At 52.1% G+C, this 57,954-nt stretch overlaps 2 protein-coding genes across 3 annotated transcripts in view; one reads left to right on the top strand and one right to left on the bottom strand.

Annotated features, from left to right (window-relative positions):
• XPOT (exportin for tRNA) overlaps window positions 1–9,685 on the bottom strand; it is a gene marked incomplete at both ends in the record, with an annotated part of 25,780 nt that extends 16,095 nt beyond the window's left edge. The window contains 8 exons of one of the 2 annotated variants that reach the window (XM_084254620.1): window positions 500–736; window positions 1,905–2,073; window positions 2,172–2,356; window positions 3,212–3,430; window positions 4,107–4,176; window positions 5,004–5,060; window positions 6,926–7,008; window positions 9,611–9,685. In XM_084254620.1, the coding sequence (XP_084110746.1) occupies window positions 500–736; window positions 1,905–2,073; window positions 2,172–2,356; window positions 3,212–3,430; window positions 4,107–4,176; window positions 5,004–5,060; window positions 6,926–7,008; window positions 9,611–9,670 (1,080 nt within the window). The remainder of the gene's footprint in view (window positions 1–499; window positions 737–1,904; window positions 2,074–2,171; window positions 2,357–3,211; window positions 3,431–4,106; window positions 4,177–5,003; window positions 5,061–6,925; window positions 7,009–9,610) is intronic. The other variant, XM_084254621.1, reaches the window with a different exon arrangement.
• An 8,638-nt stretch (window positions 9,686–18,323) lies between these two features.
• Window positions 18,324–57,516, top strand: LOC311185569 (uncharacterized protein C12orf56; the record flags this gene model as incomplete). Its single annotated transcript, XM_084256192.1, has 13 exons — window positions 18,324–18,557; window positions 27,257–27,416; window positions 37,743–37,803; window positions 40,705–40,873; window positions 42,261–42,334; window positions 43,760–43,904; window positions 46,919–47,025; window positions 47,895–47,984; window positions 50,535–50,658; window positions 53,025–53,099; window positions 53,360–53,431; window positions 55,317–55,495; window positions 57,390–57,516. 13 exons carry the CDS (start codon window positions 18,324–18,326, stop codon window positions 57,514–57,516), a joined length of 1,617 nt encoding a protein of 538 aa, XP_084112318.1.
• Between the last annotated feature and the right edge of the window lie 438 nt (window positions 57,517–57,954).

Here is a 57,954-nt window from a genome sequence, read left to right as displayed (position 1 = left end):
AACTAATTCAATGTATATAATTAGAAACAGTTCTCTCATCTCACATCAGAAGAAGTCACTAATTCTTTAAAAGCCTGTATGTTATAATATTGGAGACCAATGTCACATATTTTAAGCTTTTACTGGAAGCAACTCTCTGGGGGAAATTTTTAATTGTAAAAATTTGCTTATAAGAAATGATGTATGTGCAATTAAAATAATGAATCATATTTAACAAATTAGTACCATATTTAGAAATAAACACAAATTCAAAATGAAATAATAACCTAATCTTGTAATTAATTTTGAAGCTTGTTAGTCTAGTGAATTTTAGAGCCATTCCTATTTTATGGCTAAGAAATTTAAAGAAAAAAAAAAGATGTCACTACATTAACATTTACTGTAAATATCATTAGGTAGAATTATGGGTTTTCACTTATTTTCATTTTCTGGGTATTTTCTAATTCTTTATGACTTGTCTATGTATATGCCAGACAAAAAGATTACAACAAGGACTTGCCTGTTTCAAAATATGAAGATAATCATAACAAAATCCAATAATGTTTGAAGAGATGTCATCATCCTCATGAATCAGCAGTTGCAACATCAGTGCCACTTTTGTCTCAATTGCTTGTAGTGCGTCGTGCGCATTCTTGAGATCTGCATTCTTAATTAACTTAGTCCAGCTAACTATCAGTGACTGCCCCATTCCATTCACCAGTTTAGAAAACCTGGCCAGGAAGTCAACATCTTCTTCCTGTAAACAGTCAAAGTCAAGGTAAAGTCACCCACCCAAGAAGAAAGCTACACTCTAGCATGAATCCTGAGATTCAATAGTAAAACCTAACATTAGACATTCAACAATTCTATCATTTTACCTGGGGAATTTTCATGATTTGAATTCTACTACTATTACCTACTATACCTCTTTAAAGAAACTATTTTTAATGAATACAGTCCTACAGACAGTGCCACTTTTTGAAAGTGTAAAAAAAGATCTGTGGTTTCTAAACCTTCTCCCTAAACTGTTGAATTTAATAAATATGCTCTAATAAATAATGTCACAATTCCATTACATATGTGTTTATGTATAAGAATTTACAATATTCCTTTCTTATACTATTTATTTTCACCTTAACTATGTGCAAAGAGAACTGCTATTACCATTACCTGCCTAAGAGCACATTAGCATTAGTCAAAACACATACCTAGATTATTTGCATTAATTATTCTCATGATGCTCTCCTACAGAAAGGCTCGAATTGGAAACTAAGACAATTACTAGCAATGTAAGATGATGTTACTATTCACCCATGAGCAAGGAAACACTAGAGCTATATTATTGACATAAAATACAGACTTCTCAGTAACTATCACTGCCATAAGTAATTTTGAAATAAAAGCTTTCAAATTCTGTTTCTAAATTACTAATTTACCAAGTCCTTACTTTTCAGGGCTAAATTCTAATAGCTCAAAGAATTAACAATTCAAAAGTATGACTATATAATATTTATAACCATGATATTTATAACTACTAAGTCTAATTTTGGTCAAAATGTGCTGTCATGGTAATAGCATATACTGTGCTACTTAAAAGTATGGTCCACGGACTAGAGTAGCAGCTGCATTACTAGAGTCTGCAAGACTTCCTGTTCCTTTTATTACATGCCCATGATCTCCTAAAAAATCTACATTAAAAACTAATGAAGATCCCAGGTCTCCAAATTCTAAGAAATGGTTTAAGTTATTGTCCAAGGCAAATGTTACAGATAGGTAACACTATGGCTTTCTGACTACAGAGTTTTAATATTATAATCTCAAGGAGAGTTTCCAATGTAAAAAAGAAAGAAAAAAAAATGCTTAAATTACTACATGCCCTTATTTGTTCTAAAAGTTTTCAAAACTTTATACATAAGTTTACTGACCTGGTCAATGCTGAAAAACCCAGCAGACTGTAATACTTGACACAAAGACTCTACTAGTTTCATTTTATCAACAGGATCCATTCCTTTATTTACAATTTCAAATAAACAGTCACATGCTTCTTCTCGTAGAACTTCTACTGACATATGACCTAGCAGCATATTTATAAACCTGGCAATGAGGGAATAAAATTGTTGTAACATTTTCAAATTTGTGAGTTTTACATACTGTAATTCTGCATGTTTTTATTTCAAAGCAGAGGTACTTGCCTCTCATTGGCTATAAGGGATAAGTCTATCCAGGAGACATAAGCCCCAACTACTTCAAGGCACTGACACGTCACTTCTGAGTTAGTATACTGGTAATTCTGCAGGATTTGATACCACGATTCTACCAGGTTCGGAATGCACTGCTCCCGCATGGTATCTTTTATTAGCGTATTCCTACGAGCTTCCTAAAAAAAAAATAACACAACAAAAAACCCTAAGAAAACAAAACTTCTTATATCAAAGTGTATTACCTGGAAAAATTATGTTTGCCATCTCAAGAGGTGTACACAGCAACTCCCACCCTAGAAACTGCCAACTTGCTAAGTTTGTTGGCGCTCAAGGCATATCCCGGATCCCTGCTGTTTCCTGTCTGTTCTGCTCCTCAGTGCCAGACTTAATTTCTTTTTTTTTTTTAAAAGATTTATTTATTTATTTATACAAGCACTGGGTACAGTCAGAAGCGCGGGAGGGTGAGAGAATTCACCAGAGCCAGAGCGGGGAGCAGAGCAGGCAGAAGGACCGAAGTACACTGCTGAGGGGAGCAGCGGGCGGCAGGAGAGGTCTGCGTGCCATGTGGGACCCTCCTCCGGTGGCCGGGGAGCAGCTGGGGATCGAACCGGCGCTGCACAGGCTGCACGGAGCTTCGCAACCCAGCGCTCAACCGCTGCGCCACCGGGGAGGCCCCAGACTTAATTTCTTAAGCACAAACTATAACTAAGCAATTTTTCCTCACTCAGTCACTAGATAGCAACAGCAAACAGACTACATTTCTCTACAAATTTCCAACGGATTCATTGGAAAAAGTGCTTTCCTACTTAAAAAAGAAATCTAAATTAATACTCTAATTACAACCTACAATGTGGTGAAAAACACCAAGTTTAAAAGTTCCTTTGTAAAACAAAATTCAAAACATTGCGAACATTTATAATTATTCTTAGGAGAGTCTGTCTCTGAGAAAGACTTCCTGCCCCTTTTATTAGGTGCCTATTATCCCCTAAGAAACCCACATTAACAACCGAGTGTCCATGGAAGTTACTTGCCTCTGAGGTATGCACCACATCACGATCTACCAACTCCGAATCAACAGCCATGAGGATTCGGAGGTACAGATCCACTCCCCTTGGATTTAGATCCACCACTGACAGAATGTCAAAAAAAAACTTGGGCCATTTAGTGAGATACTCTGTAACAAAAAGCAAGGCGAAGACTTGGGCAGCTTTATTTCGTATAAAGGTCTTCTCCGGTTGGGGATTCAGCATCTGACAGACAAAGAAATCCATGAATTTAAACAAACCAAAAAGACCAAAAACACCCCCGTCATTTTAGCATTAACAGGCAGACCCCACTAAATTTCAGTATGATTTAGATAACTGTGCAACAAATATGTTTCCAAATCACCAAAGCAGTTAAGTGACTGGTCCGATGAAGGACTACCAAGTGAACAAACATGCTCATTCTCACATTTTTAGAGAGAAGTTTCATGTGCAGAGTTTTACTAATCCTGATTTTTTTTTTTTTTAAGAAGAAAAAAGTGTTGCTCTTTAAGGAAAAGGCCTAGCAACACAAGTGCTCTATAAGTTAGTTAGTGAAAATGAACAAAAAAGAACATCCTGGGAAGAATTCTAGTGATCCATACAGAAGGGCTCACCTTCAGAAATGCACAGAAAAGCCCCTTTTTTCAACAGTAAAAAAAAATCAGTTGAAAACCAAAGTTTCTAAAACATGTTAGGAAAGACAGCTTCATTTACTGCTGTAATCTTAAGTTATCACTTTGTTTTCTCTACTCATGATCATGAAAACCAGTGCTTTTTAAAAAAGCGACAGGATCAAATGTAGAATAAACAGTCAACATTTGAGGTAAAGTTGCAAACTTTTGCAAAAATAGAAATTTAAATCTCTGGTAATTTGAAGTACTGAGTGACATTACTATGTTACCTGCGCTTGAAGCCAAGATATGAGTGTCTCCCTAATTAGCTGTTGTTGAACAGCAGTTAGTTCGGAATATCTGTTCAAAATAAAGAAGAAAAATAATAGTGGGTATATTTGGTGTCTGTGGTTTTAAAAACTAATAGTCTCTTACATGCCTGAAAGGCAAAATGTACTCATAATTCTCTAAGGTTACTCTAATGATGCTTAATCACTGATTTAAAGGAAAGATGCTGGGGTATGCTGAAAAATTAAATAAAGAAAGATGGGGGTATTGGGAGAGCCATGGTAACCACACCTGAGGGGAGAAATACTATATTGTCCAATCCTAGATCCTTACAACAAGGATGTAAAACAAGAAAATAAAAAATAAATAACTTGAAAAGCTATGGGTGGGAGTGGCAGGTGTATCAATCTTGATCTAAGTTTGATTGGCAGTTCAGTTCATTTTGAATCAAAACGGAAGCTACAGTTTTCCAAATGGAAATATGTCTGTCTGGTTTACAGAATCAATCAATAGGCAAACTAAGGGTTCTCTGAGCAGTGATTTATTGTTTTTGGTCTATTAAAGCAGGGTCCCGCATATAAGTGCCCATTATGCCACTCAATAAGATGTCAAGTACAAAAACTGGGTTGGCATTGCTAGATCTTCTGATTTTTCCAGAGGAGCTGGAAACCTATTATCATTTGTGAAATGGCTAGATTTTTATATGTAACTAATGAGCTCAATTTAAAAACACTTTGGGATAAAAAAAAAAAAACACCTCATCAATAAACTATAAGTGACATTTACTATCAATTTACAACTTGTTATAGTTTCCCCAAAGAGGGAAAAATTGTTAATTTAATTAAAATTTAGAGAGGCCTCTTTCCACAAATTGTAGTCAAAACAGTATAAAGTCTTACTTGTATTTAACTTGATGTTCTAGTACTTGAAAGCAGAAAAATTTTATGTGATCATCACTAAAAAAGAAAAAAAAGGAAAATTGGGTAAGCAGAATATAAATTTGGGAAAACAAATCATAGGCAAATTATTAATAAATAACAAAACTGAAAAGTTTCTCAAAGTAGACCATACCTTGCTTTCTACTTATTGATCTCATTTACTACATTCACATCCACATGTTAAAAAAGTGAGAACTTTTAAATATTACACAATATTATATATTTTCCCACTGAATCTGACAAGCAGTATAACCAAATTAAGGTCTACCTTGAGCACAGTGTTTTGCAAACACATGGCATCATCCCTAAATTCTAAATGTTAGGATTCCTGAACAACCACTACACTTGACGACAGACAGGTTAGGTATAAAACGACCAGCGGCAGAATAGCAGAGATTGAGTCAAATCAGAGATAGTCCTTAAAGTCGTATTTCAGATTCAACCCTAAATAGTTCCATTGCAGCCAAATCCAAAAGAGGCAGCAGGCTTAGCAGTCTAGCCGCAATTAGAAAATTAATTTACAAATACATTATATTGTCCTTATAAAACAAGGACAAATAACCAATTATCTACTTTCAATTGTTCCTACAAAATCTGACAAAGCTCCTCTGGGAACTATCTGTTCATCCAAGATGGTGTGGGTCAGGCTTAGTAATGGAACAATTTATATAAACATACATAAAATCAACTCTTCAATCCAGGATGGAGAAGCTTTTTTATTTTAGATTACACGAATTAACCAAACAAAATAATTTCACACATAAGACAGAACTTCATCTTTTTAAAGTACTTTTTTAAAGTATTTTTTAAAATTAGGTTTAACTAGCATTCTTTCTAAGACCTTAGGGTTTCTATTGTTATCATGGATGACACTGAATTCTTAATTATGCAAGACAGATTTTGCACTCAAAAAGCGAACAGGAAGACTTTAATTAAAAGCCAGTGCTAGGGTTTTTACTCGTAAGGTATATAATCAAAGATTAAGTTTGTAAGACTAAGATACTGAGAAACTGTCACTGCACTGGAGCTATGAAGGACAGCGGCTGAGCTGCAGCAGGGAACGCCTACAGCCACCACTGACCTCCACCTACTTCTATTCTCGACCGGCTAGTTGTCTGCTGCCACCTTGTCAAATTGGCATCCCCAAGCCTCACTATGCCCATTGTACTTTTTCATAATTTAGTAACTTAAGTACTATATAAACTAGTGAAATGAGTATCACGAAAGGCCCTAGTTTTGTAAATATTAAGTTGAATGCTTCAGAGATACTTCATAGAAAGTCACACTGCAGGGAGAAATAACCTGTACATAAGTGATATGGGTTAGATGACCAAAAGACATGGACAGGCAAGACAAATAACTAGAAAGTTTAGGAATCTGCACCTGCTCCTGAAACTCTGGGCCAGAGCGTCAAAGTAGTATCACAGAAGGTAGGGTCATAGTTGTGAGCACAGAATGAAGTGGATGCTAGTGGCATATACATAAATAAAAGACCTTGTTCCAGTAGCAAAAAACTAGTAATGAAATGTTTACATACTTTAAAAGTGAAAATTAAGATAAATAATTTATAATTATCTCCTTCACCAACTTTTAAGAATATCAACTACCAATTCCCATTATAACAACCTAAGGAAGTTTTTACTGTGTGACATTCCATTCCGTGTGGCACAAAGCATAAGGCCAAAAGCAGTTTTACTGAAAAGTCAGTCCTGGAATGGTCAAATTAGTCACTATTTTCTCACTTCTAACTGAGTGGTTTTCTAAAATACAAATCATAAAATGTTTTTATGAAAACATTTTCCAAATACAGGTAAATTTAACAGTCTTGTCAAATTCACAGAAGTTTAAAATCGGTTAAGAGGCACAGATTCCACTTTAGTTACCTGTACGTCCTCTGGGCTAGGGCTTCAGCACACACCTGCCAGGCGTCTGGGGAAATCTTCAGCTGCTCAAAATAGGCCACGGCCTGTTAAGATTGCAAAGCAGAAAGTACATTTGGAATAGTCAACCTTGATGTCTTGCCAAACCTAAATATTCTGGGAGTAGCAAACCAATAACAAATCAGTGAAGCAGGAGAAAAATAGCTAAAACACTCTACTCGGTGTCTTTTGATTATTCATAGAAAAAAGGTTAAGTTGGAGACAAATTCCCTTTGTTAGATACTAAAAACCTGTTTCCTAATAGCAAAGGAGACAACAAAAAATGCCCCCTCCCCACACCTCATTAGCAGAATTGAGAGAAAACACACACAAGCACTGGGCTAAGTGTCATGTGCTATGTGGGACAGCTAGAAAGTGACATATTAAGGGCGTTTTTCCGAGTTGGCAGCAAATACACTACGTAGAGGTGGGTGTACAAGACGAGACCTACTCTGCACATCACCTGATCCATTGTCACACAGAAAATAAGAGCATTTCAGTTCTTCAGCTCTATCATGTGCGTCTCCTAAGAGAATGAGGAAAAAACTAGAGCACAACCCATGGTCTGAATTTTGGGTGATATTAATACGATATGAATATTCAAATATGAATATTGAAAAGGTCAACGCTCTAGAAAAGGTTTCTCATCCCTCTGCTCACGAGCTCAAGGCCATGCAGTGTGAGGGCGCACTCGCAGGGGCGCAGCACCACGTGAACACGCGCTACCCAACGGACGTCAGCGACGGGCGCAGATCTCACACCGCGGTGGCAAAGAGTAAGTAATCCCACAACTTGGGAAAGACTCTCGAGCAGCCAAGAAAACTACACAGAAACAAGAAACACTGCTAGATGATGTTAAAGCAACTATGTACTGATACAAACTTTGAAATAAGAAATAACAAGGATTAAAGGAATAAATTTTAAGACTGTGGTTTGTGCCCCCCAGTCTTGATTAGCTATTTGAAAAAATGAAATAGAACATCTCAGTGCCTTTCACTTAGCAAGGATGACTTATTTTATGTACCTGGCTTTAGCTGTGTACGTACATATGCATCTATACATTGGATCCAGATGTAAAGTTCTTTTTCCTTAGGGTGAGAGCTTAAAAAAGCAGCAGCAAAAAGACCACCATTATGTAGGTGATAGTTTCTTGTCTCCACGCAACCGCACAAAGGAATGGGTTTGCATGTGGTCTCAAGAGCTGCCCCCACCCACAGAGGAGCAAGTACACGAAAGTGAGCAGATGAACATAACCGAACACTATCTTAAGTATAAATGACAGCAGCTATCTTTAGAAATTAGGAATACAGGAATCCAAGCAGCTGAAAAATAACCCAGTGGAGGTGTTGTCTAGCAATGTCCCAAGGAACCCAGGGCGTCCTTCAGGAGTGCTCGGGGGCGAGGGCAGGCCGGGGTAGACAAGGGAACCTGCAGTCATCTGTTTCACCACCAAACGGAATTAAACTCCCAGTACTTGTGCGCCAACATCAGGACGATTAGAATTCCTTAAGGTTCCTTCCTTTTCATCCTTATTAATCATTAATCATTTTAGTTTAATGGGCTATCAAACTAAGCCTGAACCCCAGTGCTTAACTTATGCGTATCACTGAGAGAACCCATTCTTACTGATGGAAAACAACTTCTGTGCTAAAACCACTCAGATCGCATAGGTTTAACTTTTCTGAAAAGGAAAATCATGCACATTAAAAAAAAATCTGTCAGATGATGAAAGTTAATAGAAAAATAAGACTTCAAAAAATAAAACATAAAAGTAACCCAGACGGCTATCTGATTACAGATCAATCAACTTTCAATGTCGTTTGTATCCTAACTGCTTTGATAGGAATCTCGTAATTAGACATTTAAATCACAATTTTCATTAATTCCTTCTTCCTGGAGGGCTGGCAGCGGCAAGCGCATGATACTACTATCTGAAGAATTACTGGATTTTTTCCCCCTACTACTACCTAAAAGCAGAACAAAAACTGCTGTAGTATTTAGTAAGATTGTTAACCTCATTTATTAAAAAGAGCCCATGCTATAAGATGCAAAAAGAAAACGCCTTTCCTTCCACTTAACTCTTTACTTCAAGATGTCCATGTCTTTAAAAATTTAATTATAGGCTTGTTCTTTAGATTCTTCTTTTATTATTCTGCCATGACATGATGAGAGGTGTATACATTATGTTTAACTTTTTATATTTATCCCAAATATCCTGGTACCTCATAATGGATTCCTCGTCATGTAATCATTTTACATAATCTAAGACATGGCCTATCATAAATGCTTATTTAAATGTCTCTTGGGACTAAATAGCCAGGATTTTGAATGGCACTGTCATGAGGGCTAAACAACTTGTTTAGACCAAGTCAAGCCATGGGAAAAGAAAATATGCTGATCTGCTACTATTAAAAGACCCTGGAACAATTGTCAGCCTTACAGCTTTCAAATAATTAGAAATAAACAGAACAGAAAGTATATCACAGCACTCACTTTCTGTATTCAGAACATATGCAAACACCTCATTTGTTTGTCTCGACTCATTTCTTCCCAAACTCAACAGGTATCACTAGGTATTTCTACTCCAGCTCTCTAAGGCCAATCTGTGGTACATACTTTAAAAAAAATGATTAAGCCGCTTTGACTTACCCTTTGCCTGAAGTCTGAATCAGCATTTGGATTTAGCCCTAAAAGAGCCTGCTCATCCATCCCTGCTGCTATTCTTGGGGTCTCCTGGTGACAGTCCACGTGCCCTCTGATCCCACCGAGGAATCCACAGACATCTGCACACACACAAAACTGACTGAAAACAGTACTTGATAAACAAAACAGATGCTTATCCAGAATGTTTTAACAGGTGGAAAACATGACATAAGTGTCAAAGGCTCCTTTTAACCACCCAGGGTACAGCTAAAGGAGCGAGTCTCAGAAGAACGGTCCACTAACTGCTCCACTCGTGTAATTTCTGAAAACCCAAAGAATGCCATTAAGGGTCTCAAATTTTCTAATTCTTCAGTATCAGCAATTTATACAGAAATTCTTTCCTACTTAAGTAGTAGATGTACTCATCATCTCTAGTATTTAAAAGTGCAATTGTACAACTTTTTAAGTAAAAAAAGGACAGATCCAGAAAATCTTATTAAATATAATGATTATCAATCTCACAAACCTTTTGAAAAAACTGGAAGGGCTAACTAGTTACCTCAGAGTTAATACTCTTACTGGCATGTCTACCCAGTCTTTCAAAAGAAGTCAAGTGAAAAAGGAAACAGTAAAAAGTATCATTTGGCTTTTGAACAGTGGATTAGCTCTTACAGATTTCTGCTCTTGCCTGCAAATTCTAGATATATATTCCAAAAAAAGTCTTTAACAGTCCGTAGCTACAAAAATCGACGAATAATTCTGACTGCTCTTATTTAAGAATTTTTTCTCTGCAAAGCAGTGCACTCTTTCACAGCATAGGATCTAATGTTCTCAAATCAACTTCATAAGCTGCAAAATGCAAATTAATTTCGGAAAGAACGTGCATGTATTTGTGGAAACAAGGACCAAACTTCCAATGACCGTCACTGTCACTCCCCACCGGCCGGGGTGGGCAGCGCACCCTGGACCTGCCCCCGGAGGAGGCGGCGGGCGCGGCTCCCTGAAGGAAGGTCGGAGCCTGAGGACTGTGGGTGCCCCCCCCCCCCCCCCCCCGATCATAGGCTCCGGAGTGGGGCTCGGCCCGCCGCGAGGGCCCCGCCACCAAGGGCTGCTCCGTCTCCCAGGCGGCCTGGATGCGCGGGGCGGGCAGCGCCGCGGCGGGGAGGCCCAGCCCCGGCAAGTCCTGCCAGGGGTCCCTCCCGGGGAGCTCAGACCAGCACCCCCGGGCTCGGGCACCCCCTCCCCGGGCCGCTCCCCTCTATGGGCCGGAACCCCGTCCTCCAGCTCCGCCGCGAGGGCGCCCCCCCGAGCAGGCGTCCCGGCCCCCAGTGGGCGCTGGGGGGCCGGGGGCCCCTGGGCTGGGGGGGCTGGGCGCGCGGTCAAGCCGGACGCACGGCCACGCGGGGGGCGAGGGCCCGTGGGGCGGGGAGGGGCCCGCGGGCGTGCAGGGCGCAAGGGGCGCCGGACTCCCGGCTGGGGAGCCGCGGGGGGGTCCCCGCCTTCCGGACTCCTCTCGCGGGCGGGCGGGCGCTCCCCACGGAGGGGGGCGCAGGGCGGGGTGCGCGCGGACACGCGGCCCCCGAGCGCCCCGAAGCTCGGGCCCGGCGCCCCCCGGCCTCGGGGCCCGCTCCCGGGCCCGCCCCGCCGGGCCGCAGCCGCCCGCACGCGGACTCGGGCACCGCCGCCCGCAGCCTCGTGGCGGCGCGGGTCACGGACGACCCCCGCGACGCGCCCCGGCCCCGGCCCCGGCCCGGCCAGTCACCTTCCGTCACTCCATGGCGCGCCCGCCGCACCCCGGGCCCTCGGCCGGCAGCGCCGCGCGGGCAGGCGGCCTCGACCCGTGGCGGGCGCCGCGCTGACGCCGGGACGGAGCTGCGGCCGCGCGCCTCACGCCGCGTCCCCGGCCTGCTCTGCGCGGCGGGCGGGGGCGGGGGCGGGGGCGGGCGCGGGCGCGGGCGGGGCCCGGGACGCGGCGCGAGGCCGGCGGCCGCCCGCGGAGTCAGGCCGGGCGCGCTCCCCGAGTCGGCGCCGCGCGGGCCGCGCCGGAGCCTGCGTGGAGCGCCGCACAGCCGCCCCGCGCCCGCGGACTCCAAGTCCCGGCGTGCAGCGCGCGGGCGGCGTCCGGGTCGGCGCGCACGCGCCGCGGGGAGGGGGCCGCCGGCGTCGCGGGGCATGCTGGGATCGGGGTCCGGCCCGAAAGCGTCCCGGCGGCGAGGCCCGGGCGGCGTCTGCGCGTTCCGTGGGGCTGCCCGACGGCCCCCGGGGCCCCGCGGCGCTCACCGCCGCGCTGGGCTGCGCCTTCACGCGCTCCCGTTCCGCGCTCGTGGAAGGAGGCCCGCGCGAGGCGGCCCGGCCCGGCCCGGCCCGGCCCGGCAGGGCGGCGTGGTCCGTGCTGCCGCCCGTCCGTCTGAACGGTCGGGCTGCGCTCCCGGGGCGGCCGTCGCCGCGGTCCCCGCGTGGGCGCCGGGCTCGCCCCGGGCACAGCCGCACCCCGGGCCCGGAGGCCGCGTGGGGCACGAGCAGCCCGAGGCCGCGGCTCGGCCTCCCGCCGCGTGCGGGGCCGCCTGCCAGCGTGACGTGTCTCGAGTCACTTTTGCTCTCGTTTGTAACCGGCCCGCTTAGCAAACCGGGGGCCTCCCTGGGCGCGCGGGGCTCAGCGCCGCGCCGTGACGCTGTGGCGGCCTCCGCAGCGCGAGGCGGTCCCCGGCCAGGGAGCTGCCCACGGGGCGCGGCGGACCCTCCCGTCTCCTGCTCCCCTCAGCGTGTGTGTCGGCGGCTCCGCCTGCTCTGCTCCCCCTCTGTCTTGGGACGCCCTCGCCCCCCCCGCGCCTCCGGCCTGCACCCCAGTTCCTGTGTGCTTAAATAAATCTTAAAAAAAAAAAAAAAAATCGAACCAGGCTTCCTGTTCCAATCCAGTGTCTGCTCGGAGTCCGGCCTGGAGCTCGAGCTCAGGAATCAACTCCGCCAATCCAGTCAGACCCCGAAGCCTGACTCCCGTTCAGAGCGGTGTGTGTCACCGGGGACAGTCCAGAGCCAGGACTAATCTGGCCCGAGTGCCTTCGAAGTCTAATGTTTTCATATACTCCAGTGCCTCTTCCTAAGGGAATGTGAAAATTCAATTATTGTAACTTTCCATTTGACCCTTTCACTTGCAAATTCATTTTGTGACTCTTCATGTGCTAAATGCCACAGGAAGCTTACCTGCAGCTCATCTCATCCTGCAGCACTGGCCCTTTATGCTAGTTCAGATACTGAGGATTGTAAAAATCTCTTGATTTTGTAAATTCATTATTTCAGAACAAATGAGAAAAGACTTGGTGGAGTCCAGCTGAAGAGGACCTCACAGGGAGATTAAATTGAACCAATTGATATTCTGGCTCCCCTGTCCATGAGGGGCGGGGCAGTTCCTTACCTCAGACTAATACAAAATGCCAGTCATCAAAATGGCGAGAAATAACAGTCATTGTTTTTTTTTTTTTTTAAATGGTTCTTTCATTTTTTTTTTTTTCCAAAGAGGCATGTATTTTTATTTATGTATTTATTTATTTATTTGTTCACACAAGCACTGGGTACAGTCAGAAGCGCGGGAGGGTGAGAGAATTCACCAGAGCCAGAGCGGGGAGCAGAGCAGGCAGAAGGACCGAAGGACACTGCTGAGGGGAGCAGCGGGCGGCAGGGGAGGTCTGCGCGCCATGTGGGACCCTCCTCCTGTGGCCGGGGAGCAGCCGGGGATCGAACCGGCGCCGCAGAGGCCGCGGGCAGCTTCGCAACCCAGCGCTCAACCGCTGCGCCACCGGGGAGGCCCAACAGTCATTGTTTTAAATTAAAGCATGTGTGCTTGCACATGGCAGTGCTTTTACTCATAATTGCCAACATTTTTAAGCATTTATATGTGCCAGGAATAGTTCGTTTTCATTTTCATACATTAATCTTCACAACAACTCTGAGGGGGGTTCTCTCATCCCCCGATTTTACAGATGAGGCTGAGGTGCATAAAAGGTAGCAGAGCTGGGCTTCCACCCCTATGGTCTGACTTCAGAGTCTGTTCTTAACCAGTTTCTCGGATCAAGGTCCACTGAGGATGATGACTCTGTGGGACTATAGTACTAAGTTAGTACTTACTAATATGGCAGGTCCTTTTGTTTCCCTCCCATACCTCCCTTCTCTTTCAGATGCCAGAGTATTCGAAAAAATTATGATAGATAACATTTGTATATTTCACTGTTTACAAAATGCCTTCATATACCTTTTCTAGTTCTTATCCTTACAGGCATGGAAGAGGTATCATTTTAAATTCGTAGACAAGGAAACCAAGTGGACCTATTTTAAGCAACTAATCCTAAGTTACGCGGTTAGTAAATGTCAGGGTAGAACCCTAGACTTGAGTCTAATTTCCCATCTCAGTATACCATGTTTTCTGCCTATAATTTTTTGCTTTCTTCACATGTCTTCCCTGAGTTGCATTCTTTTTTGGTTTAAAGATTTATTTATTTATTTATGCATATAAGACTGGGGTATAGAGGATTCACTGGGGGTGAGAGGATTCACCAGAGACAGAGGGGGAACAGAACAGGCAGACTGATGAAATCCTGCTGAGGGGAGCAGCGGGGAGACCAGAGAGGTCTGCTGCGCCCTGTGGGTAGCTCTCTGGTGGTGATTGAACTGGTGCTGCAGTGGCTGGCGATAGCTTGATAGTGTTGTCTTTAACCCCTGCGCCACCAGGGAGGCCCTATTTTAAATGTTTCTGTTTTGTATTTATTTGTGTGGTTGCCTTATCTATTTAGATGGTCAGTTCTAGCCGAGTGATTGTCTTAACCTGACTCTCTTTATAGATGATAATTTCTCAGTAAATATTTGTGAAATGTATTGGATTGATTGGATAATTGTGAACTGGCAACCACTAAGTTCTGTGTCATATTTTCTTCCTGGGCTTCACCTGCGTGCTCTTAGACCTAATCATTGTCACTTTTTGACAGAGAAAGAAATTGGAAAACAGGTCAGATGAGTTGTCTTCTTTTGATCCGAGTCCAATCCCTGGTTCCTCTGCAAGGAAGTGGGAAGGAAGCAGGAAGCCTGGGGTGGAGCAGAGCCCTGGGCTCTGTTCAGTAAAAGAAGACATTTTTTTTAAACCCAGAGCATTTACTCGTTGCTTAGGCTTCTTTATGACTTTCCTTCAGACATGAACTGCGCCCCACTTGTGGTAGATATGTAATTGGTGGGTATCCATTGCTAACCAAGTAGAAACACTAAGATTCCTAAGTCAGAAACCTTTAAAGATTTGGGTTCTCTTTACCTACTACAGAAATAAAGTTAAAACGACTAAGATGGCACCCGACGGAGAGCAGCGTTCTCTGTGGTGTTACTGGTCTGTGTTCTCAGAGGAATCCTACTCGCCAGGCAGGAAGGATGAACTCACACCCTTGGCGGCAACAGGGATGGAGCTGGGAGATTTGATACTAAGGGAAATAAGTCAGAAGGTAAACGCTAAATATCGGGTGGTTTCACTTCCGTGTGGAAAACAGAAAAACCAAACACGGTCAGACAAAGACAAACCTTGAAAGCTGACGACAGACATGAGCGGCGTCCCTGGGAGGGGGTGGGAATGGGAGATGGGGCGGGCACAGCGAGGTGCTCTGGTGGCTGGAGGGCGACGGCGACCCCACCTGAAGGAAGAAATCATCTAGTGTTCAAAAATTAAATAAAAGTAGGGCCTCCCTGGGGGCGCAGGGGTTAAGCACCGCACTCTGAAGCAATCCACGGCCTCTGCAGCACGAGTTCGATCCCCACCAGGGAGCTACCCACAGGGCGCCGCAGACCCCTCCTGTCTCCCCCTGCTCCCCTCAGCAGTGGATTTCAGTCAGTCTGCCTGTTCTGCTCCCTGCTCTGTCCCTGGGGAATCCTCTCATCCCCCCCCCCATCTCTTGGCCTGCACCCCAGCTCTTGTATGCATACATAAATGAATCTTTAAAAAATTAAATAAAAGTAAATTTTATGAAAGTATTTAACAGTACTTTGTATATGGGCAACAGAATGACCGTATTTGTACCAGGAAATCACTGTTCAATTTATTTTTTGAAACACTTACATTGTATTATGTCTCTTCCGTCTGTTCCAAATACTCGAGAAACATTTCTTCATAACAATTCTTGAAGTTGGTGCTACTATCCTCATTTCACAGGTGAAGAAATTGAGCTACTGTGAAGTAAAAAAATTTGCCCAGGGTCCTTCAGCCCCTGCACGGGAGTGCTGGAGTTGGTGATCTCGCTGTACAGTCCTATGCTTACTCCTACTGTCCTTTCGGACACTACCTGAATGACCATCCCTAGACCCGAGGCTACTCTGTTCTTTCTGTGGAAGGCACTTCTGGTGGAGGAGCGTGCCTTCGAGGATTAGTTCCAGGTAATTTTCCATTCTTTTTTTTCAGATTTATTTTTATGTATTTATGCACACAAGAGCTGGGGTACAGGCCAGAGATGGGGAGTGGGGAGAGGATTCACCGGAGACAGAGTGGGGAGCAGAACAGGCAGATCTACTGAAAGCCACTGCTGAGGGGAGCAGCGGGGAGACAGGAGGGGTCTGCTGCGCCCTGTGGGTAGCTCCCTGGTCGGGGATCGAACCCCTGCCGCAGACAGCCTCAGTGTTGAGAATTAACTCCTTGCGCCACCAGGGGGGCCCAATGTTCCTTTCTTTTTGATAGTTTATCAAGAAACATCTATTAAGTGCTTGATTGAACAGAACCTGTTACACACGTTTCTTGAGCTGGGTGGGCGAGGAAGCCGGGAGCGAGGACTCACCCCGGGTGCTCGCGCGCTGCGCGTCCAGGTCGAGTCTGGAAAAGACCAGGGACTGCAAACACTCCACGTCGAGGGCGCTTTCAGGCTTTGCAATTCCTTGCATTTGATTTTCACCAAACTCTGAAGAAAGCGGGACACGCAGCACCGTAGCTTCACTTCACGGAGGAAGAAACTGAGGCCCAAGAAGACGGAGCTTCTGAAAATCCCGGTGGGGACCCCAGGGCCAGGCCCGAGCGGCTCGCTGGCCTCCACGCGGGGCGGCCTCTGCACCAGCCCCTCCCTGCGGTCCGGGCCTGGCCTGGCCTGGCCGCAGCGCGGAGCTCTGAGGCCCGGGACCCGCCACAAGGTCACGGCTCAGCGGGGCTGGGTTCAGCCGCCAGCCGGGCTGCAGGCCCTTCCCAGGGGCCGCTCTCGCCCTGAGGCCGCCTCCCGCCGGGCCTGGGGTGGACGGAGGCCCAGGAGCGTCCTCCTGCTCCGCTGAGTCCAGGGGTGCTGCGGAGAGGACGCCGAGGCTCGGAGGGGGCCTCTCCCCCTCGGGGGCTCCCGTTCCTCCCCACGTGCTGTCGTCTGGGCTCAGCAGCGGCCGCGGGGCTGTCGCGTCACAGGGAGGCCCCGGCCTGGAGCGCGGGCGCGGGCCGCTGCCCGGGGACTCGCCTCTGAGCCAGTGATGACGCGTCAGGCGTTTGATCAGGTTCGACGACAGCTTTAATTGCCAGGTAATTTGTTTTTATTATTTTTTAATCCTTGTCCTCATCCACCTCTTTACTTTTTTAATATTAAATTTTAAAATCTTTTACAGCATCGTGCGTCTTGCACGGTGCGCGGGGCGGGCACTCTGGGGGGACGCCTGGGGGACACGGTTCGCCTCCCCAGCGCCGCCCACGCGCTCCCTCCCCGGGTCCCACCGGCGCCCCGACGGCTCCCGCGCGCTGCGGGGTGTGCGGCGGCACCGGGGACACCCGCGAGGCGGGGTGGGGGGTGGGGGGGGCCGCCGGCCCTCAGGGGAGCACGTCCGGGTGCGCGCGGCTGCGGGGCGGACCCGACGGCGGCGGGTGTGGACCCCGCGGAGCGGAGCGCGCCGAGCCCGGGGTGCTGCGTCTTGGGGCGCGCACAGCTGGTCAGCGCGGGGCCGCGGGGCTCACACGGGGTGACCCGCTGCCCCCCCCAGGCGTCCCGCGGCGGCCACCCCCGGCGGCGCGGGCAGGAGGGACGTCGGGGGCGGGGGGGGGGTTCCCCGGCCCCACGCCCGGCGCGCCCACGGCCAGAAGTCCGCGTGGGGCCGGGAGGGTCCGGCTCCCAGGCCCGAGGTTAAGTGAAAGCCCCGGCCCCGGGGGGCTCCGCGCGGCCTCCCGTCCCCGCCGGGGTGGCCGCGCCCCAAGAGCCGCGCGGGGGTGGGCCCAGCCGCGCCCCCGAGGCCCGGCGCGCGGGGATGGGAGTCCCCCCTTCACCTCGCACCCGCGTGCCCGCCGGGCCGGGGCGGCCCCTCCCCCGGGTGTCCGAGGGGCTCCGTCGGCCCGTCCAGGGCGCGGGCCCGGGCGGGCTCTGCGGGGGCGCCGGACGGGCCGCCCGGCCAGCTGGAAAGGAGGCGCCACAAACTCCCCCAGCGCCCGGCCCGGCGCCCCCAAGCTCCGCCGCTCGGCCGAGGGCGGGGTGCGGGGCGGCGAAGCCGCTGGGGGGGGTGGGGCGGGGTGGGGTCCCGCCGGGCCGGGCGCCGGGTCCCCGGGGCGCCCCGCCCCCTGTCCCCGGCGGGCGTGGGGAGGGGACGGGGCGGGGACGTGGACGGGGGGGCGGGCGCGTGGACGGGAACGAGGACGGGGCGGGGCGGGGCGGGGCGGGGCCGGGAGGGGCGGGCGCGGGGCCGGGGCGGGGCCGGGAACGGGGACGGGGCGGCCGGGCGCGGGCTCCTCGCCCCGCTCCGCGCGCCCATGGCGGGCCCCGCGCGCCCCGGCCGTCGGCTGGACGCGTTCCTGCGGCGGCGCCTGGCGCCCGCGGCCTACGAGCGGGTGCGCGCCTGCGAGCTGTGCGTGGTGGGCGGCGGCGCGGGCGGGCGCGCCCTGCGGCACGTGGTGCTCAGCGATCGGCGGCTCTACCTGGCCGAGCACCCGCCCCGCCGGCTCCGGCGCGTCGCGGCGCTGCGGGACGTCGCGGCCATCGAGCTGGTGAGGCGCGGGGCGGGGGCGCGGGGCGGGGGCGCGGGCGCGGGCGGACCGTCCCGTCGGGGGCGCGGCCGGCAGGGGCCAGAGCGGACCCGCGAGATCCGACCTGGGGGGGGGGGCGGGGGGCGGGGGCGCTCGGCCTCTTCGGACCCGCCGTCCCCGCGCCCCGGCCCCGGGTCCCTGGGCCCCCCGTCGCGGGGGGCGCGGCCTCCCCGGCCAGCGCAGGTGGCGGCCACGGCTCCCCTCGCCTGGCGGCCTCGGGCGCGTCCCTCCCCGCGGGCCTGGGGCTTCTTCCCCACCCGAGCCTCCGCCCCCAGGAGAGATTGTGGGCCCCAGACACAGGACACCCCGGGCGGGAATAACACTGACCGGGCTCGGGGATCCTCCTACCGCCTGCAAGCACCTACGTGCTTTTTATTTTTTTAAAAATATTTCTGCACACCAGAGCTGGGGTGCGGGGCTGAGAGGACTCCCCAGAGACAGAGCGGGGCGCAGAACGGGCAGATCCACCGAAACCCACCGCTGAGGGCGCAGCGGGGAGGCAGGCGAGGTCCGCCGCGCCGTGTGGGTAGCCCCCCTGGCCGCCCGGATGGACGCGCGCTGCAGAGGCCGCGCACAGCTTCCCGGTGCTGCCCCCAGCCTGCTGCGCCGCGGGGAGGCCCCACCCGTTTGCTTTTTCAAAAGTGGACGTTGGAGTGAGACGCCCGCCCGCACGGCTGCGTTCCTCGGCTGGAAGGTGAAGGTTTACGTTTCTGACCAAATGTGTTTTAAAAATTAAATGCTCAGCTTTTCTTAGCGTCTGCGGTGTACACACTCGCTCTTCAACACAAAGCAATGGTTTTAGGGTTCTGTTACTGCCCCCCTGAGTGACACAGGACACGTACCCAGCAATTGTTATGTATCTTTCCTGTCGAGCTGCTTGAGGTCCAGAAAGCCCCCGAGGCGCCTGCGGGCGTGTGCCATGGGCAGCGTCTCTGCGGGCCTGGGCGAGTCTGGATCTCCGCGTCGCCGCTGGACTGAATGTCCGTCTTGAACAATCTCCCTAAAGTTGCTGTGGGCAGAGTGTGACCCCCAAAGACACCCCCAGAATCTGCGAATGTTTGTTCCATGGCAAAGGAAAATTAAGGTCGCTGAGCAGTTGCTTGAAAGGGGGAGATCATTTTGGGCTCTCAGAGCGGATCCAGTCTGGGGACAAACCCTCAGGCAGGAAAGGGAGGCAAGCGGGACCGGCCAGGGGTGGAGGGCAGCCCCTGCGCCGGGAAGACGCCCACACAGGCTTTCCCCGGGCTCCAGAGGGACCACAGTTCTGTCCACACCTGGACTCTAGCCCAGGGGTCCCACTTTGAACTTCGGACCCCCCAGAACTGTAGGAGAATAAATTAGCGTCGCTGTGGGGCGTCCGGTGCTGTTGCAGAGCTTTTAGGAAAAGAACACGGACGTGTTTCCTGCCCTGGCGCTGCCCGCGGGTACCCTTTAAAAACCGCTTCAGCGAGCAATGAATGTAGCCACGCCAGGCGCAGACGCCTCCCGAGTTAACGACTGAACGTCTCTAGGGTCAGGACAGCCGAGCGGCTCGTCACCCCACAGGCCGTGTGACCAACAGGCGCCACAGGCCGCTCGCCCCACTCCCAGCTAACAGCCGCGGGGGGTGGACCACCGTCCTCCCGTCCCGCTCTCCCGGACCTCGCCCTGCCGTGTGGAGACTCTTGCTCCTCTTGGAGTTACGTCCCACGCGGCCACCCTCACCCTGTCGCTTCCCTTACGTTATTCTGTGTCGAGCGACTGTTTTTTAGACCCGGCTCCTCCCTGAACGATCAACCATTTCCTCTCCTTTTCGGCTGGGGCGTTGTCCTTTCTCGGTGGCCAACGCTCCAGGCGCCCTTCTGTCCTCACAGGCTTTCTCCTTTACGGGCAAGTTTGTCTTTCTGTTGCTTAACTCGCAGTTACTTCCCGTTCCCGCTCCGCCTTTGCTGCTACGGACTCGCGGCCATGAAGACCCTCGGGGGCAGAGGCCCTGCTGGCTTCATGCGCCCCATGGTGCAACACGGCACAGTTCATTTTAGGAAAAAATGTGCAAATAAACAGATAAACTTCTCCGCCCTGAGCAAGGGGAGCGGGGCAGCTGCGGGGGCAGGGGCCGCGGAACCGAAGGTCCGGCCAGAAGACAGGCTACAGCTTGGGTGGGTCCAAGGAAGATCCCCCTCCGGTGCAGCAGGCGTTTCAAAGTGTGTAATGAATGAAAAAACAGTCCAGTGGGCCAGCACATTCTCGTTGACATCTCACTTCTCCCATAAACACGTTAAATCTTTTTAAATAACAGCCGCTGTGCACCTACTACGTGCCAGGCACTGTTCTGAGTACCTTGTGTATGTTAAACTATCTCAACTCAAAACCTGCTGCTTTTGTCTTTGAGCTTGTTATGCAGATATTTTAGGGTTTAAAGTACGCTGCGTTGGGCTCTCTGGTGGCGCAAGGGGTTAAGCACCGCACTATGAAGCAATCTGCGGCCTCTGCAGCACGAGTTCCATCCCCGGCCAGGGAGCTACCCACACGGCTCAGCAGACCTCGCCTGTCTCCTGCTGCTCCCCTCAGCAGTGGGTTTCAGCAGATCCACCTGTTCCGCTCCCCACTCTGTCTCTGGGGAATCCTCTCACCCCAGCACCTCTGGCCAGTACCCCAGTTCTTGTGTGCACAAATAAATCTTTAAAAAAAAATACCCTGTGTTGCCCCAGGCCAGCAGGGTCCCTACGAGGGGTCTATTCCGACCCCCGAGCACCTGCAGGCAGTGAGTGACAGACTGAAAACCATGCCCGCCCCCGTGAGGAGGCGCTGGCTTCGGGGGTCTGATGTCCCCACCCGGCCTCCCAGGGTCCCCGCACTCCGAGTGTCTGTGCGGCTCAGCCGCGGCCTCAGCCCCCACTAGGAGTGGCCAGCAACTGTCAGCTGGAGGAAGAATGAACGGTTGGATGCTCGGGGCCATCACAGAGCTCACCTCTCAGAGGGGAGCCTCGCTTCCTCACTGTCAGCGCGGAGGGGCTCGAGATGGGTGGGTCACGCAGCCCGCGGGGGCGCTGCCTCGGGACAGTCTCACGGGTCTGCTGAGGCCTGGGCGCGCCGAGGCTTCCCTGCTGGCCTGAAACGGCCCCTGCGTTGGCAGCCGCCTCGTGCATTTCGTGAGGTAGCCAGACCTTCTCTGAGCGCGTCTTCTCGCGCCTTTTTTCTCTTTTGATTCATTCATGACGTTTCACAGCTCTCCTTGCGGAGGCAGCAGGTCAGCCATTTTGATGACTTCTTCATCGTTGGTTTGCACGAAAGTTTGGATGCTGCGTTGAAGTCCTGAGAAACCCCAGCAGGGACAGCACCAGAAAAGAGCATTCCCTTCCCTCCCGAGCGCCCTGCCGCCATCAGAGGCCCTCGGCAGGCGGCTGAGCGGAGGCTCCGACCCAGCCCTGCATCCCCGATGCACTTACGGCCCGTTCGGTCACATGGATCGTCTCATTTCATCCCGCCACCTTTGCAAGGAAGGCGACATGATTTTTCTTTCACAGATGAGAAAACGGAGGCAGGAAAGGGTAAATAAATACCCGCCGAAGATCAGGCACTAAGAAAACACGAGCGGGAATGCAGCGTGGGGTCTTGACCTCACACGCCAATGCCCTGTCACCACACGCACAGAGTAACGCCTGGCGTGCTGCACATTCACGGTGCCGCTGTAGAGTTTTTAGGTTTTGCAATAGGGACAACACAGTTGCCAGGGGATGCCGCTGACCTGGTGCCTGCACGTTGGTGGTCAGAGAGCAGGGGGTGAAATTATAAAGAAAAACCTTTCACGACACCGTCTCCCTGCGCAGGAGCTCTGTCCTTCCTGCTGCTGCCGCCGGCCGTCCGGGCCGGGTCACACTTTTCCCTGGGCCGCGTCTCGAAGGCCCCTCCCCGTCAGTCCTCGAGGCAGTGACTTTCCAAGCCTGACACTAAAATAGTCCAGGGTGTTTCCAGAAGGATGACGGGGCAGTGCCCAGTTCTCCAAACTGCTAATTCCTTTTGGAATACGTGGGTGGATCCCTCATGCCACCATTTTCACATCGTCCAAAAATAGCCCATCTATCGAGTTAGACTTCCTCAGGGACTGGTGCTCTAAAGCCCAGGCAGAGTATAATGGAAAAACCACCTGGTGAAGCCTGCAGCGAGTTTTTAATGATGACAGTGGAATAATTTGCCAAGTGCTAAATGTAAAAATAGCTTCTCCTTATGTATGGTGCGACGCAGGGATGCACTGATGTGGTATAACTTGAGTGAAATCCACTCAGGGTCCGCGCACACATACCGTAGCCGCTCAGCAGAGCACACCTTCTGCGCTTGCCATTGGTCCTCCTTCAGATTCCCTGGGAAGTAACCTTGGAACAGGCAATTCCTTCAGTTGTAATTCGAGTAAATTAATTTACTATTCGCTTTCCTTCCTCTGTTGGACAGTGTAGAGTGAGAGCTTGCCGTGCAAAGCAGCAGCTGAATTCTGAAAAGGCCAGAAGTTCAAAGATGCCTCACAATTTAGCTTTTTTTGGGGGTGGGGGCTTTACCTCGACCAGCTCATGGCGCACTAAGCAGACGGAACCCCGAGCTGTGTCCAGCACGTAGTGTCTGTGTCCAGTCTTCCCCTTTCCTCCCGCGCGTGTGTCCTTGTCTCTACACGGTGGCCTTTACTGATTCTCTGTGCACTCCCCGTGGGCGTGGGTGGCGGGAGACATGGCCCGGGGATTCTAGAGCATCACTTGCCTCTGCATTTCCTCCTTCATGCTCTACTCGAGAATCCACTTTAACGGGAGCTTGTCAAAACCAAGTTTTGCCTCCTTGTTTGGCATCACTTCTCCATCAGAGAAGCTGCCTCCTTTGTATGTTAAATAAACAGAAAGACAATTTCCCCCAGGTATGTGGAGTAGGCCAGGCGGTGAAGGAAGGGAACAGAGCAACTGTGATGATAATCCCCCAAACCCGTGTTTTCTAAGTAGGAGGAGTTGACATCATGACAGCTGGGCGTCCCCATACCCTCATTAGTGCTTCACTTAGAATTTTCCTGAACAGGGGAGGCAATTAATTGGATGAGTGGATGTTTGTGCCGAGGTACTTTGCTGTATCTCTAGCCCAAGCTCCAGGACCTTTTCATCTTTACTGTGTATTTCTAGACGGGGATTGCGAGCATTTTGTTGAGGAATTTTACACCCACCAGCACTAGAAGTCTTGCTCTGCAGTTTCTTGTGAAGTCTTTGGCTTTTGGTATCAGGCTAACACAGAAGTCGCCCCTTCCTCGTGCACTGTTGGAGAGAGGCTGTGAAGAATTAGTGAGAATTCTTTAAATCTGTTCCAGATTCTCAGGGGAGGCATCGAGTGCTGTGACTGTCTTTGTGGAAAGTGTTGTGATTACTAGGCCAGTCTCCTATCTACTTACATTGCTTGTTACAGGTCTAGTCATAATTTCTGTTTATTGAGTCAGTTTTCGTAGTTTTTGTCTTTTTAGGAATTTTTCCATTTTATCCAAGCAATTTAAGTTGTTGATAATCCCTTATTCATAATATCCCATATAGTCCTTCCTTCTTACTTCTGTGGGGTTGGTGATCATGTCCCGTCTGTCATTCCTGATGTTAGCACTGTGAGTCTTCTCTCTTTTTCTTGTTAAAGGCCTGTCAATGATGTTGATCTTTTCCAAGAGTCATATTTTGGTTTTGTTAATTTTCTTTATTATTTTCTACTTACTAGCTCATTAGTTTCTGCTCTAAACCTTGTGAGGCTCTTGAAATCCCCATGGGGTTGTAGGAGGAGTCAGCGAGCTAACGCCTACAAAGTACTGAAAAGAATATGTAACCAGTGTAATGACATTAAACTTTATAATTTTCTATGCAACACTGTTGGAACATTTGATTTCTTCCTTTTCCTTGTCTTCATAATGCAGAGAGTCTGGTTACAGAGAATCAGAATCCTTCCCTTTCCTTGGACGAGGAAGAGGAAGGAAGAAGCAGCAGGCTGACCCCTCTCTGCCCTGCAGCCTGAGAGAGGACAGAGCTGTGCAGGGCCCAGAGGGGACAGAACCAGTAGTCCAGGCGCCCGGTGGCTTCACTGGCCCTCAGGAGACTCAGAGTGGCCTATGACGAGAGGCTCTAGACTAAAGTCAGTGAAAGGAAAAGACGCCTGGGGTGAAATTCAGGAAAACCAGACGCAGGTTTCCTGGTGTGGCGCCCAGGGCACTGCACGGTGGCTCCTCCCCAGCGATGTGTGACAACACGTGGCCCAGGGACGCTCCCGCAGCCTTGTGTGTAGGGTTTAGCTGGGGTCAGTCACACAGACATCCATGACCTGTCGGAGTGACCTTGGCCATTAGATCCCATCCCTCGCTCACCACCCTGCCCTCGCCTAGCAAAAACAGGTGATTGTGACAACGACATTGTCAGAATAAGCCGATCTGCTCAAACGGCACCGAGTGACCGTCTCAAGCTCACAGAACACTCTTCCCTGGCAGAGTCTGCGAGGCTCAGCAGGTGTCTGCCAGGGCCGGCCCTCCCCGGGGCCACCCTGAGACAGGCCTCCCGGGACTGTGCAAGATCCACCCCAGACCTGCCGCCTCAGCCCTCCCCTGCGTTCTGCCTACTCAGTAGCTTACAGACTGAGAGATTATTTATATTATTTTTTCTCGTGATGTTGGGGCTCAAGAGAAAGCCCCCCAATTGCTCTGGGCTCTTCTTGGGCCCGAGGCATCAGATGGGTTGGCAGAAGAAAAGGATCCATTTAGTCATGGGGAACCCACACAGATTACGAGGATCCCGGCCTTGGTTGGGGAGAACAGAATTTAGATCCTGAACTGAGGACGGGGCCAAGGGCCTGGCGCCCCAGGGAGAGCGGCCGGGACGGCCGCGTGAGGAGGGAAGGGCCTCATGTTCACTTTGCAAATAAAGAGGGGTTTCTCGTCTCCACCCAGGACATTTCCACAGATAACCCTTCACGGGGCAGTAGTGTTCCCTCCACTGCCTTGCCCCAGTCCTCGCTGAAAGGGGAAGAGCTTCTCTGCCTCCTTTGGGGGCCTCAGTTCCCTTCAATTCAAATTAATCTGCTGGCCAGAGTAGGGTTTCCTGAAGAGGTGGGCTCTCGCTCTGCGGTGAGCCTCTTACGCGGTCTGTCTCGAGCACCTTCGGTTGTTTATTTTCCACACAGGTAAAATGTTTTTTAGGTTTTTTTTAAAGAACCAGATTTTACTGGGAAGCTAGCAGTTGGTCCACCGTTGGACTCCAGACTACAGGGAGTTACGTGACAGTCAGCTTTCTCAGAGGCAAAGAAAGAGCAGGTGTTATAAGGCACCACAACTTAAAACTGTCTTAGGCTTCTTACCGCGTTGACTGGGCGGGAGGACGTGGGAGGCCATTTGCAAATAACTCCGACTTCCCCAGCTCAGTTTCTAGTGAGGAAAGGGGCTGAAGCGGCTGCGGATACTAGGGCAGCAGGCATACAGCCCCGGGGCAATCGTAACTTCGTGCAGTTATGTTTACAAGGGATCATTTATCCGATACATATACACACACACACACACACACATATTGGGTAAAACGGCTTTGTGAGTTTTGATGTCAGCACGTCACAGGAAAAAAATCGGTCCCATGTTCTGATTTGGAGCTCTCAAATTATTTTCATGCAGATACTCTTCAACGATCACCTGTCCTGACAGGTATCGGGGGGAAGCCGTTCTTCCAACTCTGATACAGTCTTGGGAAGACAATTTCAATGCTCGTGGGCCAGTGAATGATCTTATTTCTAACCTAACGAAGCTCAGTATTCATGTGCAGAACAGAATTAGACTCATTATGCGTAAAGCTTATTTTAAGACATAAAGTCAGAAAATTGTGAACAAAGTAGTTCTAGAGACCCGTTCTGACACTCTTTCTCTGTCTCTCTGCCTGTCTGCGGACCAATCGCGAACACTGTTTCGGGGCAGGGAACTTGCGGAGCGGAGGCCTGCGTGTTTGTATTCACAGTCTCTGGAGATGGCTTTCGACCAGTGGGCATTGTTTCCTCCTTCAAGCCCTGTTAATTATACATTTTCATGACCTTTGAAAAAAGGCCTGTTCTTAAAATGAAATTGGGGAGGGACATTTTAATAAACAAAACCACTGTTACTATTTATTTAGCACTCCTACAGGGTGCATAGTTTCTCGGGTCCTGTTGCTGAGCACATTTTCAGTAAGAACTGAAACAAATAGAGGAGGGCCTCCCCGGGGGCGCAGCGGTTGAGCGCTGGGTTGCGAAGCTGCCCGCGGCCTCTGTGGCGCCGGTTCGATCCCCGGCTGCTCCCCGGCCACCGCAGGAGGGTCCCACATGGCGCGCAGACCTCTCCTGCCGCCCGCTGCTCCCCTCAGCAGTGTCCTTCGGTCCTTCTGCCTGCTCTGCTCCCCGCTCTGGCTCTGGTGGATTCTCTCACCCTCCCGCGCTTCTGACTGTACCCAGTGCCTGTATAAATAAAATAAAATAAAAATTAAAAAAAAAAACTTAAAAAAAGAAAAGAAACAAATAGAGGAGAAATTGGTAAATCTAACAACAAGAGGAAAGATTTCCGGGGTGGGGGGCATAAAAAAGAAAGGATGCAATTTAAACTGCCCTGATCTTTAGGAGGATTGATGATTCCAGAGTAATACACGGTTGTATTTAGTTTCAACTTGATTTTTTTCCAGATCGATGACTACCCGGAATTTTTGAGTCCACGAGACAGAGAGACTAATCAGCACATCCGTATCATCTACTATCCCACCGCTCTGAAGAAGGAGAGCGAGCGACCGAAAGGGGTCAGGAAATTCTTTCCATTTCCTCCTGTCAGTCCTAACGGCAAACAAGGTATGCAGGGCGTTCCTTAGAGCAAAACAAGCAAAGGCAGGTTTCTTTGTGAGACAAAAAGAGAAAATGTTCTTTTCTCTTCCCAGGATTATTGATGTATGATCCAAAAATAAAATTCCCGTATGTCAGGTGTGCAGCGTGTTCTGCCGTGTATGCCTTGTGAGAGCGACGAATCTCAACACCCGTCACTTCGCGTGGTGACCTTTTTTCTGTGTGTGGCGAGCGCGCTTGGTAACTACTCTCTTTAGTTTTCAGTAAGTCATTAACGACAGTTACCATGTTGTGCATTTTGGGCTTCAGGACTTATTTACCTTATAACTGGAAGTTTGGCGTCTTTCCCAGTCTCTGCCCCACCTTCCCTCCCGCTCCCGTCCCTGGTAACCCCCACTCTCTATTGCTATGTTTGCCTTTTTTAGATGCCACATAGGTGAGATGATGCGATATTTGTCCTTCTGTGTCTAGTTCATGTCATTTAGCGTCATGTCCTCCGGGTTTTACAAAGGATTTTCCTTCCTTTTTAAAGCTGGATGTTCACCCCCTGGCTGGCTGTGGTGCCACACTGGCTGCACACCCGTGCATACCCTGCCCCCACCTTTGCTTTATGCCCATCTTTGCCAGACACAGAGGGCGTCCCCGTGTCGTGCTACTCTAGGTGCTGCTGCGCGCGGGGTGCGGGCGCCTCTCTCCGAGAGACGTTTGACCTGCTCTGGACGTAGATCGGGAAGTGGGGCTGATGAATCACATGGTGGTTTTGCTTCCGATTTCCGAGGAGACTCCCTGCCGTTCCCCAGAGGGTGGCACCAAGTTATAGTCCCGCCGGCAGCGCCCAGGATCCTGTGTCTCCACCTCCTCACAACACGTGTGAGATGTGTGACCGTGTGACCGTTTGGCGTGAGGTGACACTTCCGTGTGCTCTGGAGTCCCTGGTGGGGAGCGACGCCCGCCGGCGCTGCCTGCATGGAGGATGAGCTGGCAGGTCACTCCAGCAGCGCAGCTCCGGGCGCCAGGCGTGGGGACGCGGGACAGGAGGAAGGAAAGGGAAGGAGCGACATGTGAGGAGGGGGCGAGGGGAGAGGAGTTGCCCGGGGGAGGAGGAGGACGTGCCCCTCTTGCCCCTCGTCTTGCTTTAGAAACAGGAGCTGGACGCTGGGTTCCGCTCGGTCCGTTCCTGTGTGATTTGCTAGTAGCCTGATCAGCAGCCACGGATTGTAATGACAAACCTGGCAGAGCCGTGTCTGCGAGCCTCCCCCCCCCCCCCAGCGAGGGGCCACGGGCGCGGCCTGACGGGATTCCCAGTCTAGCTCCCTCGCCTCGCAGACACGTTTGCTGGGGATCTGCACGCCCGCGAGCATCCCACACTCGTAGATAAAAAGATCAACGTCACCATGAGCCCTTCTTTGTCGGAAACTCAGTGTCTGACACGGGTGGTTTTCCTGCTGTGCCCAGGGAGACCTGGAAGGCCCCCCCGGGCGCGGACGGGACAGCGAGGCTCTCCCGGCGCAGCCACAGCCGCTCGCGTGCGTCCCGTCTCGGTGGCCTGAGTGTGTCTCGTGAAGAAGCGGTAAAAATCCCAGGAATAGTGCATAAAAGTAGAGCGTGTGCGTGGTGTCCCACTGTGTGGCCCCCACAGATGTGCGCCCGCGGGTGGATGGGCGTGTAAAGCAGAGCTCCTCAAGGATCTGTGCCCTCAAGGCCGGGAGCCTGCGAGAAGCAGAGACCAAGAACATGGCTTGGGGCTTCGCTGAGCCCGGGGCTGAGTCCTGGCCCTCACCTCCCCTGGCCTGGTGGTCTGCCAGTCGCTGGGCCGGGCGAGCCTGCGCGTCCCCATGCCTGCTGCCCGCGCCGCAGGGCTGGGGGTGCGTGTGCTGCCCGCGCCGCAGGGCTGGGGGCGCGTGTGCTGCGCGCGGCAGGGCTGGGGGCGCGTGTGCTGCGCGCGCAGCAGGGCAGGGGGCGCGTGTGCTGCGCGCGCAGCAGGGCAGGGGGTGCGTGTGCTGCCCGCGCCGCAGGGCTGGGGGCGCGTGTGCTGCCCGCGCCGCAGGGCTGGGGGCGCGTGTGCTGCCCGCGCCGCAGGGCTGGGGGTGCGTGTGCTGCCCGCGCCGCAGGGCTGGGGGCGCGTGTGCTGCGCGCGGCAGGGCTGGGGGCGCGTGTGCTGCGCGCGCAGCAGGGCAGGGGGCGCGTGTGCTGCGCGCGCAGCAGGGCAGGGGGTGCGTGTGCTGCCCGCGCCGCAGGGCTGGGGGTGCGTGTGCTGCCCGCGCCGCAGGGCTGGGGGCGCGTGTGCTGCCCGCGCCGCAGGGCTGGGGGTGCGTGTGCTGCCCGCGCCGCAGGGCTGGGGGTGCGTGTGCTGCCCGCGCCGCAGGGCTGGGGGTGCGTGTGCTGCCCGCGCCGCAGGGCTGGGGGTGCGTGTGCTGCGCGCGGCAGGGCTGGGGGCGCGTGTGCTGCCCGCGCCGCAGGGCTGGGGGTGCGTGTGCTGCCCGCGCCGCAGGGCAGGGGGTGCGTGTGCTGCCCGCGCCGCAGGGCTGGGGGCGCGTGTGCTGCCCGCGCCGCAGGGCTGGGGGCGCGTGTGCTGCCCGCGCCGCAGGGCTGGGGGTGCGTGTGCTGCGCGCGCAGCAGGGCAGGGGGTGCGTGTGCTGCCCGCGCCGCAGGGCTGGGGGTGCGTGTGCTGCCCGCGCCGCAGGGCTGGGGGTGCGTGTGCTGCCCGCGCCGCAGGGCTGGGGGTGCGTGTGCTGCCCGCGCCGCAGGGCTGGGGGTGCGTGTGCTGCCCGCGCCGCAGGGCAGGGGGTGCGTGTGCTGCCCGCGCCGCAGGGCTGGGGGTGCGTGTGCTGCCCGCGCCGCAGGGCTGGGGGTGCGTGTGCTGCCCGCGCCGCAGGGCTGGGGGTGCGTGTGCTGCCCGCGCCGCAGGGCAGGGGGCGCGTGTGCTGCCCGCGCCGCAGGGCAGGGGGTGCGTGTGCTGCCCGCGCCGCAGGGCAGGGGGCGCGTGTGCTGCCCGCGCCGCAGGGCTGGGGGTGCGTGTGCTGCGCGCGCAGCAGGGCAGGGGGTGCGTGTGCTGCCCGCGCCGCAGGGCTGGGGGTGCGTGTGCTGCGCGCGGCAGGGCAGGGGGCACTCGGCTGGAGAGCAGTGGCGGCGAGGGCCGCAGCCCGAGCGCCCGGGGGTGGCTGGATGAGGCCCCGGGGCTCCCGACGGGCCCCCCACTTCTGCTGTCTGGGGAGGCCCGCCGGGACCAGGCCCTCCCTCCCTCGGCTTCACTCCGAGTCAGACCCGTGGGGCGCAGAGTGGCTGCCGAGGGCGAGAAAGCTGCCGGGCGTCTGGGCGCTTTCCACACCGGCACCGGCACCGGCAGGCGACCGTGTGCACAAGTTGCAATTAGCAGACTTAGTAAGCCCCTGGGGCTCCGGGTCTCCAGTCACACTAATTAGGCTCTTAACTGGTGTTGGCTGCCTTAAATGCATATTTATCCTGTTTACAAGTGTAATTATTCTGGACTCTCTCCCCCAACGCGTATAAAAAGATAAAAACACACGTTAAAGAAGCCACTAGGTGGAAGTTCCATGAAACCTAAATCCTAGAAACTTTGCAATGGTTTCAAAAGCAGGAAAGTTTTATTTTTATTTATTTATTTATTTATTAATTTTTTTTTCCTTTATAGAGGCATGTTTTATTTATTTATTTGTTTGTTCGTTTGTTTCGTTTATACAAGCACTGGGTACAGTCAGAAGTGCGGGAGGGTGAGAGGATTCACCAGAGCCAGAGCGGGGAGCAGAGCAGGCAGAAGGACCGAAGGACACTGCTGAGGGGAGCAGCGGGCGGCGGGAGAGGTCTGCGCGCCATGCGGGACCCTCCTCCGGTGGCCGGGGAGCAGCCGGGGATCGAACCGGCGCTGCAGAGGCTGCGGGCAGCTTCGCAACCCAGCGCGCAACCGCTGCGCCACCGGGGAGGCCCTAAAAGCAGGAAAGTTTTAAAAAAACTCCTCGTGTGCTCATGGGATTGGCCCCTGACAGGACGTCCCCCCCCCATCTCGGGGGACATCCGACACTTCTGCACAGGAGCTCTTGAAAACACAAAGCTGCTGCTACCCCGTGCCCAGCACACAGGGGGGCAGGAAACACCCCCTTTCCAGCAGGCCACGGTGGCGAGCGCGGTTCCCCCCAGCCGGGCTGCTGTTCCCTGCGCCTGCTGCCGCCTACCCCGGCGGTTCCCCCCCAGACACTCCCGATGCAGCGAGAGAGGCTCAAACCCGTCTGAACAACCGCTTGACAGGGGCCATGACTGAGTCCATGATGTAGCAGTGAGGACATCAAGCTTAGAGCAGCGGCGCGCGCCCCTGGGCATCTAAGCAAGGGTGACTGCAAGAACTGACGCCAGGCCTCCGGGGTGAGAGCCCGGGGAATATTTGTGAGGAGTGGCAGAGGCGCTCACAGACCGGCCCGCTGGATTATCTTCGCAAGGCAAGCTCTGAATTGCAAATCATTTGGATTAAAAATACTCAGCTTTTCCACATCACATTTGAATTCCTAGTTAGACCTGATTTTTCTGAGGATACAGAGAAAAAGAGGCTTTTCTCTCGAGTGTTCTTGGGTCCTTCTGGCGGCCCGGCCAGCACTCTGCACTGCGCTTCTCACGTGGCGGTAGAAGAGGACGGTTGTGAAGTTCTAAGCGAACACGCTGACAGGGCAGAGGAAGGAGCTCAGCAGCGTCCGCAGTGGACGTTCTAGAATAAACTGAGTTATTAGCCCTTTGTTTCAGGCACATTCCAGAAAGGCACTCTCCAGCAGAACCTTCCGCAGCGGTGGAACTGCGCTGTATCCAGCCTGACTGTGTCTAAGAGAGTAGCCGTGCGCCTCCCGAGGCCACTGAACACCCGACGTGTGACTGGTGCTACTAAATGAACTTTAAATTGAACCCGTGGCCCTGGCTAGTGGCGACCAAAGTGGCCACTGTATCTGAGAGTCACAGAAAAGTCCTTAAGAGCGTGAGTGGCGTATCTGGCCTGACGGGAAGTAGACTGGCCCCCAGACCAGAATAAAACATAATTTAATGACACATATGCTGAAGTTTATGTATCTGTATGCAGCTGCTTACACGTACCCCGTATATCCGTAGATGTAATATTTATTTTATTTTATTTTATTTTTTTAAAGACATTTCTTTATGCATACAAGAACTGGGGTGCAGGCCAGAGACGCAGGGGGTGAGAGGATCCACCAGAGACAGAGCGGGGAGCAGAACAGGCAGACTGACGAAATCCACTGCTGAGGGGAGCAGGGGGAGACAGGAGAGGTCTGCTGCGCCATGTGGGTTGCTCCCTGGCCAGCCGGGGATCAAACTCGTGCTGCAGAGGCTGTGGATTGCTTCACAGTGCGGTGCGTAACCCCTTGTGCCACCAGGGAGGCCCTGTGATTTTTATTTTAAACCCAAAACCTAAACATCTTGTAAGGCCAGTGATGCGGGTGAAACCACAGGCACTGCCGAGCGTCTCAGCTGAGCGGATGCCTCACACAGCGTGGCCGCCACAGGGAAGGGTGTCGACAGACACAGACTCCGCACTGAGAACAAACGTATTCTCTGAGGCGCCCTTCGGAGGCGCGTTCTTGGCTGACCAGTGCTGGTGGACAAGCCACGACGGTGACCCACAGTGTGGACACTGTTGGCGCCTCTCCTGTGACTCTGGGGGGACTCCCACAAGGGAGGGGCCCTGAGCTTCCTCCTCATCCGTCACACAGAAGGAGCAAAGTCTTTCTGTTTAAAGGGGGGTGTTCATGGAAGCTGTAGGAAGAAGACAGTTCCTCAGAGGGAGCTGCTGGGCAGGCCGACGGCAGAAGACCACTCTCCCCGGCCCTTGCACCATCCCCTCCTGTGCCTCCGGGCCCTGCAGACCCTGTCTCCTCGCCAGCCCCTGCCCCAGGTCCCCCGAGGCCTCAGTCCTGAGCACGATGCTGGTCTTCCAGGGCCCGCTGCCCCCTGTGCTCAGCCGAGCCAGCCGGTGCTGCGTCTCCCATGGGCCCGCTGGCCCGTTACCGGGAGGGGCTCCGGCCCCCCTCAGGAGAGGGGTGAGCAGGCGGGTGAGAGGCTGCCCAGTGCAGTGCAAGGGGAGATGGATGACCCAAACTCGTGAAATTAAAAATTCTGCTGTCATTTTATGTACATTTTACCCCCAAAGAAAAATAAGCGGGGGGAGGAGGGATGAGGAAAAAAAACCCAAAAATGGAAACAAGCAAGTCAAGGAAAAAAAAAAAAAAACAACCAAGAGAGTCAGGAGCTCCCCAGAAGGAATTCTCAGTGGGAGCAAAGGCTCTCCCTGCCCCCTGGCCCGACGGAACCCTGACTTCTCTTCCTGCGCGCGGCGGCCTCGCGGGGACCCTGGAGGGGACTGTGCAGCCAACACTGACCTCTGGCTGTAGCTCGTGGGAGTGAGACGTGGCTCTGGTTGGAGAACACCGAGGACGCCGGCCCTGCGGGTTCGCCCAAGTCGGAAGAGAAAATCCACTCAAAATCAGCAAGCAGCTATAAACCAGAGACACGCTACGGGGGTGTGTGTGTGGGGGGGGGGCACGGGGAGAGGAAGGATTAGGGTCAAAATAAGGGGGGTGCAACTGTGTGGGGACTATAACCAAGATGAAAACTCATACACTGTGCAAAAATGAAAAATGATGTAAGAATTATATAAAATATTAAAAAAAAATCCTCTCGCCTCCTGGGGCGTTCATGACAATATTATGGATGTGAGTTACGACAGGTTCTCTGATTTTCCCTTTAAATTCAGCCGACAATTACCGCATGCCAGCGTTGCCAGGCACGAGTCATTTTTATGCACATCAGCTCGTTTTCATTTGCAGAATTACCCTCCCTTACAATTTAAGATGCTGAGACCAGAGGGATAAAGTGAGTGGCCAAGTCGTACTTCGCGAGCCTGAACGGGCTTTAACGCCGGGGACGAGGTTCTTTTTGCTCCGCTGTGCCCCCCGCTGATAATTCTGTCCTTGAAAGCTTTGTGAGGATGCGTGAGGAGTCGCAAAGCACACGTGACTGCACTTTAAATTCCTTATTTAAGATCATGGACACACACTCGTGATGATGACCAGCTTTCTTTTTTTTCTTTAAGAGAAAGACGCGCGAGGCCGCCCTGTCCCCTGGAGGAGCCACGAGCCCGGGAGCCGGACCGGAGCCTCTCGCGGGTGAGGCGGCTGCGCGCCCTGTTCCTACCTTACTCGCCAAACCTCGTTTTGCATTTTAACTTGGTTCTTCATGTTTTGTCCTGGCAGTTGCTCGGGACTGAGCTCGGTGTCTCTTACGTAGGTAGCGACGAGGCAGGCGTTGCTAGAGAACTTTCTTCTAACTCGCTGCAGGCAGTTAAATAGCCAGACACAGTCTTTCTCAATTCACTGAGTACACCGCTGTCACAATACAAGTAACGGATTAAAATTAAAGTTCACAACTGCTGAGCCCTGGCTCCCTGTGGGGTGCTCTCTTAGGCCTTGTCATGCAGCTGAGCGGGGCAGAATCCTGCTCTTGAGCAGGATTGGGGTGGGGGGTACTTGTGGGGTGGAGACTCTGCACTTGGAGGGGGGCGTGGAGGGGGCGATGGGGCAGGAAAAGGCAGAACATTGTAATAAAGGTCCCGTGGCCCAGAACAGAACATGAATACCAGATGTAAGAGTACAGGGTAAGACTGGCCCCCATTTTGGGGGGTCTTGAAAGTGGAGGCGAAGGCTTTCTGCATCATTTCATGGACTGTGAGGAAAGTGGCGAGACACTGGAGCAGGAGCATGACGTGCGAAACCTGTTCTTCCAGAAAGGGGGCCCGGCAGGTGTGCTTCAGGCAGACCCACACGGGGACGGGCCCAGCACCGACGGGCCCAGCACCGCAGGAAGGAGCGGGCACGGGGCGCGCGGCCGTCCAAGAAAGGAGAAGGGCTGGTGGGAGCGAGTTCAGAGGCAGCGCCCACAAGACTCTGTCTCCCTGACAAGGACGGAGGGAGAAACAGCGCTGGCTGCAAGCTGGGCCAACTGCACGGTGGCACCCTTCAGAGAAATGAGCGTGTCAAAGCTGGCCCGGGCACGGAGGAGGGAGCCCCGCGGCCGCAGCACCTTCGTCTGAGGGGAGAGCTCCCCTGGCAGTTCAAATGCCAGCGTGTCTGCTGGCAGCGAAGTCTCGGTGAATATTGAAAATTAAATTCCCAAAGCTGCAGGACTCAAACACTGTTTCTGTCACACACTTCCAAGTGCCCAGACCTGAGCGGGAAGAGGGAGGCGTGGGTCTCCAGGGGCGCGACAGGCGTCAGGAAATTAAGGGGGGCCAGGGCCGAGAGCACAGCTCATGGCACAGGGACAGGCCACTCTGGGGAAACACTGCAAAAGGCTGCAGAGGAAGAGGGAACCCCCACTCGGGGTCTGTTCCAAAGCTGTGGTGCACCTCGCTGTCTGTCATGACGGGCTCCAGGTGGGGGCTGCTGGACAGCCTGGGGATGAGGGTGCTAGTGCCCCCCACCCGGCTTCCCCCCGGGGGAGCCTGCTGTCTTGGGTCCACTCAGCTCTCCAACTCCAGCTTCAGACGACGCCATGGAGATGACCCTGAAGCCGAGGAGGAGCGAAGGGTCACGTGTTCCTGCTGGTCTGCCTTCTACAAGGGGATAAAACTACACAACTTGAGAAGCTTTCTTACAAGTGTGTGCGTCCAAAACAAAGAGTCAATTCCATAGGAGAGTTCATCCCTCAAGCACGTCCCCGGAGCGCGAGCAGAGTGCCTGCGCGGCCTTGAAGTTGCCCGAATAAGCCAGAATCTGGGGCTCGCACCCCCGACGCCCGCAGCTCAGCGCCATCTTGCCTGGTCCCCAGGGCAGGTTACGGTGGAGTCAGCACTCTGGCGAAGATGGCAGAAAGCCACCGTACACGAAGAGGGGAGTTCATTGGAATTATTGGGGGCACTTGTGTAATTCAGCCTTCACCCAACAGAAGGACATGGACACACAAGCGGGCGTCTGCCTGCGGGGCCTCGTCTAACTGCTGGCCTCTCTGATTGTGGATGTGCAGCAAAGGCTGCGCGCCAGACCTCGGCGTGCGGGAATGGCGAGGCTGGGGCTGGGGCTGGGGCTGGGCCTCCATCTCTGTCCTCTCTTGCTTGTTCGTCAGTTTGTTTCTCTCACCGAGCCCTGCGCCCTCCAGGGGAGAACAGCCGCGGACTGTACCTTCATCTTTTACTCCTCGGCTCACCAGACAAAGGTCAGCTCACACACCTCCCTGCGTCAAAGGTAAAAATCCTGGGCATGTCTCTGAGGCCTAGTTTGAATAAATGAGTCTTTGCTGGAAAATGTCCGCCAGGAGGGAGGGTCTTCAGAAACATGGCAGCTCTGTGTGCTCGCGTGTTGGGAGGCGTGGCTCCCAAACAGAGGGCGAGGGAGCGAGGCCTGCTGTCTGCACTTACGGGCGCCCCACCTCCATGGCTAAGCATTTGAGTGAAAAGTGTGAACAGGAGACAGGCTAGGGTAGAAGACTAATTAGTGGACTAAAGGACGTCATCATGCACGGAGCTCTGAAGCATCTCCAAGGGGTAACGTTTCGGGCCTAATTACGGGATGCGCGGGTCCTACGGAGCGTACAGTCACCCTGGGACATGAGACGGACACGAGTACGGTCACTGTTCAGGGCGATAGTAAACAGCTGGCCTTCTAGCGCCTGCGGGATGGAAGACAGAGCGGTGGGCGCTGATAGTGAGGTTGGCATTTAGGCTTCTCGAGACTTAGCGGAGCTCTTCATCAGAGGCAAGTGTCCTGTGTTCTTCCAACAGAGAGTCTAAGACATTTCACTAACCTGTGCTTTTAGAAAAAGGATTGTGACCTATGTAAGGACGCTTTAAAACCGGGAGTAGGCGTCAGCAGGAGACACACAGAATAAGATTTATGTAAATTTAATGGAGTTCGCCTTGAAAAGCCACGAGGAAGAGAGAGAGTGACAAAGCCTCAGGCCGGGTCTGCGAGGCCCACACCCACCAGGGTGAATTTTTATCTGAGCTTATATCCACCTGCAGCCTCTGGCGGTATTTTGCTATTGAAGATTTAGAAGCAGCCTGTCTCCCGAGAAAGGATGAACTTCTGAAGACATGATCCGCGTGGCATTTTTAAGAAGCGAGGATGTGCTGCTTAGTTACATGTCATGAGCAGATTGCAAGAAAAAAGTCAAGAAACTGAACCTGTGTTTTTCTCTAAAAGGAAGCATTTCTGGCAGAAATTAAGAGGAGCTATTGCTTTAAAGAGGCCCAGAGTGTGTCTCAGCCATTTCTGAACTAGGAACAGTCATTTGCCTGAAAACCCCAGCCTGAGCACCTGCTCTCCTCAGACATGTTGGCAGCACTGTCCATCAACACCGGCATCTCTGGGGATAATGTGCTTCCGTGGGGGTGAGGTGGGGGTGCACACCTTGAGGGTGAAGTGGGGGTGCACACCTCCCCACCTCAGCAGGGGGCTCGGGAATCCACCCCAGGTCTGACACTGTTCTCAGAGAGGGCGTCTGAGGCCACGGTCCCACACAACGCCCTTCAGATGCCAGCTGCAAGCCCGGGCGGTCACCTGTACTTCTGACCAGGTGGCTGGACGTCAGAGCTTCCTGCGGCCTCCTCCATGGACTCAATTAATTTACCACAGAGGCTCGTGGAACTCAGAGAAGGGTTTTACTGGATCAGGGTTTCTCATAAAAGGATTTAACTCGAGACCAGTCCTGCGGAAGAGGCACAGGGCAAGCTATGGGGGGATAGGGGTGGCGCCTCAGGGCGGCGCAGGCGGCCTCTCTCCCAGCGCTTCCATGTGCCCACCAGCCTGGGACTCTGACCCGTCTTCTCTTGGGCATTCACGGAGGCGCCATGCATAGGCGTGAGTGATTCACCCTTCAGCACACCTCCCCCCCACCCACCCTGCCCCAGTGCGGGAGCCTGTGGGACGGAGAGGCCCAGCCCTCTAATTACCTGGCTGGCTCCCCTGGCAACCGGCCACGCAGGGACTTCCTAAAAGTCACCGCCCTTAACTCCCGCGGCTCTGTGCGTAGAAATGCCAGTTTCTTTTGTAGTCTCATTTCTGACGTGTGCTTCACCTTGACTTTATTTTCATAGCTGACTAAGGCTTTCAAAGTAGTATTTCCCATGGAACACGTGCTTAACAGGTACAAGTGCCTTACTCTTTGGACTAGTCCACTCACAATGCAGCTATGCAACGGGGAAACTGAGGCTGAGGACGTCAGCGTTCTCCCCCAAGATTACATGATACACGAGCAAGCCAGAGGCAGGACGGGCCTCTCGTCAACATCTATTATCGTCACAGGTTAGATGAGGTCTTAGTAAAAATCATAAATGCATCATCTGTAATTTATAAGCTTTGGTTATGAGCACAGTTTATAAGAAGCAACTTTTTCTGAATATTTTTTTTTTTTAATTTTCTAGAGGCATGTCTTATTTATTTATCTATTTGTTTGTTTGTTTGTTTGGTTTATACAAGCACTGGGTACAGTCAGAAGCCGGGAGGGTGAGAGAATTCACCAGAGCCAGAGCGGGGAGCAGAGCAGGCAGAAGGACCGAAGGACACTGCTGAGGGGAGCAGCGGGCGGCAGGAGAGGTCTGCGCGCCATGTGGGACCCTCCTCCGGTGGCCGGGGAGCAGCCGGGGATCGAACCGGCGCCGCAGAGGCCGCGGGCAGCTTCGCAACCCAGCGCTCAACCGCTGCGCCACCGGGGAGGCCCTTTTTCTGAATATTTTAAAGTTGCTGTCTACTTAGATGACACGTCACTACAGATGACACGTCACCACAGATGACACGTCACCACAGATGACACGTCACCACAGATGACACGTCACTACAGATGACACGTCACTACAGATGACACGTCACCACAGATGACACGTCACTACAGATGACACGTCACTACAGATTCGCCCGCACACCCGTCTGAGGAGACACAGCTCTCCGTAGAACCTGGTGTAGCGCTCACTGGCTAGTGAATGACGGCTTTACGGGCTTTGTTCCCAGAGACCCGTGCTGGGTACCCAGCTGGAAACGTCAGCAAGCAGCTCCTCTGTCTGGTCTCCCGCCCTTTTTAAAGTTATACTTAGTGAGGTAATGTGGACGCTCGCACAGTGCGTGTCTTGGGGGACAGCCGCACACCTCTACAGCTGCATGTGGTCTCCCCGCTCCCGCCACCAGAGCCCCAGTCAACCTCCATCAGACCCCTCTCCCCTGCGCTCCCGCCCACCTTCCACCCCTCCGAGGGTTTCGGGTGCTGTGAACCCGGAGCTATGGATGGAGACCACGTGTATTGTAGAAATACAGTGAGGTGATCCGCATGGAAAAATGCAGGTGACAGACAACAGCATCACAGTAGGGTGACCGCTGAGTGTCGCGCGGGGTTAGGGTTCCGTTGTGTGTGTAACATCTGGCCACGCCACGTGCCACGTCACACGGCGGGGTGGGGTGTCAGGAAGAGAGGGTGCCCTCCCCCCCCTTCTGGATCCCAGTCTGGGGCCACAGCACCAGGTGCAGATGCTAAGACTGAAGGAGCTGGGGGTGGCTGCTCGGGGGGGGGGGTGGGAACAGGCCAGCGGTGCGGGGCGCGCGGGGGCGGGGGGGATTCGGATTCGGCATGATTCCCGCCACTGTGTGGAGGGAGGGAATTTCCATCTGTTTAAGGTTCATTTCAGAGCTAAAAACACAACGTGCTTTCCACTTGCACGGAGGTTCAGTTCTATAAGGGAGACGAGACACTTGCACATAAAATGATAAACCAGCAATTCCAGGCAGTCGAGGATCATCTCACCAGGCAGCACCTGCCCGGTTGTCCCAGCGCCACGCGGCGCACCTGTTTTCCCATCAGCCCTCCCAGAAACGCTGAGACCGGCGCCGTCACTGTCCTGTTCTCAAGAAGGGCAACGAGCACAGTCCCCGCTCGTAACACGAGAACATTTCTGTTCTGTGAAAGCGTTTCCTTTCAGACAGAGTCTGACGCTGCCGCACTTGGGCCACCAGATCCTCTTTGCTCCTTCCTGGGAAATCCCAAGTAACACCTAACACCGATTTCTGCCTGCCAGGTGCTTCCCGGAGAGCAGCACGCCACCCCAGGCGCCGGCCCTCTGGTCTCCTGCCCACGTCTCCCGTCAAGGCCCAGGCGCCTCTCGGCCCCTCCCGATGCCGGCTGGGAGCAGCGGCCACTCCACGCCCGGCCCCGGCCGGCCGGCCAGCACGCCGTCCTGCAGGGCGGCCAGCACGGAGCCCCAGGGACCTCTGCCTCACAAAGGCTCTCCGCGTGAAGCCCCTTTCAGGCACGGCGAGAGCGGACCAGAGTCTGTCTTAGGAGACGCCTCCCTGCCCTCGCCTGCACGCGGCAGCCCCGGCCTAGAGAAGAAGCAGGCCCAGCTGCATCTGTACATTGTTTCCAGAACGTCCTCCATGTACCTGCACCTGAGGAGCTCGTGGAACAATTACATTATAGTAAGTGTCCTCACAAGCCAGCCGTGACTCGGGATTGTTCTTTAGAGCAAACGTGCCCCGCTGCGCCCCCGCCCGCGTTGGCAATGAATAAGGTGGTGAAATCTGAATGTGATAAGGTGGAGAAGGAGAAACACACTGGACACTCAGGAGGCGGTTTGTGCAGACTGTCGCAACAGGGGAAATGCTCACGAACGAGGAGTGTCTGAAAGAAAAGAAGAAGGGTCTGGGGTTCACAGGGCAAGAGCGGCCTCAGCCAGCCCCCCGGGCCCCACGGGATGCAGCTGGGTCTGCCCCGGGACACGGGTGAGCAGGTGGCGCCTGGCAGTGACGGGGCGATGTCTCAGCCGGCTCTGCCGTCAGAGAGCGCAGCTCACACAGGCCAGCACTGGCAATGCGCTTCTGGGTTTCTTGTGCATTAGCCCCGCCTTTACCTGCTCCCATATTAGGCACGGGCAGGCGTGAGCTAGTTTGGGGCCACACATCAGCAACGGTTCTGAACTTCCTCCTGACCTGACTGTTAAAGCTTCAGCATAATTAGAAGATTATTTAGAGAATTTGTTGAAAACAATGACATGCTCATTTGTTTCGAGGACTCAGAATGAATGGGAAATGGCAACGCTAGAGGTTTAAGGAAAAAGTAACCCCATGAATAGGTGATCTGAGGCTCCGCTATGGAATACTTAACTGGACAGTCATCCCAGAGGCTGAAATAAGCGTATATACCCAGGCTGGAAAAATTTTCTACCATATATTAACTGGAAAAAAACACTTGAGATTAGTGTGATATAAGTCAGCTAGCATTAAATACATAGTATAAAAATAAATCTTCAAACATGCAAGTATTATAAATGTGTTAAAATTAATATGTTTTTATATGCTTAAAAGGATAGAACTCAAACTGAGAAGAGTACGGTCCTTGGACAGAGGGAAGGCACAGACAGGGAGCGACAAGCAACTCTTACCTTTCACTTCGTGCATTTCCATACTGGTGGATTTTGATAGAAAATTTTTATTTTATAACGAGCAAATGTTCTTCTTAAGACTTGAAAAATACTAGTAAGGAAAAAATTCACTGTGGTACAATTAAACAGTGAAGTGAGTGAGAGAGAGAAATCATGCAGTATGGGAAGGATTTAAGAAAGTGCATGTGGGGCCTCCCCGGTGGTGCAGCGGGTTGAGCAGTGTCTTTCACTGTCTGCCTGCTCTGCTCCCCGCTCTGTCTCTGGTGAATCCTCTCACCCTCCCGCGCCTCTGGCCTGTACCCCAGCTCTTGTATAAAAATAAATAAATCTTAAAAAAAAGTATACGTATATGATATTGACTAAAACCAGGAATCGATTATCAGTAAGCAAAATTTCTAACTCCCCCCACTTTTCCCCTCTTCCAGAAAGCCACCCTCTTACAAGACCCCCTGTATGCCAGCGCGCTCAGCTCTGCTGGAAGAGGTCAAAGGCCGTACAGGTAAGGCGCGGCGGCACAGGGGAGCTGCACACAGAAGGGTTCTCTCCTCTCTGCCTCCCCCGCCGCGTGCTGCTGAGCACCACACTCACACACACCTCGGCCTCAGCTCTCGGCCCTGAATTTCCGGCAGGTCAGCAAACACAGTTCCCTGGACCTCACCCTTCATAGTCTCACGGGAATTCACAGTCAGCATGTTCCAGACAGAGTCCAGCGCCTTCCTTCTGAAGCCCAACCCTCGCCAGGCTTCCCGCATAGGGCGTCGCGCCATTATCCCCAACTGGACGGCACCTGACCCCCTGGCCCTCGTGCGCCCCGCCCCAGCCCCGCCCCAGGCAGCGCCGGCATCGAGGGGTTCACACGGGGGTCCAGCCTCCCCCCACCCGCGTCTAGGGCTTTCTCACCTTCCCGGCCAGACGCCCTAGAGCAGCAGGAGCGTCCATGGCTGGAGTCGGGTTGGGAGAGTAGGAGGCGAAACTATTTTTACTTCAAATAGAAAGTCTGCGAAGTTTCTGTCAACCTACATGGAACATGAAATGTCTGTTACTTTGCACCCCGCTTTTCTGAACGTCGGGTTGTGTGCACGGTTCAGCCCCTCTGACTCCCCGCAGCAGACAGTAGTTTCCAGCTCGGGCCCCGCGGTGACGGCGAACGGGCCGGGCCTGCTGCTGTGGCACTCAAGGGGAAGCTGCTTGTCCTGAGCACGGCGGGGCGGGACAGTGTCAAGCCCGACAGTGTCGCTCCCAGCTGGTGACAAGCACACGAGTGACTCCGTGGGGTGAAGTGGGAGGACTGGGTTGAGAAGCGTGAAGAAGGCGGCCTGGGAGAGCAGGAGCTGGGGAAAGCGGGAGAAGCCACACCAGCTTCCCTGCAGCGCCAGACCACGCGGGCAGTGGTGGGAGTTGAGATCAGGTGGCGCCTCCCGCCCACCCCCCCAAGAAAGAATCCCCCGCCCGCACAGCGCCTCCTTTCCCAAGGACCTGATCTTGGGGGGGGGAGCCGACGCCTTGGCTTGGGGGTGACAGCGCTCAGGGCTCCGCTGCCCTTCCGTCGGGGCGAGGGCGGGCCTGGGGCCTGGGTACGCAGCGCCGGCTCAGGAGGTGTGTTGCTTTCAGGCGTTTCTACAGATACTGTCGGGCGCTCCCGGGGTGCCCTGTGAGGCTGCAATAAAGATTTTCTTTATGCATCAACTTATCTAAGCAGAAAATAAAAAGTGAGTTGATTTGAAGGAAAAATATCAAGCGGCTGCTGTCGCGTAAGGTCCGTGCCTGCCGGGAGCTGTTCTGGGAGCAGCTCGGCGAGGCTGAGAGGACGTGAGTGTTTCCAGCCGGGGAGCTGGAACAGAGGGGGTGGCGAGAAGTCGAGGAGAGGAGTCAGCCCAGCTTGGGGGGATCAGGTTTCCTAACTGATGTTTCCTTGTTTCTGTAGATCTGAAGAGAAAATGAAGTACTTCAGTCAACTTAAATCTGAACTTTTCCTTAAAGACAATACCTTGAGGAAGACAGTGTGTTTAGTTACAGAACTTAAAGCTGCAGCCCAGAAAAACTTCATTCTGAAAAGACTTTTCTGGAAAGTAGGTGTTCTGTTTTATTTTTAATCTTTAAAATTTGTTTCACCTGTTTATCAAATGCAGCCTCTTCCAGCATGAATTGTACACGTGTGGCATTCTGATGCTGCATTTTAAAATGTTGGTTAAATCTAAGCTCATACGCATTTCCAGAAAGTTAACATGAATGACTAATAAAGTCAATATTCCAATCTTTCAGGGCTTTTTCCTGTAAACGCTTGTCACTGTCTTAGCTAAAGCCGTTGTCCAGGTCTGCAGTTAGGTTCCCTGGAGACTCTAAGGTGGTGTGAAGCTCCCTTAGGAACCTGCACCCAGATGGAAAATGGGGTCTATGCCTGTGGTAATAGATCGCCACATGTGTCCTGCACATGCACACACACAAACACACACATGCACACACGCACACACACATTTTTCTCCTTTTCAAATCAACTTTGTCAGGGTGTAATTTTTTGAGGTAGTTCTTCCTTTTAAAATTTTATTACCTATACAATTTTCAATTTTGAAACGACGTCTTCATAGTTTGGTAAGCTGTGAGCTTTCTGAGTGGAGACACCATGTCTGTGTGTTTTACTCAAGAGGTTGCCTCATTGCCTCCTTAGTACCCGCCACATAGCTGCCATCAGTAGCAGCTGTTTTCAGTGACTGAGTAAGAATAAAGAGTTCCTTATTCATGTTCTTTTCCAGCTTGTTTCTCTTACATGAGATTTCTTTTCTTCAGCAGCTTTTTATTGTGGTAGAACACCCCCAACATTTACCATCTTAACCATTTCTAAGTCTGCGGCTTCGTGGTATTCACCGAGTGCGTTCACACTGTTGTGCGTCCGTCAGCACACCCATCCCCCGGCTCTTTCCATCTTGCAAAACTTCGGCTACACGCTACTCACGAAACAGTAATACCCCGTGTCTTCCCTTCGCCAGCCGCTGACCAACACCATTTTCCTTTCTAAATTTTTGATTTCCACTAGTCTACATATCTCATCTGAGTGGACTCCTACAGGGCGTGTCTTTTGTGACTGAATTATTTTACTGAGCATAATGTCTTATACCTCGGGTCCGAATTTCCCTGCTGCTGAGGCTGAATTCCATAGTACGTACAGCCCACGTTTGCGTGTGCATTTGCTGCTGGACACCTGGGTATACAGATGACTCTGAGACCTGCTTTCAGTTCTTCCGAGTGTGTACCCAGAAGCAGAATTTCTGAATCATCCGGTCATCCTATTTTCCCACAGCATCGATGCCACTTTGCATCCCCACCCACGGTGCACGCGGGCCAGTTTCCCACACCCTTGTCAATACGTGCTGCTGCCTGAGTTTCTGAGAGAGCCCGCAGTGGCTGTGCGGTGGTATCTCGGAGTTTGGGCTTGCACTTCCCTAATGATCACTGAAGTTGAGTAGTTTTTCATGTGCTTACTGGCCATTTTAGATCTTCTTTGGAGAAATTACTGGGGTATAATTTACATTAATAAAACACTCATCTTTAATGTACAGTTCAGCATCTTCACAAGTGTGTATATCTGCACAACCACCAGTGGAGGTCTAGGATGAGTCTGTCACCCAGACAGACGGTCAGTCGGTCAGTTTCCTCCCATCCCCGGCGTCAGGCAAAAACAGCACAAAGGTGCTGTTTTTGTGCTTTTGTCCCTGTAATTAGTGCTGCGTGTCTCAGGATTGCACTTCCTTGGCATGTACAGTCTGTCCTCTTCAGGCTGGTTTGCTTTGACATAGCATTTCCTGAGCCTGCGCACAGTTGGGAGGTCACAGTAACTGATATTTATGAGGCACGTCAGATGTGTGAGGCAGCGCCTGAACTTTGCAAAGACTCTTCCTAACCCTGACACCACGGCCATGAAGGAACAGCGCTGACCAGCGAAGGGAAGGACACACTAGAGCATCCTAGAAAGCACAGATAGTTTCTAGCCAACGGCAGCTGATTCATGCTCAGAGGCCAGGGCTCAAACGCAGCTTGCAGAACGACACTCTCTGCTCACCCGTCAGGGCCCTGGGGTGCGAGAGCTGCTGAGGGCTGGCGCACACCCCGCGCTTCTGTTCCCGCTTTCCACCCGACATCCTTAGCTTCCTCATGCGTGTTACCTAAACAGGCACACCTGCGCCTATCTAAGCAGAGTCAGCTCCCGGGTTCCCCTGCTGGATGAAAGCAGAACATTCTGCTTGCTTGGGTAGGTCACTCTTTGGGTCTGGGAATGCGCAAAACAAAACAAAACAAAACAAAATAAAAACCCATATAAATGGTACTGGCATTTCCCAAAAAATAATCAACCAAATCAAACCAAAATGGAAATTCTAACTTTCAGAGAGTGGGGAAAACCTGCAAACGAAAGCGCTGGAGGGACATGAACAACAGAGAACAGGAAAGAGATGCAGGTACATTCTGTTTCTCTTCAGGACCAACCGGCCAGATTTCACGGGTGATTGCATTTCTTCATGCTCAGTTTATCTCATGAGACTGAATAGAAACACACAAAAAATTGGTTCCTCCACTTTTAAGTCAAAATTTATTTAGACAGAAATGGTGACCCACAGTCCCAGAGGTAAGAGAAGCGCCACGTCAGCCCCACCGTCTCCAGAGGCTGGGCCTGTGCTGCCCCTCGCTTCCGTGTTGGTGAGCACCTCCCAGTGAGCTTCCCTGGCTGCTGTCTCATGTCCTCACGGAAGCCAGATTACTCTGGGAGGGCAGGAATCACAATACTCCAGATTTAACATACTGTTCCCGTGTCGCTGGATGACCTTCCCGAATGCTCTTCAATGCGAGTGTGCGAGGGGGCCGAGAAGGCGCCTCCTACGCCCCCCAGATGTCTTCTCTCGCGGTCAGGAGGGCAGCCGGCTCCGGGTGGGAAGGAAAAGCATGTTTTCAATTTGGGCTGTGCCAGTATTAACGAGAAGTTGTGATTTACTTCCTCTTCAATCAAAGATCCGACCTCTTCATGTTTTTACTATGTCAGGAGCGTTTTACCAACAGATTCCTTCACTGCCATCTTCCTCTCCGCTTGCTTCCACAGACCAGTGACCTGTTCCATTTCCTTGTGGACAAACTTCATGAGTATTTGCCGGAGTCTAGGGATAAGAACACACTTCAGAATAAAAGCCAAAGGGCTGATGAGCTGGTGTAAGTACTAACTGGATAATTACAGATATTTTTCCCCCTAGAGTGTTAAAGATAAATAGAAGGCACTCGATAAAGTATATACTGTATCAATGATTAACAGGGCTGCAAATTTTGCTTCAAATAGATTTTTTTAAAAAGATTTATTTATTTATTTACACAAGCACTGGGCACAGTCAGAGGTGCGGGAGGGTGAGAGGATCCACCAGAGCCAGAGCAGGGAGCAGAGCAGGCAGAAGGACCGAAGGACACTGCTGAGGGGAGCAGCGGGCGGCAGGAGAGGTCTGCGCGCCATGTGGGACCCTCCTCTGGTGGTCGGGGAGCAGCCGGGGATCGAACCGGCGCCACAGAGGCTGCGGGCAGCTTCGCAGCCCAGCGCTCAACCGCTGCGCCACCGGGGAGGCCCTCATTTTATTTTTTAAAGAAAGAAAATACAACAAACTAATAATACTGGCTGTAAGAGGAAAGAATGGGTGTCTGGACAAAAGACACCATTCACAGTGTTCCCTCTTTTGCCTTTGGAACTTTGAGCCAAGCATCACCTACTTGGAAAGGTAGAAACTGAAAAGTAATTGGAAAATCAAGTAGTAGGTGATTATCCTCACAACCTTGGGAAAGTCAAACCACCATGACTGTTAATGACCATGGCTATTAATCCCTCATCCAACTATTCACTCAACTGCTGTGAGTGCCACCCCGCAGCAGCCGACAGGCGCCCACACAGTGGCCCCATGTGATATGAGACTCCCCTTCCCAGGCTTTTACTCTGTGGGTGTGTGAGTACAGTTCCATCAAGAATTACTGACCGCGTGAAATTCTGAACTTGTAACGAATGGGTGCCACTTCAGAGCTTTTTCCTCTTTATTTTCTAGGGCGTGCATTGAAATTGTGCAGACTCTGGGACTGATGTTCAGAGAAACAGAAACCGAGTCATCGCGCCTGAGCACGCTGGCAGCTAAGAAGTAAGGACTTTAGACGACACTGAGCTTGTAACCTCGGCCCCTTAACCGTTCTGTTGCGTGTCTTCCCAAACTCCCAACTCTCAGTTCTCTGATCAGTCCCCTTGTAAGTATATACAACTCTTCCGTCTCTTCATTTCCTTCTGTGATGAAAAGATTAATTGGTACACGCCGAGTTCTCTCTGTCTCTCTAGATCATCAGGGGCACGAAGATTTTCTTAGCATAATTCTGTGTTTTGTCATAGGCTGGGGAACTTGAAAAAGACCAAATGATCCAGCATACATTAAAAGCCAGAGGTCTGTACTAGAACTTTCCAGAGTACCCTTATATCTACACAACAGAAAAAGGACACGGTACAGGCAGGAGTTGTAGCAGCTTCTTTCAGTAGATAACACGGCGACCTCCAAGTGACAGGTGTCGGGGTTTATAGACCCTTCTCTGCTGCAGCGCAGAGAAGACAGAGGTTTCTACCTCTCTCTCAGACTAGCCAGGAAGGGAGGCTCCTGCTGCCATCATCTTTCAGGCCACCCTGGCACTCGCTGCTAAAACTAACCAACCTTCTTGCCTCCACTAAGGCCTGGCAGCAGCGAGAGCAGCAGAGGCAAGCAAGTCTCCTTTTTTAAGCAAGTCCTAAAGGACGTCTGCTCGTGTTCTGTGGGTGAAACCTCAATCATGAGCCCTCCTCGCTGTGTCTGGGGTGGGGTGGCTCCATGCCTACACCACGGTGGGCAGCAAGGATGTGTTATTGGAAGAATGAAGAGGCGCACAGGTGGGCACAGACGCCTCCTGGCCACAGAGTGTGCATCCGCAGGCATGTGTGTATGATTTATAGACTTGCATTATCTGCGTGGCCTTTGTGTATGATTTATAGACTTTGATTTCTATCCTTGGACCATATTTTGGCTAAACTCTGAAGTTTTTCCTACCCTCGTCAATCTAAATGCCCTGCAGGGGTATGCAGGAAGACCTTACATGAAGGCCATGGACTCTAAAATATCTGAACCGGGGGAGTCTAAGGACTTACAGTCATATCTGTCCAGCCTATTTTTAAAGACTTTACCAATAATTGTACTGATAATATTCATTAGCACCCATTGAGCAACTTGCTGTGTACACTATGTGGTTATGGGAACACTGTGTTTTATAGCAGGGGTGGTTCAAATATTCTTTTTTTTTTTAATACCCAAAAGGGCAGGTTTATTATAAAAAGGGAGAGAATAAAGGACCCTTGTCTGGACACAAGTGGGCAGAAAGGGCTGTCCCCAGCAGCGCAGGTTTGCTGAGAGACGCCTGCGTAGGCACAGGCGGGCAGAAGGCTGCTGCCAAGAGGCTGAGCTATTCTGTGAAAGCCCATGGAGTAAGTATGTTTGACTTTTCAGTCCTGCAATCATCTGTGGTAACTAATCAAGTCACCCTGACAGCAGAAAGCAGCCACGGACAATACATACATGAATGAGCACATTCACTCATATCTGAGTTAAGCTTTATGTGCAAAAACAGGCTGTGGGCTGTTTGGTCTGCGGCTCCTGCTGTCCACTGGACAAGGAAAACACAACTTCCTTCCTGTGCACTCGCGTGTGCCGCCGGCAGTGGGCCACCTCCCCAGTCTCCAAAATGGAGTACTCCCCAGTACTGCTACTTCTGTCTTTCCCACACGGAAATGGTAACTAAATCATGTCACCTTTTCCCACCTTTTGGCCTCTACCTTTCTCTATTCAAGTTGAAAAAAGAAATCACTCTGAACTAACCTTTGTTTGAAACCGTTACATTTAATTGTTGTCTTGACTTGGTTCAACCACATCCAGCCCGACTCCATCAGACCTCTTTCCTGATACGACGGACTCCCTTCGTGTCTTCCGACACACACAGTATGTTGTTGTATGTTTGCCACATACAATGTGTATGCTGGGTCAGATCAGATTACCCGTAGCATTATCGAGCACAGTAAACGAACAACGTAACGGTATCACACGTGTTCTAGTGCCAGGCAATAAACTACCAGAAACTTAGCGGCTCAAAACAACCTGCACTGGTCACCTCAGCTTCTGTCGGTCAGGAGAGCTGGGCGTGGCTTCCCTGGGTCCTGTCTCAGAGACTGCACTCAAGGTGTCAGCTGGGGCATGTCTCGTCTTCAAAACTCTTTGGGGTGATTGTTTGCAGAATTAACTTCCTTACAGCTGTAAACTCACAGCGGCTTGCTGCTGCTTTTTTTTCTTTAAGATTTATTTATTTATGTATACAAGAGCTGGGGTACAGGCCAGAGGCATTGGGGGCGGGGTGAGAGGATTCACCAGAGACAGAGCGGGAAACAGAACAGATGCTTCAGCTTTTCCAAGTTATATGAACTTTTAGAACTACATCTTCTCTGAGGCAACCAAGAAATTCTAATTTTATTAAAGTGTCCTACCACCAGGCCAAAGACCCAGAAGTTCATCACGATGGTCTCCAATGCTTCATACTTTTAAGCATGACCAATGTCAGCGTCTGCAAATGTGGTCTTGTTTTTCTTTTCAAAGCTTTACTCATGAATTGCTTTTTATTTATCTTTTCAGGGGAATACTTTTTAATCTCTTGGTAATCTTAATTAGTGAGCCTCAGATTCCAAAGTCTTGTCCTGTGGTTGATATCCAGCTGGTGGCTGATTCAACTTTAGTTGAGATGTCCTTTGATGCTGAGGTGAGATGAGAATTTGTGGAACAGACTCAGTATACTATAGAAACGTTTTCTTATTGTGGACCACGTGGGAACCGTGGCATTGTAGAATATAGAGATATAATTCAATCAAAGAGTAAATATTTTGTCATTAATCTTAAAAACTTAACTATCTTGTCAGTATATCCGTTTTGTACGTTTCAAAGTGTGTATAACTAAGGAAAATAATGTGTCCTATATAATTAGATAAATCTGTTTATCTCTGTCTCTATACGAAATGTTTATGTGTATTTAATTCCACACTGAGAGTCTAACACGTCAAGAAAACACTGTCTCTGAGATTTTGGGTTCAACGGTCCTGCCTTAGCGGGCTGCCGCCACGCCTGTCTCACTCGTGCGTGTTCAGCGAGTTTTTCTAAGGTGGTACGAAGACATTAGAACTCTCAAACTTCCTAGAAAATACTTATCGTGAAGGATAAGTTTATTATGAGTTTATTTTGAGCAAGCCAACACAATTATTTTAAAAAGATTGCACATGATCTGACCATTTTTTGGCATCCAGAGTTGTTTCAGAAGACTCTTCTTATTTACGCAAGAAACATTTACTGAGACTCTGTCGTGAGCTAAAGAGTGTGCTGTCGGCAGTGGGTCCAGACGAGAAGCAGAGCCAACACGGTTTCTGCCCTCGTCACATGGCAGGGGACGAGAGACTCATGTCAATCAGATACAATATGATTATATTATCACAAAGCGTCTGCAACGCCACTTTCACCAAGGGAACGACGCGGATTCCAGGGGGATGGAAGAAAGGCGAGGTGTTAAGCTAGGGCAGGAATACAGGCGAGGGAGGATACGAGACGTCCTTGACCTCCCAACAAATCTACACTTACTTTTTATTTATTTATTTATTTTATTTTTATTTTATTATTTTTTTAAAATTTCTAGAGGCATGTCTTATTTATTTATTTATTTATTATTTGTTTGTTTGTTTGGTTTTTATACAAGCACTGGGTACAGCAAGAAGCGCGGGAGGGTGAGAGAATTCACCAAAGCCAGAGCGGGGAGCAGAGCAGGCAGAAGGACCGAAGTACACTGCTGAGGGGAGCAGCGGGCGGCAGGAGAGGTCTGCGCGCCATGTGGGACCTTCCTCCGGTGGCCGGGGAGCAGCCGGGTATCGAACCGGCTGCAGAGGCTGCGGGCAGCTTCGCAACCCAGCGCTCAACCGCTGCGCCACTGGGGAGGCCCTACACTTACTTTTTAGAGCTCCTCTGCCCATCTGCACCCCCGCCACCCCACCCTGCGCCGCCCCTGCTTCCATGTGCGGCTGTGCATGGATTGATTTCACTATTAGGCGGATGCCTGCTCCTCAGTAGAGTATAAACGCCGTGAGGAAGGGACCATGCCTTGGTTGCTCTCCACGGCGTCCCCAACACCTCCCACCATGTCTGATGCGCGTTTACTGCAGTGAAGAGGAGGAGGAAGGGACAGAGTTGTAAGGGTAGACTGCAGACATTCTCAGGCTCTGGAGCTGAGGCCTGATGGGACGGCAGTGTGAAGAGAGATGACCTCCACGTGGCCAGAGTCTCAGGCAAGAATCGCAGTAAGAAGGGTAGGTTCAAAGAGGAAATAGGAGCTTGGCTTTGGATTAGCTCGTCTGACTTGCCGACGGGATTTCCATGTGAAAGTACCTAGTTGGAAGAACACTTAGGTCTGAGTTTCCTGTTTCTGGACCTGCTGATCTGGCCTGGACCTGGACTCCTAGTGTGACCACCAGCGGGTCATACAAACTTTGGTTCCAAGATCTAGCAGAGCGGGATGTCAAACGAGCTCTTCCTTGCAAAGAACACTGTCATGGGGTGACGTGTTAGCTCCTAACACGCCCCAGACACGGCTCTTGTGTGCCAAGCGTCCTGTGGGCTAGCAGACAGACTCACCAGTGGTTTGGAGGTTTCGAGAGTAAAAAAAAAGTCTCTGACTCTCATATTTACATCAAGTGGGATATAAGTTTAAACTGCCCAGAGAATCTCTCACCTTAATTCAGGGGCGTATATTTCTACCTTCTTGAAAGGCAGTAAGGCTGTTGATTTGATTGCTTTTGGCAATTAAATGTGCAGTTTGTGTGTGTGTGTATGTGTCTGTGTGTGTGTGTATCCTACGGGCCATTCTATGTTCTTTCCCTGGTGTACTTTCATAGCCTACATTAGATGTGCAGTCTTTTTATGAGTCTCTTGTTTTTGAGAATGACTGAACCAATGGAATAGGAAAATCGACCACACATGATATTATTAATTAATCAGAAATCCTTCTGCAAGTGTGTAAACAGAGCCAAGAGACATGACATCTTTTGGCTCTGACAATGATATTGCATTGATTACTATTTTCAATTCTAGTTACAGAAGCTTCTTCAGGAATATACAGATACAGCTACAGCACTTCTATTTGAGATACTTCTTGTCTCTCAGCAGGTAAAACATATATTTCTATTCTACATATCATGTGTTAATTATATGGCTAATAAGATACCTTTTAAAAAAATTGTATGAGAGAGGGTCTCCAAAATTGGTTGACTTAGATACTATTTTTTGCTCTTAAGTGCTCATCTAGTTAATTTCACTAAATAATGATTTCAAAGATTTTAAAGATGAAATGTATTTCAGGGTGAATATCCTTTAAGATACAACTTGAACTTCATGAATGTCACTTGTTTATTTTCTGAGTTTTTTAGGGAAATCTTGGGTTGGGACCAACACTGGCTATTGGCTGGGTGATGTCCTTCCTGCAGGGCTGTCCTCCCATAGTAAGTGCCCTGCCCAGAAGTGAACACAAAACCACCACCTGAGGCTAATTAGACAGATGCGCTACCCAAGGGGCTCTGGTGATGGTCATAGGTGAGGTGGTGGCGGGAGATTTATGGGGACTACACCTGAGGGGAGAAATCAAATATGGTCTGAAAAAGAACAAGGAAAGAAAATTAAAAAGTCTAATCAGGGCCTCCCTGGTGGCTCAGGGGTTGAGCGCTGGGCTATGAAGCTGCCCGCAGCCTCTGCAGCGCCAGTTCGATCCCTGGCCGCCGGGCAAGGGTCCCACATGGCGCGCAGACCTCTCCTGCTGTGCCTGCTGCTCCCCTCAGCAGTGTATTTCTCAGTCTGCCTGTTCTGCTCCCCGCTCTGGCTCTGGTGGATTCTCTCACCCTCCCGCACTTCTGACTGTACCCAGTGCTTATGTAAATAAATAAATAAATCTTTAAAAAAAAAAGTAATCAATACAAAAGAATTATGAAGCTTACATGAGAGGCTCTTGTGCATAATTTATAAAACACAAATTTTCTCTAAAAGTATTTACGTTTATCAAACAGAAGTATAAATTTGATGATTTGAAGATTGTATTATTTAATTAAAAAGTTTTTGTATTTGGGGCCTGATGTTTAAGCGACTTAAATCTCAAATGTGATCTTAATGTCATGAAAATCCCCTAAGATCTCCGTAGAAAAGATTATTAAATTACTATATAATAAAGTGAAAAAAACGAACATTTAGTGAAATAGTGAGTATAAATTGGCAGGTGCAGATAACACTTGGGCTCATCCGGGCATCTGTCCTCAGAGCCCTCACACGCGCGTGTGTTACCACCCTCTCTGGCCTTGACACAACTGAACGTATATGGTGCGTCCTTCTCCTTCCACCACACCGCGGAGGCCCCGATTCAGTAAGAAATCGGATGTCACGCACCGCGTTAGAGGCCTCAGCAGCCCTTCCCCTTGAAGGACGACTAAACTCCTTGCCCTTGTCCTCCGGCCCGGCCTGCTCTCCTGGCCTGACCCTCGCTGGCTGCGCGGCTCTCTTGCTCACTGCCTCACCCAGGACCTTTACCGTGCCACCTGCCCACAGCGCTTTCTCTCCCCGCGCCACCTGCTTAGCGCCCGCTCGGCCTGGAAACTTGTGTCCCTTCCTAGATGATGTTGTGATGCTCTGACCCCTCTGCCTGGGTCAGGAGCCCCACTGTCGGCACAGAGAGGCCTGCACGGCTCCCTCCTCCTCCCCGTCAGGGGCCTGGCTGCAGGCTGCTGTTTGGGTCTTTCTTGCGGGGCTGTTAGGACCGCACAGGCACTGGGCCCTCCTCCCAGCGCTGGGCAGGGCTGTGCTCCACCTGCCGCTTGACACGAGGTGGGTCTGCTCTTGCTTTGGCCAGTGGAACGTGAACAGAGTAGCCCGGTCGCCTCTTGCGGAGGTCTGAGTGCCAGCGCCTGCCCCTGCGTCTGCTGGGTACGCTCCATGGTGGGTGCTGAGGGAAACACCTGCTGAATCAATGCCCACAATGGCTTTTCCCCTTAAACTGGTCTCGCTCCCCAAACTGAGGGTCCCATTGTTCACCCCCGTGTCCGCGCGCTCGGTCAGCACACAACTCGCTGGGGATCTCCGCCAAAGGGCGTAATTCATGGGCGTTTCTGTGTCTTCCTTTTGAAGAGATTTCCAGTTAGATGCAGAAGCCAGGCTTCCCCAGTCTGTACTAGCTCTGACCCTGCCAGCCGGTCCCGGGCCTGCTCCTGGGAGCGCCACGTCCAGGGGAGCGATGGGGGGATAGGGCGGAGGGCTTCTGCCGGGGTTTCTAGGCTCCGGTGGAGGAAGGCGCTGGCTCTCACGGACGAAGTGCGGCCCACACGTACCTGCATCTCCCCTGACTAGGTTTCTTTCGTGGCCAGCATGGTGAAGCAGATGGTGAAGGGGCTTTCGGCTCCGTGCCAGCTGCTCAGTCCTGGCCAGGCCGTGCTGCTGTACCAGCGGTTCTACATCCTCAAGAGCTGCCTGCAGTACAGCGGGACTCTGGCCGAGCACATCAGGAATGACTACACCGAAGAGTTCAGGTAAGGAAAACGGAGTTTAATCTGCAGTAAAATCCACTCGCTTCTGATAGTTATGCACAACTGCAACATGGCCCTGATATTTAGAAGATTAAGTGACAACGGAAAACCCTATTTTTGTTTTAGTATTTCACTGATCGAGGTCAGGCAGGATTTCGGGGAGCTCGAGGTCCCACCAGCACTTGAAGTGCGTCCTCTGGCAGAGAAGGCCGCGAGGCCCAGACTCTGGTCTCACTCACTGTCTCTCCTGCAGCCCGCCTCGCGCAGAAGCAGTGATGAATGTTGGCGTGTTGTGAGCTACTAAGAGTCACAGACGCCACTAACAAGGACGATGAATTATGGATTGTGAATTCAGCCGAGTTGTTGGACAAAAAAACCATTGATAGAGGGACAACTGATAAACGCGGTTATTAGGGCTGTTGTTACATTTCTTCCTGTTCTACTCTCAGCGACAAAGGGTAGGAGAAGCAGCGCTGGCTCCGGGAGCAGCATGCTGTGCACCTCGGGGGGCTCCCTCCTGGGGTGCAATGAGCAGAGCAGCCCTGCACTAGCACCTAGCAAGGGAAAAAAACCAAACTCTGGTTGTGTGTCTGGTGTAAGGGGAGGACGCAGTGAGCATCGCTTCGCCCCTAGTTTGGATGGAAACGGGAGGATTAGCTTTCTCAAAAATTTCACCCCAGTTTCGTAGACCCTGTTTTTCCTCTGCGTGGGCTTACATCAGAGGTTCCCTTCTGGCTCCGGAAGGATTGTGTTTGACCTTTCTGAGGAGGCGTGCACGCCCGTTTTTCCTTACTTTGTTATTTTGAAGTAGATTTACGCAGCATGAGACTCACCACTGAAAACATGTTAAAGGACAGTCAGTGGCTCTTCCTCTGCGTCACAGCGCGGCGCAACCCTCGCCACCCTCTGCAGAACATCTCGTCGCTCCCAGGGAAACCCGGGCTCGGGGAGCCGTCACACCCCGTTCTCCCCTCCATGAAGCCCTGGCACCTACGCACCTACTTTCTGTCTCTTTGGATTCGCCTATCCTGGACTTTTCATATGGATGGAGTCGTCTGACTCTCTGTGTCTGGGTTCTCCCACTTAGCATAAAGCTTTCAAGATCCAGCCGTGTGGCGGCACGTCTCACACAAGCCGAATTTAAATAGTTACGAACATTTAAAACTGAGAACAGGCACTAGGGTGTCGCGCTCCCAGGCCGCCTGCCGGGGCTCGGTGCGGCTGTCCCCTCGGCGCGTCACGGACGCTGCGCTTGGCGCTGCTTGCTCCGACCCATCCCGCCTCCCTCCTGCACCCGGGCCGCTCGGTGTGTGGCCCTGGGTTAAACGGGCAACATTTCAGTTGTCATGCGTTAGTCCCCTGAGCAGCTATGGAAAGATGCCGAGATCCGACCTCACGTGTGGGCAGCCCTCTTCAGTTTGCAGGGGCGCGGGAACCGGGTGCTGGGTGACAAGGCTGTGCAGGCGACTGCCGTGCATCTTGGGGTTGTCCAGCTGCCGAGGAGACGTCTGAAGAGCCGCCTCACTTCATCTCTCCCGCTGGTCCTTCCTCCCCTTCTGAGGCCATGGGAATGAACCCGGCTCCTCCTTTCTTCGGCTCGAGGGGTCCCCGCAATTTGACTCTTTCAACTTCTCCGGCCGAGAAGCCGGAGCCTCGGCTCACGCAGCCCTGCCTGCCTTCCTGACGCCGGGGTGACGGACGCATCACTCGTGACAGTCACCTCCTGAGCCCAAGCCAAGTGCTCCAGTGCCCCCGAGGCATGCGTGTGGGCCAGGTGGGCGGCTGCAGGCCGAGGCCCACGCCCCGCAGCCTCACGCAGACCCCGTGTGCGCGTTCGCGTGACCAGTGTGCGAACCCTTGTTTTTAAAGTCGCTGGCTGGTCTGTTTCTGACTGCAGGTACTTCATTCACGGGCCCGCGCTGGAAAGAAGGCTCCCGCCGTGCTACCCCGTGGCCCCGCTCACCGCGCAGCTGCTCCACCACGTCCGGAAACTGCTCCACCAGAAACAGCGTGAGAAATGTTAGGAGGAGAGCCGAACGCCAGTCTGGAGGCCGCTTAATATTGATGAGCAAAGCTTTTCTGGTTTGTTTATTATCTGACCCCCCTCCCCCCCCCGGGGCCTGTGAGCCGAGGCTCTGCCGAGAGCCTGTCAGCGCCGCGTGGAAGGCGCCGCGGGGGTTTTTACACCGGCTGTGGAGTAGAAACTTTAGATGGATTGACAGACACAAGGCGGTACTAAGAACGAGTGTTTCTAGAACGATAAATAGTCTCTCAAGTGATACAAACCGCAACGGGAGCCAGAAGTCGAGGGAGCAGGCCGGAGCGAGCCGGGGGGGCCGCGTGTGCTGAGGGGCCAGAGCGCCGCGGGGCGGCAGCTGTACGGTGGTCAGGGGAGGGCCGAGCAGTAGGGTGACAGCCGCCGCCTCTGCTGCGCAAATCCCAGTGCCGCCCACCGGCGCGCA

This window comes from Talpa europaea (genome assembly GCF_964194135.1).
Source record: "Talpa europaea genome assembly, chromosome: 15".
Lineage (NCBI taxonomy): Eukaryota > Metazoa > Chordata > Mammalia > Eulipotyphla > Talpidae > Talpa > Talpa europaea.
The sequence above is the reverse complement of the archived record's forward strand: the minus strand, read 5'-3'. Positions and strand labels throughout refer to the sequence as shown.